Source organism: Schistocerca gregaria, chromosome 1, assembly GCF_023897955.1.
Source record: "Schistocerca gregaria isolate iqSchGreg1 chromosome 1, iqSchGreg1.2, whole genome shotgun sequence".
In the NCBI taxonomy this organism is placed as follows: Eukaryota; Metazoa; Arthropoda; class Insecta; order Orthoptera; family Acrididae; genus Schistocerca; species Schistocerca gregaria.
Window position 1 is genome coordinate 99577133 of NC_064920.1, and position 72089 is coordinate 99649221.

The following is a 72089-nucleotide window of genomic DNA, read 5'->3' on the forward strand; positions in this document are numbered from 1 at the left end:
TCCTTTATTGTGTGATTATATGATAGCGGAACACACACTGGTAGCAGTTAATTCTGTAAAATATCTGGGAGTATGCGTACGGAACGATTTGAAGTGGAATGACCATATACAATTAATTGTTGGTAAGGCGGATACCAGGCTGAGGTTCATTGGGAGAATCCTTAGAAACTGCAGTCCATCAACAAAGTAGGTGGCTTACAAAACACTCGTTCGACATATACTTGAGTATTGCTCATCAGTGTGGGATCCGTACCAGATCGGGTTGACGGAGGAGATAGAGAAGATCCAAAGAAGAGCGGCGCGTTTCGTGACTGGGTTATTTGGTAACCGTGATAGCGTTACGGGGATGTCTAGCAAACTCAAGTGGCAGACTCTGCAAGAGAGGCTCTCTGCATCGCGGTGTTGCTTGCTCGCCAGGTTTCGAGAGGGTGCGTTTCTGGATGAGGTACCCAATATGTTGCTTTCCCCTACTTGTACCTCCCGAGGAGATCAATAATGTAAAATTAGAGAAATTAGAGCGCGCACGAAGGCATTCAGACAGTCGTTCTTCCCGCGAACCATACGCGACTGGAACAGGAAAGGGATGTAATGGCAGTGGCACGTAAAGTGCCCTCCGCTACATACCGTTGGGTGGCTTGCGGAGTATAAATGTAGATGTAGAATTAAACTGACATGCACAAAAGTAATAAGGGTGAAATGAATGATAGGAAAAACCTTTTCGGTCTAAGGCGCTGCAGTCATGGACTGTGCAGTGTGTGTGTGTGTGTGTGTGTGTGTGTGTGTGTGTGTGTGTGTGTTTTGTCCTTAGGATAATTTAGGTTAAGTAGTGCGTAAGCTTAGGCACTGATGACCTTATCAGTTAAGTCCCATAAGATTTCACACTTATTTGAAAATTATTTTTGAAAAAAAAAACCTTTAATCTTCACCTGTATTACTGCGTAGTTGCTTTGAAGAAGTCAGTTGTACCTGTGGAAACCTCTCGTTGTGAGCCAAACTTCATGAATGTCACATTTGCGAAAACCACATATTGAGAGAAGTCTATCTGCACGACGTATGACAAACTGCAGACAGCAAAGCAGTAGCCGTGTACCTACCATGGCTGTACCTGGGACCTAGTAGTGTGCAAAAAAAAGAGTTGCTTATTATCAGTGTCCTGTGAAATCGGAATTCGATTTTCGATACGGGCTGAATGTTTGTGGACCATGAAACGCGGACGTACTTTTCAACGAAATGGTCATGCATGCTCTAGTGTCTTAGTTCAAAGAATGGTAAGATAACTTTTGAAACGAATGTGAAAGAAACCTTACAAAGTAATGACGTACAAATACAAGATTCAAATTCACTACAAGGAATCGTGATGCCGTCTTCTCATCTCATGAGTTTTTGAACACAAGAAAATTATTTCGGACGTTTTGGGAATGGTAACATATTTGAATTTACTGCACTACGAAGTGAAGATATCACTTATGACGCTATAATCAGCTTTCATTCAAGATTGAGCAACATGTCAGATTGCATTTAACTACATGCAATCCACGTCATCTTTCCTACTCGCAGACTGATTACAACCAGGCGATGTCAAGATAAACTCTAGCTAAGCTTCACTAAGGCAAGTTAACTGAAATCGAACCATTGAAGTCTTTATTCACTGTAGGATCTTATCAACAGGGATTTTCACCCAGCAAAAGGCAATGTACTATCCAAATACAGCTCCACCAAAAATCATCCAAACGAACCGTTAACAGGACATAGACTCCGATGTGATACTGAATACTCTTTCGAATTAAAGTTTCTCATGGTTTGCAATCGCGTTGGTGAAAAACTGACTGACTCCACATCAACGTATAATTGTCTCAGTCATCATTCAAAGGGGTTGCAACAGGGCTTACATCGATTAATCGAAACTGATTAGGGCACCTTTGCATAACATATTTCAAGTATAAATATCTCGTTCTACTACAAACAAATACAATGGGAAGAAATGAAAATGTCGAATGAATAGGTTAGCTACTATATCGAGGAGCGGATGTTTGCTTGGCAATAGGCTCCAACAAGCATTCCCTCCGTCGAATCTTGAAGGACACCATGGAATTTAATTTCACTGCCAGTTTGAAGCTGTAGGGCTACGGATAGGCAGTGGTGTGCTTTCTCCGAAGGTCAGTGGCGATTTCAGTCTGACAGACAGCCGCCGGATATTGCCCACCAACTGTTATCTCCTCTGCCTTGTGAATTCACTCTTGAGTTGCCCCCTTCGTCCCACAAACATCTTCAGAGAATGAGATTTTTTCTACATTTCACACAAAACCGTTTTTGATATATGATGTAAACTTACATTTTGCTTATTGCGCCTTTCAGTACTGTAAAAGATAACGTGCTTCTAGAAAAGGATAACGCAGAATAGATATGTGTAAATTCCCGTAAGTGCTTACTGGTAAGCCGTCACGCAGAGATCTGACGTCAAATCAGTTATATATGCTCGTCAGCACTCACTCTTGTTCATTATTATGAAAAATCAAGTTTCTTCGCATAATGGACAGGAGAATAAACAAGCTGCAAGGTATTATCACCGTTTTCTGCAAACTCAGAACAGAGTCGTTACCTCAGAAGAACGCAGATGCAACGTTAGGCTGTGACCTTTGATTGCATTCAAATCATAATTCATAGACCACAGTGTCATTAATCGATATTTTTTCTTCTTTCCTCGATGTGTACAGCACTTATAGTATTACTCCTAAGGAATTATTTAGTTCCAAAACAATTACAACGTGCTCGTATATGCTAAAGTGCTTTGTAATACACACAAATAATTACAGAAAACTGTTTCCAGAAAGGAGGAAGAGAACACATGAAATGCAGAGGAATCGCAAGTGCAATTACCTATCGAGCGTTGAGGCGCAGAGGGACTCAATAATGTAACTGAAGGAACAGGTGTATTGACAGAGTTTTCTAAAACGCAAGGAGCAAGTACTTAGAGTATTGTGAGCTGTATTACGACCATCTCGCTTTTGTGGCAACTCAAAGGGAGAGTAACATATCAGGACTGCATACTGCCCCACACTAGAAAGGATCACATCCAGAGCCATGTTATGGACGCGGAAGCCCATGGTTCGACCCCAGCTGATTATCTTGTACTCTCCGCTGAGGAAATCGTTTCCACTAGGCCTAATGGAATGACATATGATGATGACTGTTTAGAAAGAAAACTAAATCTATTATCAGCTGAAGAGATTTCGATGCAAAAATTTCAAAAGCCCATTAAGAAAATAAATTGCCGATAATTCTGCTCATGAAAACACACAGATTTCACTGATGCAGGTTGCTGTGTAGCTGTAAATGTTGTATGAACTACACGTCCCTGTCGGTAAGCCAGTACCATCATCCGTATTAGACTTTGCTTACGCTGGCTTGTATGGCGTTCACTTCAATGGCAGCAGGCTACAATGATAGTTGTGAATAGATAGTCGGCACTATATGGCCGGAAACGGAATCAGATGTTAATTCTAACGCTGATGATCAGTTGCATTTCTGACAATATTTTGTTTAAAGTGCGATACCTCTCGTCGGTGTGTAAAGCAATGGAAATGTGTAACAACGAGAGGCTGTTTAGTTTCCGGTTTTATACTCTCGCGACGCTACCACTTACTGCTGTATGAACTGAGATGCTGAAAACACGTACTTCTTACAATGGCGTACGAAAGATCTTGAAAACAAGAGTACAGTGTTGTAACGCTTTTTAGTGTTGTCCGAGAAACTCTTCTAATATATTCAAGAAATATGCTAACACTGAAACAAAGAACGGCCGCAGGTTATTGTTATAGTATATATACAGGCAAGAGAGAATCTCATACTAGGATCTGTCATTCTATAAACAGGTTAGATTGTTTACCTGTCTGCACAAAAGCTGTACCATTGAACGTGGGTACATACATATATTTCAAATAGTTTTCCTAAGCGATTTCTGTCAGTCAGAGTATAGGTGTATACTGTCGCGAAAGATACTACACACTAGAGGACTGGATCTAGCGGCACTATGTTATAATATGTGCAGACTGACGGTTTGTAGTATCAGTGATTCAGTTGTCACGGCCGTCAGCCATCAGACAGCGCCTTCCGTTTTGAGTGTGCAGCGAGTAACTGTTTTTCTGTTGCAAGGGAACAGTGGCTGCGATATTTACTCTAGGATGCAGTCATACCCAGCCGACCAATGCATACTCCAGTTGAACAACAACCATTTGAACCGGGTCGCATTCTATAACGCATCGACGGATTGCTGCACAAGTTTGGCACAATGTAGCGGTGGAGTATCTCTGTTTTCACCAGTGATAAGTGCAACATTTACACGAAAGTATACCATTTTCTGGGCCTTTCCACAAAAGGGATTCACATCAGGACGAGGAACTGTGCGAAAAGCAGTTGCCCACCGAACAACCAAGAACCAAATCCGGTCACATGTTGCAGCTCTTTTGTGATCATGGACCATTGGAACAGTTTGCCTGCAGCAGCATTAAGATGCTCCCTCAGATCAGGCTACAATTGATAGCATGCTGGTATCGTGAAAGAGGTGACTAAACACAGGTACGGCTCTCTTTTCTCTTCAGTGATGATTGTACACGTAAATGAAGTAGACCTTGTGAGAGGCCTACTCTGAAGTGCACATGGATCCCATCCCAGGCTTCATGTTGGAGAGTGATCATCAGCGACAACTAGTGGTCACATTTAGTGTTTCTGTAGGGTAAAATAACCTTGCTACATTGCCCAGATGCTACTGTCATTTCTTTGACAACGACGGGATGTGCATTTTCGCCTGAAAATGCTCGTCCTTGTACAGTTACTGTGTCCCAACATGCTCCTCATAGTGTATAACAACTGCCCCAGCCAACAAGATTAACAGATCTCTCACAAACTGAAGACGTATCCGACATGGTGAAGCGGGAACGTACTCGTTCTAGAGAGCTTGGATGAGATCCTGTGGAATTGCGACAAAAAGTGCGAAATGCTTAAGACAGCATGTCGTAGTATGCTATTCTGTACGATTATCAGTTTGCATGCCTACGTTGCCGCCTTCGGATGGTACACTGTGTGTTGAAGCAACTGTTTGGCCGTGTTTACTGTGACATTCCAGGGGAACTTGCTATCGTATACTCCTACAGCGATGAAGTAGCTGTCACATCAGTTGTCTTTGAGGATATAATTCACAAAGTATGTACCGGTAGCTCGCGGTATGGGAACCAATATGACAATAAATGTTTTGTATGTAACTGAAGCGGGATCACCGCTATCAGAAGTAGCGTGACATTTCGCGGAGACAGCGTCGACGACCTAAAATATGCACCCGACACGGTTTCGAACCCGGGTTCTCCTGCTGACGACGCAGCTGCCGTAACGACTACCGCACCGGGGACACAGCGTTACCGCACCTGCACGGCCTATCTCCACACGCCTCACGGCCTATACACACTTCCATCCAGCGCCACCTGTCAACAGTCCCTGTCCATCACACTCCTGTTCGAGGTGCGATAACGCAGTGTCCCGGTGGGCACAGTGGTTACCACAGCTGGGTTGTGAGCAAGAGCCCCCTGGTTCGAATCTCAGTCCGGTAAACATTTCCGTTCGTCACCGCTGATTCTGATTTATGTCCCGCTGCATCTGATAGCACTGATCCTCCTTCAGTTTACACACAGTGATACACAGTTGCTGGATCTGCGTAGCGTCTGTTTCTGGTTGAAACAATTAGTTACATTTTCCGGCCACTTCTTTACATAGTCATCGCTCCGACTTAGGCTTTTGCCTTGTGTAACAGGGGTATTGGAAGGTTGGTACAACGCTACAGCAAATATCTATGTGTTCCGCCAATTCTCTACGATTATAGCTCCTTATCTGTGCCATAGTCAGCAGTTCATGTGAACAGAGATGAAACTCAAAGCCAATTAATATATGTATCGTGGGTGATTAGAAACTCACCACCGAAAACGCGGGTAGAAAATCGTCACTGTCTCTGCGGATTGCGGCCGAGAATTGTTATGATACAGGAACCGTACACGTCAGTTCGGATATCTCCCTCACCAGGCACTTGCCCCTGCGGGTCTGGGGGTTAGAATAGGCCCGAGGTATTCCTGCCTGTCGTAAGAGGCGACTAAAAGGAATCACTCCCCCTCAATGGGGTGGTTAGCGCCTTCGTCCGGAGACGGACGGTTTCACGACCTATATTTGCGTTCATTTTGGTTTTTCACTTCTTCTGGTTTCTTCCTTCCTTTGGTTGGTTCCTTTCTTTGTTCTGATCCATCTCACTGTCTTACTCTTCCCCTTGCCTTCTTCCCCTTGCCTTCTCCCCCTTGCCTTCTTCACCTTGCCTTCTTCCCCTTGCCTTCTTCTCCTTTTCTGGTCTCCGCTTCAGCGTTTGAGACGGTCTGTCCTTTCTTTCCCTCTCTCCTTTCTTTTTCCTCTTGTTCTTTCCTCCCTGTGCGTGCCTGAAGGACGACCCACGCGTTCGCACGCGTAGCCGGTGAGGGGGTAACGCGTAATTCCCCGCCCTGGGTAGACAAGTAAGGCACGCACGTACCCCCTGATAAAGGCCAGACCCAGGGAGGGGTGATTGCCTGAGCTGACACCATCCAACCATGCTGATTGGTCCCTCAGTCCGTTTCTCGGGAGGTGTGACCTGAGGTGTGAACAATCACCTAAGGTGGGAGTGCCCTCTGAGAGGGTCCCCACAAGGAAGTAGCGCGCCATCGGAGACGCTGGGGGATTCCTCCGCATTGGATTTCTCTTCTTCTTCTTCTTCTTCTTCTTCTTCTTCTTCCTCTCTCTCGACGTCTGCCCACAAACGGAAACTTGTCCAGCCACCAGTGACAAAAGTACTACCACCTGCCCCACAGTTCCTAGTAGCTTCTCGATCTGTGGACGGAAACGATTTTTCCTCTTTCAACCCTTTCGTTATCCAGAAGGGCGTAGATGCCATAGCCGGATCTGTCATCTTGTACCAGGTTGCGTAATGGTACCTTGTTACTAGAAACTGAGGGCGCCTTTCAGGCACAGAAACTGCTTCGGTCCACACTCCTGTACACGTTCCCTGCCCGGGTGAAGGCTCACCGCACTTTGAATTCGTCTCGTGGTGTGGTATATACTAGATCACTCGACGGATTGACTGACGAGGAGATTCAGTCTTTCCTCGCTGAGCAGGGCGTGACGGCTGTCCATACGATCATGAAAAATGTCAACAATGACCTTGTACCGACCCGGACACTTTTCTTGACCTTTGATAGTGTTCAACTGCCGTCGCGCATCGAAGCGGGCTACGAGGTTATTTCTGTTCGCCCCTATGTCCCGACACCTACGCGCTGCTACCAGTGTCAGCGTTTTAATCACACTCGCCAGTCTTGTTCCAATGCGGCTACATGTGTGACTTGTGGCAGGGATGCCCATGCCCCGTCTCCTCGTTGTGTCAACTGTCACAGTGACCATGCAGCGTCCTCCCACGACTGTCCCATCTACAAGGAAGAACGCTGTATCCAAGAAATTTGGGTCAAAGAGAGTGTCTCCACCTCGGCTGCTCGCAAGTTATTTGCTAGTAGGAAGCCCACGTTGCTCCCAGCGGGGAAGTACAGTACTGCCCTCTCCTCTCCTCGGACTACCAGGGAGGTGGCAACGCAGACATGCGATCTGACCTTCAGCACTACGGTCGTCCATTCGGTCAGTGCTAAGATCGCCCGGTCGACGTCACCCTCTTTCTCCCGTCGTCCCTCCGTCAAAAGCACCTTTATCAGCTTCTTCCAGGACGAAGACCGAGAAGTCAGATGCACGGGCCTTCAAAAGGAACCGTCTCGTGCAGACCACCTACGTACCTCGAACCCTCAGCCATCGACCAATCCTTCCACAAAACGACCTTCCTAGAAGGCTCATAGGAAGCACAGTTCTCCTTCCCCGCCACAGCACATTTCTCCTCCTGCGCCACCCAGGGGTTGCCGCCCCAGACCGTCTTCCGTTTCGCCTGGCCGCACCGCTGGTAGCCGAACATCTGGCCGTTCACCAGCGGAGGAAGCTCCCCCTCCCGGCCATCTTCACAAGATGGCCGATGAACCTATAGAACAAATGGACGATGACTGTCCGTCTCCTGCTAGCGGCGGCAGTGCTCGCTCGAAGCCGGGCCCTCAGCGGCCTTCGAGATGACCCCTTCTTGCATTTTCTTCTTCCCACGATGGCACTTATTCACTGGAATATTCGCAGCATTCGCTCCAACCGAGAGGACTTGAAATTGCTGCTCCACTTGCACCGTCCGCTCGTCGTAGCCCTCCAGGAAACGAAGCTACGCCCATGCGATCACATTGCCTTGGCACACTACACCTCTGTGCGTTTTGACTTACCCCCTGTGGCAGGTATTCCGGCTCCTGGAGGGGTTATGTTGCTGGTCCGGGATGATATCTACTATGATCCCATCACATTGCACACTGGCCTGTAGGCAGTTGCCGTCCTCATTACTCTCCCCACTTTTCCATTTTCCATTTGTACCGTTTACACTCCATCGCCGTCTGCCGTTACCGGGGCAGACATGCTGCAAATTATTGCTCAGCTGCCTACAGCATTTTTGTTAACTGGAGACTTCAATGCTCACCATCCTCTTTGGGGCTCTCCAGCATCATGTCCGAGGGGCTCCCTGTTAGCAGACGTTTTCAACCAGCTCAATCCTGTCTGCCTCAAAACTGGCGCCCCTACTTTCCTTTCAGACACCTCTCACACCTATTCCCAATTAAGCCCTCTCTGTATGTACTACCCAACATACACGCCGGTTTGAGTGATATGCGCTTTCTGATACATATTCGAGCAATCACTTCCCGTGTGTTATCCATCACCTGCATCATACCCCCTCTCCGTGCTCAAGTTGGAACATCTCCAAAGAAGACTGGAGGCTCTTCTCTTCCAGGGCAACCTTTCAGGATCAAACCTTCACAAGCTGCGATAGTCAGGCCGCACACCTCACGGAAGCCATTCTCACTGCTGCTGAATATTTGAATATTCCATCCCTAACACTACTTCTTCTCCACGCCGCGTACCGGTCCCCTGGTGGACCGCTGCATGTAAAGTCGCCTTACGTGCTCGTCGAAGTGCTTCACGCACCTTTAAACGCCACCCTACAGTGGCGAATTGTATCAATTATAAACGATAACGTGCGCAGTGTCGTCGTATTTTTAAAGAAAGCAAGGAAGCCAGCTGGGCTGCTTTCACAAGCACCTTCAACAGTTTTACTACTCCTTCTTTTGTTGTCTGGGGTAGCCTGTGCCGGCTATCGTGCACTAAGGTCCACTCACCAATTTCTGGCTTAACGGTCGCGAATGACGTCCTTGTGGCCCCTGAGGATGTCTCCAATGCCTTCGGGCGCTTTTTCGCAGAGGTTTCGAGCTCCACTCATTACCCCCCTGCCTTCCTCCCCCGAAAACAGGCAGAGGAGGTTCGGCCACCTAACCTCCAATCGTCGAATTGAGAAAGTTACAATGCCCCATTCACCATGCGAGTACTCGAAAAAGCACTTACCCGGTCACGGTCCTCCGCTCCAGGGCCTGATTCTATTCATATTCAGATGCTCAAAAACCTTTCTCCTGCGGGTAAAGGTTACCTTCTTCGTACTTACAATCGTATCTGGATTGAGGGACATGTTCTCGCATGCTGGCGCGGGTCTGTTGTTGTACCGATTCCTAATCCGGGGGAGGACAAGCACTTGCCTTCCAATTACCGACCCATCTCGCTTACCAGCTCTGTCTGTAAGGTGATGGATCGAATGGCTAACTCTCGTTTGGTTTGGCTGCTCGAATCTCGACGCCTACACTCCAATGTACAATGTGGATTTCGTAGGCGCCGCTCTGCTGTTGACCATCTGGTTACCTTGTCGACCTTCATTATGAATAACTTTTTGCGGAAGCGCCCGACCGTGGCTGTCTTCTTTGATTTAGAGAAGGCTTACTACACCTGTTGGAGGGCGGGCATTCTCCGCACCATGGGTCTTTCGCGGTCGCCTCCCTCTTTTTATTCGTTCCTTCTTAATGTATCGTCAGTTTAGGGTACGTGCGGGTTCTGTCCTGTCAGACACCTTTCGCCAGGAGAATGGGGTGCCACAGGGCTCCGTTTTGAGCGTCGCTCTCTTCGCCATAGCGATCAATCCAATAATGGATTGCCTCTCAGATGATGTTTCAGGGTCCCTTTTCGTGGACGATTTTACCATCTATTGCAGTGCGCTGCGTACATGTTCCCTGGAGCGCTGTCTTCAGCATTCTCTTGACCGTCTTTACTCCTGGAGTGTCGCCAATGGCTTCCGTTTTTCTGAGGAGAAAACGGTCTGTATAAACTTCTGGCACTACATAGAGTTTCTCCCACCGTCCCTACGACTCGGCCCCGTTGCTCTCCCATTCGTGGACACCACAAAATTATTAGGTCTCACATTTGACAGGAAACTTAGTTGGTCTCCATATGTGTCATATTTGGCTGCCCGTTGTATCCGTTCTCTAAATGTCCTCCGTGTTCTCAGTGGCACGTCGTGGGGAGCGGATAGAACCGTCCTACTTCGCCTATATCGGTCGATCGTCTGCGCCACCTTGGCTCCAGGCTCAGGTTCGCGTTCACCTTGACCTCCGCTCGCTCCCAAAGGAGGTTACCCCCGGTTCGGTATACCACTCCCGTTTGGTCGAACTTCGAAGTTCATTAATATGAACTTCATATATACAGTTGGCTCTAAGACCAATGACGGGGTCGGGTGTTCTTTTATTGCCGGTGCACAAAGTTTCAAATACCGGCTACATGGCCATTGTTCGATCTTCACAGCTGAGCTCTTTGCCCTCTACCAGGCTGTTCTTTACGTCTGCCGCCACCGACGTTCTGCTTATGGCATCTGCTCCGATTCTCTGAGCACCATCCAGAGCCTCAGTGATCCGTATCCGGTTCTCCCTTTCGTGCACCGGATCCAACGCTCTCTTCAGCAGCTGGTGGACGACGGGTCTCCAGTTAGCTTTATGTGGGTTCCTCGCCATGTCGGTATCCCTGGGAACGAAGCTGCAGATGCCGCGGCCAAGGCTGCGGTCCTCCAGCCTCGGACGGCTTCTTGTTGTGTGCCTTCATCAGATTGTAGCACGATCATTTGTCGGCGCATTTTATCGCTGTGGCATGCCGATTGGGCTGCACTTAGGGACAACAAGCTTCGGGCCTTGAAACCCGTTCCCGTAGCTTGGACGTCCTCCTCACGTCCTTCTCGGCGGGAGGAGGTCGTTTTGGCCCGGCTACGAATTGGACACTGCCAGTTCAGCCATCATCATCTGCTGACGGCAGCGCCGGCGCCGTTCTGTCCATGTGGGCAACTGCTGACGGTCCGCCACATTTTAACGTCCTGTCCGTATTTTACTACGCTGCGTCTTGATCTTGGTCTGCCATGTACTCTGGATGCCATTTTAGCGGATGACCCAGGAGCTGCTGCTTGCGTTCTTCGTTTTATCAACTTGACACACCTGCCTAAGGACGTTTGATTATGCTGTAGTTTTTTAATCCTATGCCTGTTAATACGTCTTTTATAGTGTTGTCCCTTTTAGTTGCTGTTTTAACCTTGTGTCTCGCGGTAGATTCCTAACTTAGTCAAGGTGCTAATGACCATTGCAGTTGTGCGCCCTAAAACCATAAAAAAAACCAGGCCCTTATACTTCGCGGGAGACAGTGTTTCCTAGACATCGTCACGTGACCGCCGTGCGCTCAGACGCAATTGACAAGATTACTAGACACTGGCCAACACGTGTGCTAAGCTTCATCGGATTTTTCACAGTGGTTTCCATTTCGTGACCGATCAGAACTTACTTTCCGAATGTCCCTATTTACTAAAATGATGGATACCCTTTTACCTCTATCTTCCACAGTAAGCTAGGAGGAACTGCGGATTATATCAATAGCAACGGTCCATCTGCTATATTTTTAAACGACGGAGTTAGGCGCAGGAGTCCAACTAGATCATGTTAAAGCTGCAGTAACCTACTCGGGACGCCTTGAATTTCATTTTTAGCTCATTTCCTTGATAATTCAGCTGAAAGTTACAACTGCAACAAATATTCCAGCAGTAATAGACACCGAATCATCGTGAAGATCCCAGCAGAGGAGTGGAAACATCGATTGTTTTAGAGGGAAATATGACGCGGCCTAATAACCCGGAAGATTTTAGAATGATCACAAAAGCCTGCAGACTTAAACAACATTAACAAGTGTTTTACGTCACATACCTCGCCGTTGCAAGAGGTACCGAATGACGGATACGTGTGCATAATTCTATTTACGAAAACACATAATTGATTCACTAATGCTACAACATTTCAGTGTGTTCACTGTCCAACAGAATTAGGTGCCCTCATGAGTACTATTTTCCAAAAGCCACGTTTCAGAGAACTATCCACGAAATACCAAGGGATTTCTTAAAGTACCTTACACATTATTATAGCAGACCAAGTTACGTGACTGGGTGCTACACTACACATCAATGTACACCGATACATGACATTGTATTTGGTTAAATGTTCGAACAGAGTGAAAATAACGCTCCCTATTAATTGCACCACAACGTGATGAGCAAAGCTTCGAGCGCCAAAATTTGGCAACAAATTACGGACACTGGCCGCTGCCGGCTGTTGCCCCTGATATTACCGCCCCCTCAGCAGCAGCAAGGCTTCTGTGACTACGCTCTGGGTGTCAGTTCCCTGGGACCAGCCTCCGAGAAGCCACTCCGGCTCGACCAACGTCCTCATCTTCGATGCGCGCTGGCGATTGCGCCAGACCCCGTCCATAGCCCTGTTCCAGATGGTTCGCGCTGGCCCACAAACGTTACCCTTTCGCATGTTCGGCGTTGACAACCAGCATTTAAACGCAGGGTACGTAAAGTTCGACGCTATAGGGCCGTGCACACTGCCTGCCACGTGCAGCTATCGCCATGAGTGCGAGACGCACGATAACGACTGACCGTCGTGCTTACGTCACACAGCAGGTGTTACAGGTGGAATTCCTATATCCCGTTTGACGCATACGGCAGCGGTTGTGCGTCTGACATAGCGTTGCTGACGCATAGCTGGCCATTCCTGTAGAGCGGCGGCTGCTAAGTGTTTAGTTGGTTTGCTGCGTCTGTGCCGTAAGGATGAGTGAGCGAGATTTGTTGTTTATCTAATGTTAAAAGACGTTGAAGATGATAAAATTAGGCTTCAGCTATGTGAGGGAAATGCTCAAACACATCCTATTTACCTCACAAGAACTGAGGAAGGCCGTTGTGAACAACTCATTAATCGGCACTTGTTAAAAAGTGATTAGAAATTTAGATAGTATTTCAGGTTGGACATAGCGCAGTTTAACTATGTTCTCGGCATCGTCAAAAACATATCCGGAAGGATTAGTCTCCTAGATATCCATACCTTGTAACTCCAGATGAAAAACTAGCTTTAACGAATTGTGTTGTAAATACCTCAATGTTAATGCGTTATTGCTGTATTAATAATGAAGAGTGTAAAAAATGAAAATAGCACAATACAATTGGTGAGTATGAGAAAGTACTCGGATGTGAAAGATGCACAGAAGAGTAGTATTCAAATGAACTGCGATTCTCCAAATCAATAATCATCTGCAAGGATCTCAATTTGACTTCATTAATTAAATTAACATTCAATTATTTTACGCTTTGGGCGATATTTTTAAAAAATAAATCGATATCAACAAGCTATCATTCAGCCAGTCTTGATATTAAGGTTTCTCTCTCGGTCCGCCGAGAATTCATCAGCTCCATGGCTTTTTGTTTTTCGTTTTGTCGTGGTGGTCTGAACGACGGGATGTCTTCCACGCCTTCGGAAAAACGTCTTTGTCTGCCAAATTTGAAGATATCTGGCACACCTCTCTGTTACTCGGTTCATCATCATATTGTTGGCCTTGCACTTCATCTGCCTCAAGGTTGGATGTACTTCTGTGAAGTATATTACAAAAATACAGGTAATTCAGTGTCAATAACAAAGTGAAACAGAATAAAAAATAAGAAACTGGAAAATTGTTTGGCAACTTACACCCGCTTGTGATCCATTTTGTTCAAAAATGTTAACATAACAGCCAGCGGTCATTTATTTACTGTACTTAAGTAGAACTTCGAGTACTTTTTCCTTTTGTCTGCAAAACAAGATTGAGGGATATAAAAGACACACATCAAACAATGCAGTCTTCAACTATAAAACACAATACAGTCCAATAACTATGTATGTTAATATTTGTTAGATGTAAAAATAATAGTAATATTTAAGGTTTCACTTGTCTTATTTTTATTTTGTTTTCAGGTTTATAGCAACAGGGGAAACATCCTGAATGCAAATGCCAGTGATCTGAATCACCACCTTACCTTGCTAAAATCATAGAAGTTTTACTGTCTGTTCTACGTTAGAAGTTAGGGTGCCAATCCTTTTGCCAGCGATGTCATCTGGCGAGTTTAAATCAAAATGTAAGGAATTTGAAGCAAAATGGCAATTTCGTAACTGTGTTGGTGCCATCGACGAAAAGCATGTGCGATTTTTTCCCCTGCACTATCAATCTCATTGCATTAAAATTACATTTTTTTTCTCTACCGACCTTTTTGCTGTGTTTGACGCGAACTACAAATTCATTTTCATTCATGTCGGGTCATATGGGAAAGAAGGTGACATTGGAATTTTTGGTAAAAGTAATATCGGGAAACTATTTTCCAGTGGTAAAATGTTTCCTCCGCCAACCAAGCTGCCGGATTCGGACATAGTAGTGCCACATGTTTTTGTAGGCGACGAGGCATTTCGATTACATCCAAACATGATGAAACCTTTCCCTCGTCGAGTTGCTAGAGCTGACCAAAAGAAAAAAGGTATTTTTAACTACCGTCTTCCACGAGTTTCTGAAAACGTCTTCGCTTTGTTAAGTATTCCGCATACATTATTCCCGATCAGTCTGAAGCCAGAAACGACTGATAATTTTATTACTGGTGCTTGCTGTTTACACAGTTTACTTACAGATGCATTCTTAGAGAAGAATAACTAGCCACATTTTGAATTAAACAAACGTGATCCACAACCTACTGGAAATCTCGGAGTGGCGGTTCTGCACGTGCTGATGGGTTTTCTGTGCGAGATTCATTTACAGAATACTTACAGCCGTGCAGGTGCAGGGATAACACCGTGGCAAAGTGATCACGTTAACAGAACTCACTAGGATTTGAACTCCCTAGCGTTACTGAATAATTTTAAAAAAATTGTATGCACATTATTAAAAATTGAAGTTTTATAACTTAAATCAAGTCATGGTATTCACTTTGTGTACACAGCATTATAGTAACTGAATGTTATGTGAGACGATGCTACTTACTCTTGCCTATTACAATATGAATTATTTGCGTAACAACTAAGTAATAAATATAATGAATAAACAGAAAGTGAATAGTATTTCTTACTTCTTCTTTCCACGAATTCCGCTACCTCTCTCCGAGCATTATTCTTCAGTTTGGTCCTTGTATACTGGTAACGATACATGGTAGACACAATGAAATTTAGAAATCATTTCTACCGGTTTCCCAACTTCCACCTCCGTGAACAGTACTTTTCCCTCGGACATGCTGCCGTGTTCTCCATTGCGGCTGCGTCAAGACTGCTCTCAGACCGGCTGGGCCGCATCCGCACGAGGCCGTAGCATGCAGCTGACGCAACGTGGGACACAATACTGTTTAAGACATTCTGTAGCAGTACTGTGCTGCAGACGCACAACGGCGGCCCCTTGAGTCAGACGCTGCATAGGAATCCTATCTCAACAGTGCCAGCGGCCGTCTTCGGCTATTTCATTCGAGCTTCGTAACTCATGACAGCATCTTTAAAGGCGCACATGCTCTCGATAGCACACGGCTAAGCTGATACCTTTAGCGGGTACGTTTTCTATTACACATGACCCCAATACGATTTGCACGGAGTCGAGCGTTCACCATGGGTGGCGCACTATCCGATTAGTGTGACGTCACAAGTTCGTTGAGAGGGCCATTTATCTCTCGTGCCACAGCCGCAGAGCTGGACGCTTCACACTAAAATGGGTCGCCGCCTGTTCCCGGCTCGTGGGCGTCTGCCTGACTCAACGCCTTCACGAGACTGCCACCCATCGCTGCCACCCTGTCTTACTCTCTGGTCCGCAGTTCAGGGTTAGATTGTGGGCAGCGCCCCGACTTACCGCAATGGCTGCCGCCACCGCCACCTCGTCACAGGCAGCCACGCGGTACACGTCGCCGTTGAATCACTGCACCCGCCTGGCATGAAACGGAATAAGAAGTCATGCGCCCCTGTATCTCTGGGCGAGCTAACTTGTCACTACACCACCAGGATATTATGCGAAGACAGAAATTCACTCGAATGACTGAGTTCGATGGATTAACTACAAATTTTTTTGTGTTCTTAATCATGCCTGATACTTCTGAACAGTTAAGTGGTGGAATACATAGTGTAAAAATTAGTGAAGTAATAAGGAAGTTTAGTTTACGGATGTCCAGGTTACTGCATGGACGAGGAACTTCAGCTGATCATATTCGTGAGAGAAAGTACCATCAAAGCTGTATTTTGAGAATGTCTTCGGCCGGCAGGGGAGGCCGAGCGGTTCTAGGCGCTACAGTCTGGAACCACGCTGCCGCTACGGTCGGAGGTTCGAATCCTGCATGGATATGTGATGTCCTTAGAACTACTTAAACCTAAATAACCTAAGTTCTACGGGACTGATGACCTCAGATGTTAAGTCCCATAGTGCTCAGAGCCATTTGAACCATTTTTGAGAATGTCTTCACTCTATCGCGCTACTAGTTTTGGCGGCACATCACCGCCATCCTCAGGCCACACTACCACCAAAAGAGTACTTGATGTCCCTGACTCGGTTCCTGTGGGGTCTTTGTTAGCAGTACACGTGAGGCCAGTAGTCTGCACTCGACGCCGTGTTCTCTTCAATGCAAAGAAGTTATTGTATCACTAACAGCGTGGTATTCTTCTCCTGGTGCACACATACATTCCATCTTAGGCAGAGAAACACAACGTCCATTACACAAATCCTCTGGCAAAACAAAAAGTTTTCGTAACCACACGAAAGTTGGGAAACGGACGCATGGGATACACAGCTAACCGCCGTGCCATCTAGTTTCGGTAAAAAGGCTTTATACGATTAGATGCAATCAGGTGGATTACGAGAAACTTACGATTTGAGAGAGAATTTTTGTCCTAAATTTGATAACCAAACGATAAGTGCGAAATGGACAAGCGTACGAGCTACTCTCACAAAGTAAGAGATCATATAACGCCACAATTGAATATAACAATGTGTACTAGATATGAGATTGTTACTTACATTCCAATTCAGCAAAAATTGAAGGAGCAGGCAGAGATTACAAGAAATAGAGCAATCAGTGATAAGTCTGATTGAAGAGATCAGCACAAGAGAGGAAATTGTGAAATGCAGCATCAGTCCATTTCTAAGCCTCATAACAGAACAGGTCCATTTCAAAGGAATGATATGCTCAAAACCTTCTTGATGAAATTAGAGGGGAGGAAGGTTTCTGAAGGAACAAATTTAAACATGTTTCCCTCACTCTTACATTTATAACAATACGTACTCAACACCATTCTTAGTATTTTAACAGGACAGTCACCTTCCCTGAAACAGCTACAATACAGCATTTAGCACACCATACGTCAGTGCAGCTTTTGTTGGGCCTTCATTCACTGGTTGCCGTGTTAAACATGAAACCTTAATAGGGGACTCAACACAAAACACACCAAAAAAAAAAGTTGAAATGGTTCTAAGCAATATGGGACTTGCCATCTGAGGTCATCGGTCCCCTAGATATGGTTAGGTTTAAGTAGTTCTAACCTAAGGACATCACACATCCATGCCCGAGGGAGGATTCGAACCTGCGACCGCAGCAGCCACGTGGTTCCGGACTGAAGTGTCTAGAAACGTTTTTTTACAGCAGCCAGCAAAAAAAGGGGATAAAAACGGAAGGATATGATTTGACCATAAACATACATTACTAGACCGGCAAATCATGCATCTTTTACTGAAGCCTGACCTTTGGTGAGGTAGACGGCGGCATCATCCAGATTCTATATTATACCACTATTATTTTCTGAAAGCAAATGAGGCTATAACCTTTACGTGGTGACTAATCAGGTTGTGCAGTTTGGCAAATATTACCGCGGTAGATGAGTTTAACACATATATTGTACAATCGTTTTACGAGATCATCATGAGGTTACGTATAGGCCTACACACTTTTGAAGCAGACCACAGTTTCGTAACAAGAGTCAAATAAATGAAGACACTTATGAACGACAAGTAGCAGTTTCTACTTACAGAATCACTTCCATAATGAGCGTGCTACTCGAGGAAAAGCCAAAGTTGTTGAAAACTGGTTACAAACATATCATTAAGCTACGTATGTTAATTCTAGATTTATAAAACTTCTAAAATAAACTATTTAATCACAACTACTGTTTCAGATAAGACACACTGTAATGTAATTATTTAGAATTAAATACACCACGAAATCAAAAATACTTAAGATGATTCTAATTATTTACATGGAATTCTCACCAAATCCTTTACAGACCCAAATCAGGGCCTCACGACAGGAATCGGGTAATGTGGCAGAGACCGGTTCCCACAGTAAAAGCCAGATTCGGTGTTGCAAACGTGTCAAACACACCACAACCCCTGCGTCCTGCCCCGGCCTGCTCAACCACGCTCGCCTCCGATTCTCCCGCGCCGCGTGGCTCTCCGGCTGTCCTCTAGTGCCACACGCCCGTCGCGGTCAAAATCCACGTCAAACGCCCGAGCCCAAAGATCACACCATGCCGACCCGGTCGGTAAATCCATATGAGCAGACACGGCTCACTGCGGATGTATGAGTGCAGAATGTAGGTACATGGCTGAAGCCATGTCGAAGATTTTGCGGTAGGTGTGATGATTGCACGGCTAGCGTAATCAGTCTGCGGTTGTCAGGTGTGCGCAGGGTAGCGAGCGCGCGTAGTTTGTTTACTTCCTCGCTACAGGTAGTACATCCATACGTTGATATTGAGTCGCTATGTCAGAAAAGTTACCATCAAGATCACCTTCCATCGCGGTCACTGAAGACCACAAGCCTTTCAAATGGATCGCTTCATCCTTCCCGAAGCTCAAATAGCACCACAGCAGATGATTCGTATCCACCATCGCATCACAGGTAGCGCCGCCTACGTCGAGATGCTCGATGAGGCGATACGTAACGGTGCTGTGATCATATGTACAAACACTCACAAGTTAGAACATTCCGATGGTCACATCGGAACCGTTACGGTTGACCATACAGGACAAGGGTTAGCACACTACCTGTCTGCGAACTCCCGTTCGAAGTGCCACCAGACGTCATCACCAAGAATGTCTGACCGTACGGGACGGTAATTAGCCAAGTCGCCGAAAAAATGGGAAAACTTCGAGACGAATTCGGTCGTAAACTGCGTGCGACCAGTTAAAATTGAATTAACAAAACACCTGCAGTCCTACCTAGCCATAGATGCATGTAGAGCAATAGCATGGGCAGTCTCGTACTTGTTCTGATTGCTGCAAAGAGGGTTATGTACATTCGGGGTGTATTCATCGTCGACTTACACTAATCCCGACAGGTGAAACGGCGCCACCTCCCTACGATAATGGCCCCCTCTCATTCACGCAGGGGTGACACGGTCGACCGTCGTGGCAGATGGAGAACCACTTGGAAGACAAGGAATGTCAGAATGTCCTACGGGTGCCATTACGCAGCCGACAGAGATAGACGATCGACCATTGACTTCACAGGCTGATTCGAATGGGAAAACGGTACCGACCTCTGTTTATCTCCCTGTGAGGTATGCGGCGTAAGAACCACACTCTTTCGGAAACGGAAACCTATACCCGAAAACACAGGTCACCGAGGAAACATCTGCAGTACGCAACCGTCTGAGGGCTTACGATGTTACGTTTTATGTCTTCTCCGGTTGACAACAGGACTGCTGATGACATGGAAAACAGACGACATAGATCCGCTCTCACCTGTTGCTTTTTCTTGACTTCGAGACAGCAGTTTCAGCTCTCTTGGACAAACTGACCACGATAATATTGCGGGAAACCGGTACAGAGCAGGAAACAGCTGCGGGTATAGCCTTGTTCACCTAGGCCACAAGTGTTCTACCGCAGCCAGGATTAGCTTACGGACCTTGGGAGGACGACACTGAAGACGATTGTATGCCACTGAGATGTCTCCTTACTCACCTTGCAGCAGGAGACGGCGTGGGCACTGCCTGCAGATGATAGGCCGCAATATTTACGGTGACGCTGAAGGCGGCCCCCGTTGCAGGAGACGATCTACAAACCTGTCGCTAAGCGACCATCAACGTTAACACCATTAGGACACGTACGAGTTGTCGCTGCTCCAAGATGTGCTCAGTGCAGCAGATATCGACATTTTATTCCTCCAATAGGTCACCGTAGATGATTTCTCGTGTATGTATCGTGTCCGATGCCTCGTTAACATTCGTGTAACAGTTCTCCTCAGGGAGGGCCTGGAGATGGTCGAAATACGATATCTGCCCGACGCTAGAGGAATGGCCGTAGCGGTGCTGGACGTCCCATTTATCAATATGTGCTCCACTTTCGGAACGAATCGTCGCAACCACTGATCCCTCTTTCTCCCGGAAAGCGGGCACGACTACTTGGTGATAATGGAGGACGGAATTACCGACGCCATAAGTAAAGGGGCACCGAAAATGTCGCTTGGACAAGTGGGCTCTCCGTGAATTTTCACAGAACTATTCTATATTTAGAGTCTCTAAAGTTGGATATCTGTCGGGATGTTAGGTTCACTGCAGTCCTGCTGCCCGTAGCCTTTGTCGAAGGATTGGTTACATGATTACACTGGTTGTCAAACCTATAGGTGGCGCTCGAGCATATGGCCACCGCCGGCTAACTCTCCTCAACTACAGCATGAAGATATTCACCAGACTGTTAGCGAATCGTGTATGACCGACACTGCCTCACGTCATCCCAGCAAATCATGCTTTAATAGGGGTATCAATAACATCTACACTGCACTGTCTACAGCATGATTAATTGCCCTAGCGAGGGCACGCCGTATCCCGGAAGCACTAGTATCGCTATATTTTAGCCAAGCATTCGATCAGGCGGATCACGTAAACCTGACCTCCGTTCCCCAACACGTATGCACCGTCATGCTGCTCCTCCAAGGGCGATCTCAAAGGTGCTCGTCAATGGTCGTCTCCCGCAGTCGGTCCCGACTTCCAGATCAGTGGGTCAAGGCTGCCCCTGTCGACCTTACTCAACGCTCTGGCACTAGAACCGCTCCTCTGAGGCTTCCGTCAACGCATCATTAGACCATTGTTAGTGGCATCACATTTCACTGTACAGTATACGCAGACGACTTCGTCCTCGTTCTTCGCAGCCGTGACGATGTAATCAACGCACTAGAATGGACTAAAACATATTATGTGGCTTCCGGCAACTGTCTCTGTCCCCAAATCGATCGTCATGAACACAGCAGACTGGATGACACCAGCCCAGCTTAGTAGTACTACCAAATGCTTCTGAGCAGCGTTTCTTGACGATTTACGTCGCACTGCGGTCCTTGTTTACCGCTGCTTGTTACAACAAATTCCTGTCCAGATCGCCAACCTTTGTCTGCAGATCCCCGACATTCTTTAGAGGACTCACTTCATAAGTATTCACGTATTCCAAACGTATTCCAAACGTAGCGCGTGCGCTTCCAATACCGTTACGGGTGGCTCGACGAATCTTAGCTATATTCGGAGCCCACGTCAGTATAGGTAAGCTCTTCGAAGTCAGTTATCAATCGCTGATCATTCAGGTAGATAGGGAATGTTTTGGTCTAGTTCACACCCACGACAGACGATGGCCCTGTTTGTCTGTTCGCACGTCAAGATGTGGCGCCACGACCTGGGTTTTCAACAGGTTTGCTACTGGAGTCTTCAGCTCTACCCTCACTTACGCTGCCACTGACGACGCAAGACATTCCCCCACCACTCTACTACTTCGGTCACTTTTACATTGAACACATGTCCATACCGCAGTACCACCGACGACAGAGGCAACGGCGACACAGATATATCGCCAAACCCTCACGTTAATTGTATAGTGGCGTGGCGGACGGTATAAGCACTTACACTTAATATAGGTGTCCGATCAACATCGCACATCACCGTCAACAGCAAACAGATCACCCAGTCGTACATCCACAAGATATCCATGTGTCGGTGTCGCCCAAATGGTTCAAATAGCTCTGAGCACTAAACTGTTGGATTCACCAGTCCCCTAGAACTTAGGACTACATAAATCTAACTAACCTAAGGACATCATACACATCCATGCCCTATGCAGGACTCGAACCTGCGACCGTAGTGGTCGCGCGATTCCAGACTGAACCACATAGAACCGCTCGGCCACATCGGCTGGCCGGTATCGCCTCTACGTCCGGAATGCGGGGTAAAAGACACTTACGATCACCGTTTGAGATGTTGCTTGGCAAACAGATTTGGTCCTTCCTACGGGTAGCCATGGAACATATCGCACCTCGGCATCTACTTTCTCCGGATGAACCGTATTTCCCGTGCCCAAACCCAACGCAGTGACATGGATCCTTGGGCAAACGGTTAAATATTTATTTCACATTTTACCTTAAGATGTACTGGGCTTATGGAACTAGGCTACAAGAACGTATATTGCAAAATTTTTCGGAACCGCAGATACGGGCATTATTTTCCTACTTACATACGGAGTGCTCTACACGATCCTCCACGCAGGCGAATCATTAACAGATAGAAGATACTCATTGACTGAGATATCACGACCGATTATCAGTAGAATAGGACACGAGTGAAGACGTACCTGAATAATTCAGGAGAGCAGCACATATATTGCCTCGGCGTAAGTAAGTCCCGAGATTGTTTTGTTAGCTTAGTGCACGATGCGGCGTTAGTTACAGCGATTTATGGTGTGGTGTAAAGAGAACATAAATAAAGTATATAAAAACAAAAAATATTTTATAATTCTTCCCACTATTGATTTCCCATTACCATTCCTACTACCTCGATTACGACCCATGCCGGCTCTGCACTCTCCACCCCGCCCTCTGTGCCAACCTTCTATATATATATATATATATATATATATATATATATATATATATATATATATATATATATATATATATATATATATACCAGCAACTTCAATATATTGCATGTAACTGTCGTGATTTTGCAATTGACTCGGAATTCAGTTCACAGAACGTTAGTATTTAGTCACTATGAAGTAATTAACGTAGAACTTCAGTTTCGAAGTTGCTGGCAGAAGCTTCTCCCACATGATGTTCTTAATTTTAATTACATAAGTTTCTTACTGGAATACGTAGCACAAAGTCAGTCTATTCATACTGGCTGCCTTCGTTAATGCGTGCATGCAGAGGCACTTTCCTACAAGTAACTGCTACATCACTATTCTCGTTCACTGGTGTGACCATATACATGAAGTGCAAGTTATAACGAACCTGTCGTTGTTGAACTATTGACTCGTAAATGCTTGGTTCGCACTGCCTGTTGTGTGAAAGCCAACAGACGACATTAATTTAGGCGTTTAAACGTGGTGAGCCGCATCAATTACTGAAATTACACAGTGGTTTCCAGCATAGACGCGATACATCATCATAAGCGTATTTCGATCACAATGGCATTGACAGCTGGCTGCCAGACACGAGGCCCTGTTAATTCCACGATCAGATACTCATACGTATGCCGAGAACTTTCTTTCAATGTGTCATACCTGAGCACGAAGTTATAGGTCAGGTGGAATTCAACGTGTTAAACCAAAATTTTGCAATGCTTTGGAACAGAAAGATAAAGCTAAGACTTTCTTCGGCTTGAGATTCGAAGTGAGGGTAAATAAAAAATAAACTCTCCTCATATAGAGAGAGAGGTCCTGGCTGCCCTGACCAAACCTCTAGAGACTGAAATTTTGAGAGGGTTTTAGATTTTAAGCATCGCTTAAGAAGGGATTTTTCAAAATTCCATCTCTAAAAGATGAAGTAGGGGATAAAAGGCTTTTTCGAAAATATGCTGCTTTTAAGGCAATTATGAAGCTAGAAGGAGATTTTCACTCTGCAGCGGAGTGTGCGCTGATATGAAACTTCCTGGCAGATTAAAACTGTGTGCCCGACCGAGACTCGAACTCGGGACCTTTGCCTTTCGAGGGCAAGTGCTCTACCATTTGAGCTATCGAATCACGACTCACGGCCGGTACTCTCATTCTGGAAACATCCCCCAGGCTGTAGCTAAGCCATGTCTCCGCTATATCCTTTCTTTCAGGAGTGCTAGTTCTGCAAGTTTCGCAGGAGAGCTTCTGTAAAATTTGTAAGGGAGGAGACGAGATATTGGCAGAACTAAAGCTGTGAATACCGGCCGTGAGTCGTGCTTCGGTAGCTCAGATGGTAGAGCACTTGCCCGCGAAAGGCAAAGGTCCCGAGTTCGAGTCTCGGTCGGGCACACAGTTTTAATCTACCAGGAAGTTTCAATTTTGAAGCTGCAGCTAAGAATACTGGATTTTATTTCTGGGTCAGAAATAAAAAAAAATACATGCTTCAACATTTTTGTAAATTTGACACTATAAGGGTAAAACAGTTGGTGAAAGATTGTTGAAAAAATCATTGTGACATTACTACTAGAGCGTTTGTTAAGGCACATATACGAAAACTGGTATCTGATTTCTGAAATAAAAAAATATGTGTTTCAGTGTTTTCTGGAAAATCAAACGCTAATGGCGGTGAGAGAGGGGGGGGGGGATAAAGGATGAAAATATCAAAATTTGTTCTTTTACAGGGTGTTACAAAAAGGTACGGCCAACTCTCAGGAAACATTCCTCACACACAAATAAAGAAAAGATGTTATGTGGACATGTGTCCGGAAATTTCCGTTTTAGAGCTCATTTTAGTTTCCAACGTAATGAAATTGTAAATTTTCACAATCAACATGTGTGGGCTGACGGGAGTCCGCACGCAATTGTGCAATCACGTCAACAACACAAGATTTTCTGTGAACGTTTGGGCAGGCATTGTTGGTGATGTCTTGATTGGGCCCCTTGTTCTTCCACCTACGCTCAATGGAGCACGTTATCATGATTTCATACGGGATACTCTACCTGTGCTGCTAGAACATGTACCTCTACAAGTACGACATAGCATATGGTCCATGCACGATGGAGCTCCTGCACATTTCAGTCGAACTGTTCGTACGCTTCTCAACAACAGATTCAGTGACCGATGGATAGGTAGAGGCGGACCAATTCCATGGTTTCCACGCTCTCCTGACCTCAACCCTCTTGACTTTCATTTATGGGGGCATTTGAATGGTATTGTCTACGCAACCCCGGTACCAAATGTACATACTCTTCGTGCTAGATTTCCGGCGGGGTCAGGGATTTTCTCTGACTCGTGATGGCTGGGTGTTGTGTGATGTCCTTTGGTTAGTTAGGTTTAAGTACTTCTAAGTTCTAGGGGACTGATGACCATAGATGTTAAGTCCCATAGTGCTCAGAGCCATTTTTGAACCTTCGTGCTCGTATTGTGAACGGCTGTGATACAATACGCCATTCTCCAGGGCTGCATCTGGGATTCCGTGCGACGGAGGGTGGATGCACGCATCCTCGGTAACGGAAGACATTTTGAACATTTCATGTAACAAAGTGTTTGAAGTGACGCTGGTACGTTCTGTTGCTGTGTGTTTCCATTCTATGATTAATGTGATTTGAAGAGAAGTAAAAAAAAAAAAAAAAAGGAGCTCTAACATGGAAAGTAAGCAATTCCGGACACATGTCCACATAACATATTTTCTTTCTTTGTGTGAGGATAGTTTCCTGAAAGTTTGGCCGTACCTTTTTGTAACACCCTGTATTTAAATATTTTTAAAGTTAAATCCATTAAAGTAGCTTCCCGCTTCTAAAGAAATGCACTACGTACTAGGGGATGAGAATACGTATGTAAATATCACTACGAGAACTGAAAATGCAGTGTTAAAAAAGATTTCCGACTCTAGCCACCAGAACAGCTTTTTGGCGAGAAGTGCAGTCGGAAAAGACCGTGCTTTTATGATCATAGTTAAAATGAAATGTATAGAATATATTGCAATTTGTGAACAACATAAATATTCGATCAAAACAAAACAAAAATAAAGCTTTGCAGAACATACAGTTGACGTGTGTGAAACGGCGGGCACTAAGGTAGAATACAAGGCATTTCTGTAAGGGCGTGCAGAACTTTAACAGGACATAGAGGATGCTCCTCGGAACAATTTAAGGTAGGGAACCTGGGGCCAGAGAAGGCAGCCTACGGAGATAATAGGATTAAGATCACATTGGTGTGAATTTTTTTATTTGCTTTCGTTACAGTAAATTGGAAATACTGCCATTGACGCAATGAACGCATCATGTGTACGGTGTCCTACAAAATGTGCTGAAACGGACGGCCACCAACCTCAATTCAAGCATGAGATCGGCGAAGAGAATTTTGACGCACCCTGACAAATGTCCCTGGTGTGTCTCGAATCACATCACAGGCAGCTACAATTCTAACAACTAATTCAATCTCATTATCCACAGAGATTTCAAACACACATGAATTAATGTATTCCCAAGGGAAATGGTCAAGTGGATTCAGGTAAGGTGACCTCTCAGGTAATGGAATAAGATATCCACTTCCAATCCAGCGACCAGGAAATACAGCATTAGGATGATTGCGGATATTCACACTGAAGTGAGGCGGTGTACCGTCATGCTCTATCCACATCCTCCCACGAACAGCTAAGGTTACGTTCTCCAGCTACTCGGGTAGAACTCTTTGCACGAAACTAAAGTACAGGTAGCCATTCAGACTGCCAGGTAGACTGCCAAGAAATAACGATCCTGTTCGTTTCCTTGCAATAATTAAAGAATATACATGTAAAGAAACAGCACAGTACGTGTCAACTTGTATTAGTGTTAGTTGTAAACAAGTTGGAAAACAGTAATACTAGACAAATCTGTACGCAAGTTTACTTCCACATCTAGTGTGTCTGGAACTCCAGGTTTCCTACCTTATATTGTTTACTGGTGTATTCGCTATATGCTGTTACATTTTGCACGCTCTTACGGAAAAACCATATATACTTACGAATACAGGATGATTCTGCTAAGCTGTTCATCTTAGGTATCTTCCCAACCATGACCGTGGTGAGGACTTTCTGTAATTCATCTCGGCGGAAACAAATGACTCCTAGTTACTTTCGAAAAATTGTTCAAACGACTCTCGCATCTCCGTGTCCGACCCCTCCACAGTGATGCCCTTGGCATCAGCCTCAATCTGTGTGACCGAAGGGTCGCCAACACTTCGAGCATCTGTACACAACAGTCACAGTTCCTATCCAATACTGCAGTCAGTCCTGTTTGAAGCTCTCAAAAATGTATAGAAAACGAATGGTGTAATCGTCTTATTAGCAGCAGGAACACGAGGTTCTCTGTCTCTGCCGGTCTATCCGACAGTGAGATATTTTATTAAAAAAAAAGGTTGTAGGATTCGCGGGTCGATATGAAGGTCGGTAACAACGGCAGTACTGTGCTCTACACTCTTATTATAATAAAAGGTTGTGCCTAGTAAGCACTCGAACAAGCAAGAAATTACCGAATAATCTATTAACTACACAGGTGTGTGTAAAGAAGTCACTCCTGTTGGAAGCTCGTAATAATTTGTCTTCCACCGTACTAGTATTGGATGCAATTGCCTGTCATCTGCGGCATGAGCATTACAGCAATCAAAATAAGGTTCAATAAATGCCCGGTGAGCAAGATGTATGAGACAGGTGAAATACCCTCAGACTTCAGGAAGAATGTAATAATTCCAATCCCAAAGAAAGCAGGTGTTGACAGATGTGAAAGTTACCGAACTATTAGTTTAAAAAGTCACAGCTGTAAAATACTAATGCGAGTTATTTACAGACGAATGGAAAAACTGGTAGAAGCCGACCTCGGGGAAGATCAGTTTGGATTCCGTAGAAATGTTGGAACACGTGAGGCAATACTGACCCTACGGCTTATCTTGGAAGCTAGATTAAGAAAAGGCAAACCTACGTTTCTAGCATTTGTAGACTTAGAGAAAGCTTTTGACAATGTTGACTGGAATACTCTCTTTCAAATTCTGAAGGTGGCAGGGGTAAAATACAGGGAGCGAAAGGCTATTTACAATTTGTACAGAAACCAGATGGCAGTAATAAGAGTCGAGGGACATGAAAGGGAAGCAGTGGTGGGGAAGGGAGTAAGACAGGGTTGTAGCCTATCCCCGATGTTATTCAATCTGTATATTGAGCAAGCAGTAAAGGAAACAAAAGAAAAATTCGGAGTAGGTATTACAATCCATGGAGAAGAAATAAAAACTTTGAGGTTCGCCGATGACATGGTAATTCTGTCAGAGACAGCCAAGGACTTGGAAGAGCAGTTGAACGGAATGGATAGTGTCTTGAAAGGAGGATATAAGGTGACCATCAATAAAAGCAAAACGAGGATAATGGAATGTAGTCCAATTAAATCGGGTGATGCTGAGGGAATTAGATTAGGAAGTGGGACACTTAAAGTAGTAAAGGAGTTTTGCTATTTGGGGAGCAAAATAACTGATGATGGTCGAAGTATAGAGGATATAAAATGTAGACTGGCAATGGCAAGAAAAGCGTTTCTGAAGAAGAAAAGTTTGTTAACATCGAGTATAGATTTAAGTGTCAGGAAGTCATTTCTGAAAGTATTTGTATGGAGTGTAGCCATGTATAGAAGTGAATCATGGACGATAAATAGTTTGGACAAGAAGAGAATAGAAGCTTTCGAAATGTGGTGCTACAGAAGAATGCTGAAATTTAGATGGGTAGATCACATAAGTATTGAGGAAGTATTGAATCGGATTGGGGAGAAGAGAAGTTTGTGGCACAACTTGACCAGAAGAAGGGATCGGTTGGTAGGACATGTTCTGAGGCATCAAGGGATCACCAATTTAGTACTGGAGGGCAGCGTGGAGGGTAAAAATCGTAGACCGAGACCAAGAGATGACTACGCTAAGCAGATTGAGAAGGACGTAGGTTGCAGTAGGTACTGGGAGATGAAGAAGCTTGCACAGGATAGAGTAGCATGGAGAGCTGCATCAAACCAGTTTCAGGACTGAAGACCACAACAACAACAACAACATGCCTAATTAGTAGTGTTTCATATGAGTTTACATGACTGTTTTTTTGCATATGTCCTAATTTGACGTGCCTCATCTGTACTGGTTTCTTAGTACAAATTGTAAATAAATATGTCTAGTGCATGATGTAAACAAGCCATGCTCTCTGAATACACGGTACACGAACATTTGTAATCACAGAATATCGAAAATTTAATGCTGATTACCACTGTCTCGTCATGACATTCCGCTATTACAATTAGCACATATCAATCAGTCACGAAGTTTGAAGGGTTGAAGTAAACACCGAACAGAGCGCTCTCGCGGCTTGTGACTTTATTAAATTATAAAAATGTTCTTCATATAATTCACTTTTCATTGAACCCATGGAAAATTTTAGACAAATTCCATCCATTTTACAGTTCGTAGGGACGTGAGGGGGAAGATTACATCGCCAGGCCTAATTTTAAGCGGACCACCGTTTCCAGTTAAGGGCTAGTCACCAAGGAGGTGGCTAAGGTTTCAATGCAGTTCAAGAAGTCTGCCGAAATCGTTTCGTTCTGGGCCTCTCCAATATCCACACTTACGGATTGGACTAAGGGTTTGCGAAGGCTAATTCCGCTGATCAGAATTTACTTTGTATGGCTACAGACAGTTCCATCTACTGTGTGAAAGGCTGCGATACATGTGAAGCAATTCAGTAACATCCTAAAGTATTCAACACGTGGCGACAAATCTTATGGAATAATACTAAAGTATTAAAAGGTTATCAGACTGATGAAAGACGTGACGAGTGGTTCGCAGTTAGTGGAGTTTTTAGCACTGAGATTGACAGTGTATGATTACCTGATAGCTGCAGATGTAATCCAAAAGCGACCTAAGGGTGCGTATCACGTGGCATCAAAGGCTTTCACAATAGACTGGAAGAGGATTGCAGGAGATGCTTCATCGAATGCATTGACACCGTTCCAGATATGGTGCACAATGCAGTACGTCTTCTGGGAAACAGTGAGCTACACTCCACTGCACAAAAATTTGGCCACCCTTGAATTCCAATGTGTAGGCCGCACCTGACTAAATGCAAGCAACATAGCACTGCTGTGTCGCAGGTCCTCTAAACCTTTTGCAGCACAGTCGCTTGACTATACTCATTGGGTACCGAAAGAGACTGCAAGAGAACATAACACTCTCCGACAGTCCAGTTGCAAACCAATATTGTCATAACAAAAATATTTTTAAATAAAGTTATTGAAGATGATAGTCTTTAACGTATGTAAATTGAAGTTTATTACAATAAGTGTAACTCGTCATTTAATGAGTGTGGTAATACTTCTATTGTTCGCGATTCGAATATGAGCCCACTGTTAACCAAGGAAATCTTAACGTGCCCGATCAATATTTTACGTCTCATTATGCCTAGTCCAGTCTCGAAGTGTTCGCCAGTATCAGTTTACAGGGCCGAGTGTCCGACCCTGGAAATAAATAGCGGTACGTTTAGCGCTGCACAGGCAGCCCCATGAAGCTTATATTGCCTCTGAGAAGCAACTTCGAAAGGTATTCAATAAAGTACAACGCCCAAGTACGAAACGCCATGAGGTAAAGTTATGGTGATGGACGGAGAATAGAGCTCAGTTCCTATATGAATTATTGATTAAGCACAATCAGATGTAAGGTATTAAATATGTTCAACCATTGAACGATATTGGAACCTGAAACGACTATACATACTTCACCGGTATCTAGATTTGCACATGTTCGGCTACAGGTAAGGCAACGAATAGTTCCGTGCTGCTTGCGGTCACAACACCACGCACATTTTCGTTGTTGATCCCACATGAAAAGGTATCAACTGTCAAATTTCCTTTAACTTGTAGGTACGATTGTGCCGTTTCCAGAGACCTGTAGGAGTTTATCATCGTGAGGAAACAACGGAACGGTATCATGTCGAAAGCCTCAAATCCAGAGAAAAATTGGAATTCAGCCCAGTGCCAATATTTTAAAATCTCAAGGTTTCTTAAAATAAGAAATGAAGGTCCCATGACCTTCCATGGCGATTTTTCCGTGAGCTCAGATAACATTACTAGGCTGAGTAAGCTTACCGGCCGTTATAAACTAGCTTCAGTCCAACCAATCACCGAATCTAACATGCATTAGCATAATGTTTTTGGTCATAACGGGATACGCACCACACGGTACGAGAGGTGTTCATGTCCACTTCAGCTGTTGTTGTGAGCAACCCATTCGGGGGTCGAGTACTTAATCTCATGCAGTGCAAAACCCTGAGTTGTGATATATATTCCCATCCTTTTCCTTCATTTTGAAGCTGTATTCCACCTGTATGCTAAAGCATAAGTCTGACAGAAGGTCAGAGAGATTTTCGTTCATATTATAAGCAGCCAATAAGAGAAAAATCTTGTAGCAGCTAGTTTGTGAAAGGGCTCAAGGGTGTCCTTGGGAATAGTGTCTCTTTCTAGCGTGAAAACAGTTTCGATGTGTTAGCTACATCTTGCACACTACAATTTATGATCTTCAATGAACCAAACGTAAACTGGCCAGCGATTATGTTATCTACTATGAGCATTTAGATATATGCATGGTAGACTACTTAATTTAGATGCATTACAGTAACTAAAAGCAACAACGAGAAGAGGTCCTGTTCCATGCAGTGCCGTCAAAATTTTAGGTATGGAAGATCCAAATTTCTTCTTGTTTCCTTAAAATTGACTGAGAAACGATGTACAGAGAATAACACCAATCCTAAAACAATGATTTTTAGTTTTGCGAAGTGCTGAGTAAAGGTATCATTGAGAAAATAGCTACTGAGGCATATTTACACTACTGGAAATTAAAATTGCTACGCCAAGAAAAAATGCAGTTGATAAACGGGTATTCATTTGACAAATAAATTATACTAGAACAGACATGTGATTACATCTTCACGAAATTTGGGTGCATAGATCCTCAGAAATCAGTACTTAGAACAACCACCTCTAGCCGTAATAATGGCCTTGATACGCCTGGGCATTCAGTCAAACAGAGCTTTGAAGGCATGTACAGGTACAGCTGGCCCATACAGCTTCAACACGATACCACAGTTGATCAAGAGTAGTTACTGGCGTATTATGACGAGCGAATTGCTCGGCCACCATTGACCAGACGTTTCCAATTGGTGAGAGATCTGGAGAATCTGCTGGCCAGAGCAGCAGTCGAACGTTTTCTGTATACAGAAACACCCTTACAGGCTCTGCAACATGCGGTATTGCATTATCCTGCTGAAATGTAGGGTTTCGCAGGGATCGAATGAAGGGTAGAGCCACGGGTCGTAACACTTCTGAAATGTAACGTCCATTGTTCAAAGTGCCGTCAGCGCGAACAAGAGGTGACAGAGACGTGTAACCAATGCAACCCCATACCATCACGCCGGGTGATACACCAGTATAGCAATGACGAATACACGCTTCCAAAGTGTGTTCACTGAGATGTGGCCAAACATGGATCCGCCATCATGATGCTGTAAACAGAACCTGGATTCATCCGAAAATATGACGTTCTGCCATTCGTGTACCCAGGTTCATCGTTGAGTACACCATCGCAGGCGCTCCTGTCTGTGATGTAGCGTCAAGGGTAACCGCAGCCATGGTCTCCGAGCTTATAGTCTACGCCGCTGCAAACGTCGTCGAACTGTTCGTGCAGATAGTTGTTGTCCTGTAAATGTCCCCATCTGTTGACTCAGGGATCGAGACGTGGCTGCACGATCCGTTACAGCCATGTGGATAAGACATAGGTCATTTTGAGTGCTAGTGATACGACGCGTTGGGATCCAGCACGGCGTTCCGTATTACCCTACGGAACCCACCGATTCCATATTCTGCTAACAGTTACTGGATCGCGACCAACGCGAGCAGCAATGTCGCGATACGATAAAACGCAATCGCGATAGGCTACGATCCGACCTTTATCAAAGTCGGAAACGTGATGGTACGCATTTCTCCTCCTTACACGAGACATCACAACGTTTCACCAGGCAACTCCGGTCAACTGCTATTTGTGTATGAGAAATCGGTTGGAAACTTTCCTCATGTCAGCACGTTGTAGGTTTCGCCACTGGCGCCAACCTTTTGTCAATGCTCTGAAAAGCCAGCCATTAGCATATCTCAGCATCTTCTTCCTGTCGGTTAAATTTCGTGTCTGTAGCACGTCATCTTCGTGGTATAGCAATTTTAATGGCCAGTAGTGTATCTTTGTTTCATTTACACAAAAATTAAGTTGACTAAAACAAGAACACCAACATCCAAAGAGCGCATAGTGTCACATTCCTTTTATTGCTGTCAAACCACAGATATTCTGTGCCACTACCATGTATGTATCACGCCCCGCATCATGGCCCTTGTTACGTCACACTGGTGGTAACCGTGCTTAACAGTTACCTACGTGATAAATTCATGTCTGAAGACACGACACAGAGGCGAAACTACCGTGTCTCCTACTTGGAAACGACCCTGTGACAGCAAATGGAACTTAAGGAAAATCACCAAGGGAAAAACTGCAAATTTGTACGCAATGTAAAAATATTGTCAGACGTCAGAATGGCTTTACTAATGGATGAACTGTCTGGGATATTGTAGTAGCTAAGTGTAGATAAATATTACGTTACCGACCCGGATGTACCGCAAGATTTGCGTAAGCTTTTTTTCTGTTAATTCCTAACATCAAACCACGTCTTCTCTGTGCAAGAAGTCTACCAAGAGTAGAGCATTGTGATTCTCAACGAGCTCCAATTGCAGAATAAAGATATAAGACGAGTGCCCAGGTGGCAGAGTTCCAGGGAACAAAGCTGAGGAAAGGACATACTAATTATGTCATTTAACTTTGGCCTGGTGGTACAGCGACCTTCTATTGCTACGATTTAAAAACAGTCGTAGATCAATATACTTCATTATCTTAAGAAAATTCTTTCGAGGGAATAGAACATCATCAGGTTATGTCAAAACATCAAAAGCTTTTCTGCCAAGAACAATTCGTCAAGGAGGCAATATACGAAATAAAATGTACGACAGAAATAGCAGTGCAGAACAGGACCTCGCAAATATCGGGATGGTTCCTCAGAAAGGAAACAGCCAATTTGCTGCCCCACCCTTCCGTAATCCGAGTTAGTACTCCGTATCCAATGCCTAGCGTTTAAACTCCGATTGACAACTAAATCTCGTCCTCCTCCACCACAACGGCCTCGAGACCCATGCGTATAGACACAGTGCAAACATGTGAATAAGTTTGCCCTCGGGGTCCAGTTGTGTTCTACTACACCTATAGTCGCCTCTATGAGGTTGCCTTCTGGTACGATTTATTTGGTGTCTTGTCTTCTTGACGTATGCTTTTTGGCACAAAAATTTTACTTCTTAACATAACCTGATAATGGCGTATCCGGGCGAAACGCATTGTTCTTAAGATAATGAATAACACTGTGCCGGTTACGACTGTTTAAATGAAAACAAAATACGTTAGTAAAGTAACTGCGGCGGATGTTTAATGTGACAACCATTCGTTCATGGCACTTTTGTGCCATGTCAGCGAGTTGCTGAAGGAGATAGACTGTTGGAATTGCTACAGTCTCATCAGAACTGCTCTGCTGTAGTTCCTAAAAACTGCGTGGGTTGTTGCGATACACTTCAGACTTGGGGACTCCTCACACAAAGTAATCGCATAATCACAGACCAGGTGATCTGAGTGCCCAGCTAAGGCTGCGACCAGACGAATATCTCCTAACATATGTCATGCGTGAAGATTGTGCAAATGTGCTCGAAACGTTCTGCAGGCTGTATTGGCAGTTGTGCCATCCCATGAAAGAAACTACGGGTCTCTTCCTCCTCCGTTAATACGTATAACGCATATACGGATTCGCGTCCAATTACATATACTAGTCCGGGTGGCTTTTATTTACCCCACCCTGTATAACAAATTTAAACGTCAAATCATAAGCGCAGCAGTGAACAAGGATACGCGCCCGGGTTTCCAGGTTCGATTCCCGGTGGGGTCAGGGATTTTCTCTGCCTCGTGATGACTGGGTGTTGTGTGATGTCCTTAGGTTAGTCAGGTTTAAATAGTTCTAAGTTCTAGGGGACTGATGATCATAGATGTTAAGTCTCATAGTGGTCAGAGCCATTTGAACCATTTGAACAAGGATAACGGTAAACAACTTATCGATTTTGTATTACTTATAAGCTACACCAAACCTACTAAACAGATAGCCTACATTACGCTCGTGGATTGGCTTCTGTGCGATATGAGATCCATACGAGATAGTATTGAGGGGAGATATCGTGAAAGTCCAGTGAAGGGCAAATTGTTTTGATCATCGACACTTAAAATAGCGTATTATATCATTGACACACTATTCCCTATTTCGCGCTAGAACAAAACTAAAGCATTTTTCGTTGCGAAGAGACCTTTTCACGAAATTTCAATCGTCTGTTCTCTCGTCAGGAAGCGAAAAAATTCTGTTGGTGGCCTCCTACTCAGGAAGAGATGATAATAGAAATAAAGTAAGAGAAACCAGAGTTAGCACGGAAAGATCTCAGTGTTCATTTCTCCTTCATGATTTTCGAAAGTGCGACGGTAGACAACTTGTGCAAAAGTGGTTCTATGAACCCTGCACCCGATACATAAGTGTGAATTGTAGAGAAGCCATGTAGATATAGATGACGAATCCTCCCCATTTAACTACTGAACTTGTGCTCGTCCCGTTGTTTATAATAAATTTTATCTCATTACTTCGTATCTGAGCATCAAGATTGAAATTCGAATAGCCGAGAGGTTAGACGCTATGCCGCCAGTTACTTGCAGTATTTCTTGGCAGTGTATGCAACATTTACCGAACACCGCGTTTAAATTGGAGATCGGTAATTGCGTCTTCCGCATCCAATTTCGCGTCGTTGTTTACGTGGCGGGTATCTGGGTTATCGGCGCACCGCACGGAAATTGCTGGTACTGCTGTGCTGGGCGGCGGAGTCTGCACCGGCCGGCCCCCAAGGCAATTACAAGCGCCCACAAACAGCCTCCGCTGCAACTGTCGTTTAAATGAAATTTCCCAAGGCTGCCAAATTGGATCTGCTGCTCTCCGGAACAAAATCAAATGAAACGCCCACAAAAAAGAGAAAGAAATCAAATCGCGCCATCTTCCTGACTTCCTTACTCGTCGCGTCGCCGTAAATGTTTTCAAACATACTACAGAATTCCCAGTGCTTTCTGACATCCGAGAATGCTGTACGCGTTTACCTTACTACCATCGTACAATTTACTTTTTACTGCTAGTGTGAGCAGTGAATTAAATACATGCAGTGACAAGTGATGAGCTGCGATATAATAAAATAACATTACCATTACCATTCTCTCTAAGTAGTTCGTAGATGTAATTTTAAAATTTCAGACGTCTCTTAGCTGCTGCTTTATAACATTTACTTTCCAGAGGTGTTTATCTTCTTATATAGTTTTACGTAGATGTTTCTCGGGAATAACACTGTCCTATTTCTACGTGGGACGTAACGAAAGTAATTTACGTCATTGTTTGTATCACCTGTTGTACCATCTATTCACTCAAAAACAAACGTCATATGAGTCTACACACATTGCTGGTTTAACGACGTAAAAGGCATCAGCAGAGGTAGATTGACGCAAGCGCAGAGCGGTTTTGAAGAGAGTAGCAGCAGACCGGGCTGCCAGAGGTTATTCCAGTAGACATCACGATGGCAGACAGACGTGCACCGACAACGCAGTGGCCAATGTAACTGCGTGTTATACGCCGTCAATGGGCATGTGGGGCTAGGGTGTCCATCATACATCAATGCCTACGGATCGCGAGTGGTATAGGGATGATTGGTCGCTGGGGATCTCGGTCCCAAACTTTCCGCACAGGACTTTCACTTGTTCGCTCTCTGGACGCCACTGCTAAACAAATGCTGATGTAGAACAGACTGTGCGACTGTTCCTTGTATGGCAGGGGCACCAAGTTTTAACAGAATGATTTCTTCAAAATGATTGCACGTGTCGACAAATGTCTCAGTGCCGGCCACGACTTTTTAGAAAAACTGTGCAACACGTGTAGTTCTACATCTACATCATTACTCTGCAATTCACATTTAAGTGCTTGGCAGAGGGTTCATCGAACCACAATCATACTATCTCTGTATCACACCACTCCCGAAAAGCGCGCGGGAAAAACGAACACCTAAACCTTTCTGTTCGAGTTCTGATTTCTCTTATTTTGATGATCATTCCTACCTATGTAGGTTGGGCTCAACAAAATATTTTCACAGTCGGAAGAGAAAGTTGGTGATTGAAATTTCGTAAATGGATCTCGCAGTGAAGAAAAACGTCATTGCTTTAATTACTTCCATCCCAACCCACGTATCATATCTGCTACACTCTCTCCCCTATTACGTGATAATACAAAACGAGCTGCCCTTTCTTGCACCCTTTTGATGTCCTCCGTCAATCACACCTGTTAAGGATCCCCCACCGCGCAGGAATATTCTAACAGAGAACGAACGAGTGTAGTGCAAGCTGTCTCTTTAGTGGACTTGTTGCACCTTCTAAGTGTCCTGCCAATGAAACGCAACCTTTGGCTCGCCTTCCTCAAAATATTATGTATGTGGTCTTGAAAACTGAAGATGTTCATAATTTTAACACCCAGATACTTAATTGAATTGACAGCCTTGACAATTGTACTATTTATCAAGTAATCGAATTCCAACGGATTTCTTTTGGAACTCATGTGGATCACCTCACACTTTTCGTTATTTAGCGTCAACTGCCACCTTCCACACCATACAGCAATCTTTTCTACATCACTTTGCAACTGATACTGGTCTTCGGATGACCTTACTAGGCAGTACATTACAGCATCATCTGCGAACAACCTAAGAGAACTGCTCAGATTGTCACCCAGCTCATTTATATAGATAAGGAACAGCACAGGTCCCAGGACACTTCCCTGGGGAACACCTGATATCACTTCTGATTTACTCGATGATTTGGTGTCTATTACTACGAACTGCGACCTTCCTGACAGGAAATCACGAATCCATTCGCACAACTGAGACGATACCTCATAGGCCCGCATATTGATTAGAAGTCGCTTGTGAGGAACGGTGTGAAAAGCTTTCCGGAAATCCAGAAATAAGGAATCAACATGAGATCCCCTGTCGATAGCGGCCATTACTTCGTGCGAATAAAGAGCTAGCTCCGTTGCACAAGAACGATGTTTTCTGAAACCATGCTCATCACATATCAATAGATCGTTCCCTTCTAGGTGATTCATAATGTTTGAATACAGTATATGCCCCAAAACCTTACTGCAAACCGACGTCAATTACAAAGGTCTCTTGTTCGATGGATTACTCCTACTACCCTTCTTAAACACTGGTTCGACCTGCGCAATTTTCCAATTTGTAGGTACAGATATATCGGTGAGCGAGCGGTTCGTGATGCCGTGATGTATCTGTTTTTGGTAACTGTTTCCGTGGGAAAAACAGTGGCGAGTCTTTCATAGTGACCCAACGTCCGATACTTGCAGACTCGAAGCAGTTTACGGAATATTTTATGATGACTAATATGTTACCTGTCCTGACATTATACATTTTAAAATCCAAATTTCGGCAACGAACTTGCTGACAGGCTGGCCAAACAGGAGACGCGGAAACCGCTTTTGGAGATAGTCATCTCCGAAGCTGACCTGTGTTCTGTCTCACACCGCAGGGTTTTCCGGCTTTGGGAGATAACAAAGTGCGTGTCGTTAAGCAGACTAGGAATGTGAGGAAGTCTTCTATGATGGGCCTCTCGCAGGGAATCAATTGTCCTCTGCCAGTTCCGCGTTGGCCATATGCGGCTAGTGCATGGATACCTATTTCGTCGCCAGGACCCACCTCAGCGTCGCTGTCGCTCCCAACTGACTCTCGTGCACCTGTTGCTGGACTGACGGCTTTCAGCCGCTCTGCGGCAGACTTTTAACTTTCCCAGCACCCTTCCTTCGGTGTTGGGTGACAATGCCTCCACAGCAGCTTTAGTTTTATGCTTCATTCGTGAGAGTGGCTTTTATACTTCCATGTAAGTTATAGCGCATTTCCTTTGCCCCTATGTGTCTTCCACCTTAGTGCTTTTGGGATGGATGTTGCAATATGTTGCAGAGTGGCTGGCTTTCCCCTTTTATTCTCGTGGTTGACCAGTCACTGTAATCATTCATGTTTTACTCTGTTCTGTTTCCAGCGTCTCTGTTTTCTTGTCCTCTTTTGCTACTTACCGTGTTCGTTGCCTTTCCTTCATTCTTGTGGCTTTTCCTTTCTTTCCGTTTTGTGTTGTATGTTTGGTTCGTTTTGTTCTCAAACTTGTGACACTGTTTTATTAGGAGCAAGGAACCGATGATCTCGTAGTTTAGTCACTTGTCCCATCTTTAACCCAACCAACCAAACCTAAATTAAAATTTTAAAACAATCTTGATCGCCAATACTTCAGCATTTCGCGGCCCTGTCAGCAACAGTATAAATATTAAATTCAAAATTAACAGCCTCTGTTGCGGAGTTACCAAGATGTACCTAGGTTTCAATTGGGATAACCCAACCTTCTTCAGAATTACACTTACTAATGTTTGTCGATAATGGACATTGTCAAACTAAAAATACAAATACACCGAGTGTCGTCATATTTTAAAAACTTAACTGAAGCTGCCTCAGTCCCACTTCCCGACCGCGATGTAACATCATGAGGCCCGTCTAAGCGGACGCATTACTTCGCGCTTGCGCATAAACTGCGTGATGTGTACTTTTTGGGGCAAGACGCAACCTAACTCTAAAATTAGAATTTACCAAAAAATGAAATAAAATAAAGGTGCAAGTGAGGAAAAGGGCGTATATATTAACCTGAGCAGAACGTACTTAGATCTACCGTCTTAACATTTATTAATTATTGTTTGATCTTGATATGAAAAGGACATCATGTGTTTACAATGTGTGACCTGTCTAGGACAATATTGTGCTTAAGCACGAAGTTTAATCACCTAATAGGAACATGGGTGTGGGAAGGACATTAGAATGCCAACATCGTCATTATTACGCCTAGGTGCATAATTTTTAAGACTCCGTAAAAGTTTGGACCCATCTATGAAGGTGTCTATTAGTTATAAGGAAAAATTCAGTTACCTAATTAATTTTCATTATTATGTAAGGAGCAGCGCAAATGGTTAATTTGGCGTAGCGAGCACGTTGAACTTGCACACAGATGGTCAACCGATATTCGGTATGCACGTTCTAGATTTAAGAACGGTGTCAACACTTGAATTAAGTAGTGGATAATAACTTAATAGACCAACAGCTTAGACGGGCCTCATGATGTTACTGTCAGTTCCAGTACAACACTCGTGGCTGCCGCATCGCGGTCGGGAAGTGGGGCTGAGGCAGCATCAGTTAAGTTTTTAAAATATGACGACACTTGGTGTATTTTTATTTTTAGTTTGACAATATCCATTATGGACAAACATTAGTAAGTGTAATTCTGAAGAAGGTTGGGTTATCCCAATTGAAATCTAGGTAAATCTAGGTAACTCCGCAACTGAGGCGGTTAATTTTGAATTTTATCCTGATCGCAATCTTGTTAAAATACATTTCATTGGAATGACCCGTTTCGACTCTTTTATAGAGCCATCCTTGACTCCAGAGCTGTGGATGGAAGCTGCTAGATGAATTTCGTCGATCCTAAATGCTCTTGTAAGTGTTTATTGTACGCGTTAACTTATTACGAACCTACAACTCATCTAGCAGTGTTCATCCACTCTTTCATAGTGTCGAAACCGGTCACTCACTCCAATAAAAAATATTTTAACAAGATTGCTATCACGACTGTTTTAAATTTTAACTACTTTAAAGATTGCACTCAACATTTTCAAAAATCTAATGTATTTGTTTCCTGTCAGCTACTCATTCATCTGGATAAGCATTTCAGTTTCATCTACGAAAATCCAGTATACATACCTCTGGAGATCTTACGGTTTTTATCGCCTTCACCATCTGTTTTCTGTTACCTAAATGCAATGAAAGATTTCACTCTTTATCTGACAAGTTTTTCAGTTTTACAGTACAAGAACTGTGATCATTACTTTCCTCAAGCAACATACATTACGTAGAACGATAAATTTCTTGTGTAGGCTGTTGATTTCTTTGGAAATAACATATTTAGTTTATTATTTAGTGGTTAACTAGTTTCGAGCCCTTGGAAATCATCAAGCTACAACACAGTAAAAAAAATTGTAACGTATAGAGCATAACAGATTACGCACACACATTTGTGAGTAGAAAGCAATAGGTGTCTCTAATGTGGGAATGTTGATTACTCCACGTAGATGTGTGGAATATGTCGTATTACATACTTTACAGTTTTTTGTGAGATAACGTTACATGCCCCTGGTTACGAAGTTAGCTTATTAATAAATTACAAAATGAACTTGTTATTTGAAAATAAATTTAAAGCCTGTGATGGAAAAATGATTTTACACCAGATATTTTCAGCAACTCCGGCACCGCACTTACAAAATAACTGTCTGGTGTCTGTTGTCTTTTTCTTATATTTAAGCGTTCGGAACCTGTGGTCTGTTGTTTGTCTCTCTACTTGTCTCTAGGACTGATGTGTATCTGGCCGCTGTGGTCGAGTGGTTCTAGGTGCTTTAGTCAGGAACCGCGCTGCTGCTATGGTCGTATGTTCGAATCCTGCCTCACGCATGGATGTGTGTGACATCCTTAGGTTAGTTAGGTTTAAGTAGTTCTCAGTCTAGGGGACTACTGACCTCAGATGTTAACTCCCATAGTGCTTAGACCCATTTGAACCATGTTTGACTGATTTGTGGTGTGACAATACGGTCATCATGGTATGTTAACATCGTATATTGGGGCAATCGAACTGCATAATGTTGGGCCTGGATGTCCGGATGGTGAGCAAAATAAAACTGGTCAGCAAAATATTTAAAATTCTAATACGAATCAAACATTTGTTCATGAATAGGAAAACTGCCCATCACAGAAAGTGCAGAAAACCGTGATTTCAGTGTAGGAATAAATTGCTCTCACATATCTGCGTATGTACATTTCCTGCGTGTTCTGTTCAGAGTACTTTTCCCTGTCATTTCGTTTGAGTGAGTGAGAGGAGCAGACATGTTCTGCCAGCAGATGAATGCAACAGAAAATGATGCTACGAAAACCCAGCATGTATTCAATGTAGATTATTAAGCGAAGTACAATTCATACAAAACGTGTCCAGAAATGTTTCTGCAAGAGTTTCACTCGAATTTGTTTGGCCAAGCCTTCACCTAAGTCAGCTTAGTAAGCTAGACTTTGCAAACAGCAAATAAAGGAAGATCAGACCACACTGAAACACAGTAAAAAATCTAGCCTGCACGTTTAGCCTGGATTCCTGACACTGCACTTTAACTTTTGTGGACAGTGAAAGCTGTCGCATGCACCACACTGTGATGAGATTTGTAGGAATCTTTTCACTTAAGAGAGGAAGGGAATATTCTACTATTCATGTCGCCCCTTCCACAACGGTTAATAGGTCTTCCGTATGAATATCTAAAATAATCATTACTCCCACAATGTATTTGTATAAATATTGGAATGTTATGTCTCAGAGAAACTTTGGTGTTAATAGAAACCTAATAAAATAGGATTTCTGATAAAATCGCATCTATAATGACGAGAAATAACCGCATGACTTACAAATATGGTTGGTATGCAGTTTCATTACTTGACAAAATACTAATTAACGGTATACTTCATACTAGTTTTACTTCTTTACACTTCATATTTACCACTTATAATGGAACGTTTTGATAGCTTCCTACAGTTGACTGGGTATTTAGATTTCCTATGACATAAATAGCAGTTTTATAGTGTGCAAGCTTTACGTGGTGGGTTATAAAGCGCCTCAGCAAACGTACTTTGTGTAGGGACAGATTGCGAAACATTTGCGAATGCCTTGGGCAATACGTGACATCGCGTCTTTCCGCAGTAGCATCGACCGTGAGACGATTCAAATAGCTCTAAGCTCTACGGGACTTACCAGCTAAGGTCACCAGTTCCCTAGACTTAGAACAACTAAAACTTAACTAACCTAAAGACATCACACACATCCATGCCCGAGACAGGATTAGAACCACTCGGCCACAGCAGCCGGCTGATCATAAGTTGTCAGAACCCAAAACGTGGGGAATGTTTCGTAAATGTTGCATTATGAATATCTAGACTCAATTCTTGCCCCATTCCTTTTACGCTAAGCTGTGAAGTTACTCGAAACATTAAAAATATTAGTGAGGCTGAAAACCGTTTTGTACGATAAATAAGTAAAGAGTTACGAGCGTCGTTCAGTAAGTAACACAAAAACCTTTCCCTCGGCCAGTTTCGGTTGGAAAAATGTCGAATTTGTTGAGGGGCATCGTGAAATATTCCCACTCCAGCCCCTTTAGTTCGCTGAAGTTCCGATAGGCGCCGGCACTGTACATTCCAAGCGGAGAGTTGTCACTGAGTTTCCGTTCATGGAAATCCAGAGCATCTGAGGTATTCGTAGGAGTTGCCGAATGTCTACGGAGATCTGCCAGTGAGCAAAACCAGGGTGAGTCGTTGGGCGAGGCGTCCGTTACCATGACAACGCCGTGCAGACCTGCCCGATCTTCAGCGCACCAGTTACCCACACAAAGCTGCGACTTCTGCGATGTTGTGACGTGCAGATACTCTGTGTGAGCAATGGATCACAATCAGAGAAACACATTGCTGTTTTAGTGGGCGTCTCTGTTGGTAGTGCTGATAACTCCTCCACCAATGGGAGAACTGCAAGGTGTTTGCGCACTAGGTTCATTGTCATCTGACAGAAGATCATAAAGAGCAACGAAAGACCATCTCTGCCGAATTGCTTGTGAATTACGAGGCTGACCGTGATACCATTTTCTGCTGAAGATTGTCACAAGTAGTGAAACATGGATTCATCGCTTCGATCCGGAAACAAACCGGCACCCCGTGGACTGACGTCGCACCATCTCTCATCCAAATAGAAAGTTTAAATGCACACCCTCCAATCGGTAAAGTCATACCGACGGCCTTCAGGAACACTGAAGGGATTATTCTGTTTGATGTCTTGCCACATGGTGCAAGGATAAACACTGAAGTGTATTGTGCTATCCGCAGAGAGCTCCAGCATTTCCGTCCCCAAAATGCAAACGAGTCTCTCGTTCTCCATCACAAAGCAACTACTAACACATCCGTGCACATGGTATGAGCTCACATAACTTTAATTGACTGTTTCTCCTCATCCATCCTAGAGCCCGTATATCGCACCTTACGACTTTCATCTGTTTGGCACAATGAGACATTCACTCCGCGGGAAGAAGTATGGGAATAATCCGGAAAGTTGTTGGTGCGGGAAGACTATGGGTCTGACGTCAACCAGTAGGGTGGTACCATGTGGGCGTAACCCGTTTCCAGTGAACGGAGAGTATTTTCAGAAACATAGATATGTAGTCAAAAGAGTGAGGAAAATTGTGGTTCTTGGTAAAACCTGTTATCAGAAAAGTGTTGTTGCGTTTAATTACTCTCGTACACGAATTCCCCAGTATTAAGAACAATATTTTTTTCATTATATTTTAATACTTCATCGCAGGCAGTAGCCAAGCTGCATGTTCTTAAACTCGTATTTAAATATTCACTGGAACACTAGTTCAATAATTACAAGCGCATTGCACATAACCCGCCAAATAAAACTACATCATCTTACCATTTCTGTTAAAACATGTCGAACCACAAATCGATTCTACATTTACATCTACATGTACAGCCATACTCCGCAAGCCACCTGACAGTATGTGGCGGAGGGTACCCTGAGTACCTCTATCCGTTCTCCCTTCTATTCCAGTCTCGTATTGTACGTGGAAAGAAGGATTGTCGGTATGCTTCTGTGTGGGCTCTAATCTCTCTGATTTTATCCTCATGGTCTCTTCGCGAGATATACGTAGGAGGGAGCAATATACTGCTTGACTCTTCGGTGATGGTATGTTCTCGGAACTTTGACAAAAGCCCGTACCGAGCTACTGAGCGTCTCTCCTGCAGAGTCTTCCACTGGAGTTTATCATCTCCGTAACGCTTTCGCGATTACTAAATGATCCTGTAACGAAGCGCGCTGCTCTCCGTTGGATCTTCTCTATCTCTTCTATCAACCCTATCTGGTGCTGATCCCACACTGCTGAGCAGTATTCAAGCAGTGGGCGAACACGCGTACTGTAACCTACTTCCTTTGTTGTCGGATTGCATTTCCTTAGGATTCTTCCAATGAATCTCAGTCTGGCATCTGTTTTACCGACGATCAACTTTATATCATCATTCCATTTTAAATCACTCCTAATGCGTACTCCCAGATAATTTATGGAATTAACTGTTTCCAGTTGCTGACCTGCTATTTTGTAGCTAAATGATAAGGGACCTATCTTTGTATGTATTCGCATCACATTACACTTGTCTACATTGAGATTCAATTGCCATTCCGTGCACCATGCGTCAATTCGCTGCAGATCCTCCTGCATTTCAGTACAATTTTCCATTGTTGCAACCTCTTGATACACCACAGCATCATCTGCAAAAAGCCTCAATGAACTTACGATGTCATCCACCAGGTCATTTATGTATATTGTGAATAGCAACGGTCCTATGGCACTCCCCTGCGGCACACCTGAAATCACTCTTACTTCGGAAGACTTCTCTCCATTGAGAATGACATGCTGCGTTCTGTTATCTAGGAACTCCTCAATCATATCATGCAATTGATCTGATAGTCCGTATGCTCGTACTTTGTTCATTAAACGACTGTGGGGAACTGTGTCAAACGCCTTGCGGAAGTCAAAAAACACGGCATCTACCTGCGAACCCGTGTCTAAGGTCCTCTGAGTCTCGTGGACGAATAGCGCGAGCTGAATTTCACACGACCGTCTTTTTAGAAACCCATGCTGATTCCTATAGAGTAGATTCCTAGTCTCTAGAAAAGTCATTATACTCGAACATAATATGTGTTCCAAAATTCTACAACTGATCAACGTTAGAGATATAGGTCTATAGTTGTGCACATCTGTTCGACGACCCTTCTTGAAAACGGGGATGACCTGTGCCCTTTTCCAATCCTTTGGAACGCTTCGCTCTTCTAGAGACCTACGGTACACCGCTGCAAGAAGGGGGTCAAGTTCCTTCGCGTACTGTGTTTAAAATCGTACTGGCATCCCACCAAGACATGTATGCTGTGTAAAACAGGGACGTGTCACACAGTTTATCATTAATGAAGCGAATCTTTCAGCACCATTAGTCTAATTATGGTGTGTGGGTGGCTAAGCGGAGTACTAATGGCAAGGTCAATAGAAACGGCTCAAGAGCCGTGGGAGTGCTGTAGCTTTATTAATATTGTGTATAAGAGCAAACACTGCTCCCAGTGCAATTGTTTGCAAAGTATCAGTAATTACCATTTTCCGTAGAGATACAGTTAAATTTATAAAATGTCGTCTCTGAATTAGTGTAAAATTTGATTAATCAGTGGAACCCACTATCCAAAGCCACACTAACCAACTTCGGCTTACCGTGCTTCCAGCACGGTGACATGGAGTCTCCGGCATCATGCAGTGCACCATGCCACAGACAACGCACAAAGGCCTAGTTACCAGCATACGGCTCTCTTAGGTATGAGTCCGCCAGGATCGTGCAACAACAGAGTAATACCAGCCTTCGGATGCATGCGCTTTTATTTCTTTCATAGGGATAGCTCTACGGAAGGAGCACGTATTTGCTATCCATGTTGCTTTCTTTTCTGAGTCACCGACTAAGAGCTCACGTTTCTATTCTGATTAGTCTACTAGCTAACACGAAATATTAGTAGTGCTTAAAGGCACTTTAAATTCATAGGTAATACAGCATTGTTTTCACAAATTGAGCACCGTGTACGTTCAGCAAGAAGCAAGCAGTAAAAGACGAAATGTGGAAAGGGAATTAACCCATTAGGAATAAAAACTACAGGATGACACTGTAAGGGTCTCAGAGACAGGAAAGAACAGGGAACACAGCGTACCGAATGAAATGTATCCAAGTGTCGGTGTAGAATGCACTCCAACAAAAGGAAAACAAGACTAATGATTTGGATTCGAATTTCATCAGACGATGCTGAGAGAACTGAGGTAGGAAATGGGACACGGAAAGCAGCAGGCTAATTTTTCTGTGTGGAAAGAAAATTAGCTAAGCATTGCTTATGTAATAGTCCTTTTCAGGATAATTTTGCTTATTAAGGCAATTCTGCATTATATGTGTCTAACTTGTTAGTATTTTGTATAGATGTAAATCAAAGTCTTATTTAACGTATTTGTCTCGACTGTAGCCTTCTTGGGAAGTGAAACGTGATCGATAAAGGGTACCGACAAAAACTGAATATGTGCCTTTGTAACTGTCAGCGTAACAGCCGAATATCGTTTTGTAAAGTAATAAATATTGTAGAGTATTACTCCAATGTCATATGCGTTTTCGTTTGAAATTTTCTACCATGAATCAGCGGGAGAGCCAGTCAATGCAGAACACGAAAGCTTCTCAAATGTGGTGCTACGGAAGGAACCGAGCAACTAAATGAATACTTCTCAGTCGAACAGGAAGAAAAGAAATTTATGGCGCCACGTCACTAAAAGCAAGGATCGGTTGGAGCAAAATCCTGTGATGTGTAAAGGAATTTTAATTATGTGACGGGAAAAAGTGTGTGTGGCGGGGAAGGGGGATAAAAATGAAATTGACGTAGGTTGCAGTAATTCTGTACAGATGAGAAGATTTGAACAGAATAAGTTAGAGACGAGGGCAGCATCATACCGATAAGACCTGCAGACTGCTTCACAAATATTTCTGTTACATTTTCTTGTTGGAGCAAACAGAATTTGTCAATATGTAATAGTTGTACCGGGGTACATAGTTTATAAACAGGATTAATTAGATGCTAAGTTTTATTTCATGCCAAGCATTGAATTACTTATTCAGGCATTACACGCGTCTGCGATCGCCCTACGTGAAATTCTCACGGGCATACCGAAATCCAGCACTTAGTGGGTAGCGACGAGATAGTAGACGTATACTTCATGAGGTGATATTACGAATTTTAAGTGTCGATAATGTTCTAAGTTTGCTTTTCATAGCTCGCCAGACGCTGGCGGAGGCTGCTAGCCTAGTAGTACTTAGGTCTACCATAAAAGCAGACAGAAAAATGTAGAAAAATGTAATTAAATGAGGATGAGTAGGAAAAGCAAACCCATAATATTCGGGTACAGCATGAGTAGTGTCCTCCGTGACACTATCATCGTTTAAATATATAGGTGTAAAGTTGCGAAGCGATATCAAATGGAACGAGCATATGAGGATTAAGGTTGGGGTAGGCGAATGGTCGACTTCGATTTATTAAGAGAATTTAAGGAAAGTGTGGTTCATCCGTAAAAGACCGCATATAGAACGCTTGTAGTACGACCTGTTCTTGGGTACTGCTCTAGTGTTTGGGATCCGCACGAGGTGAAGGAAGACATCAAAGCAATTCAGAGTCCCGGCGAGCTGCTTCATTTGTTGGCGGTAGGTTCGATCAGCATGCAAGAGTTACGGATATACCTTCCGAGCTCAAACGGGAATCCCTGGAGAGATGAAGACATACCTTCCGAAAAACACGTCTGGAAAAGTGTAGAGAACCGGCATTTCAAGCTGAATGCAGAACGATCCTTCTGCCGCCAACATCCATTTCCTGTAGGGACCACGAAGATAAGACACGAGAAATTAGGGCTATTTCGGAGGCATACAGACAGCCTGATTTCCCTCTCTCTGTCTGCGAGTGGAACAGTAAAGAAAACGACTACTTCAGATACAGGGCTCTAGCTTTCGGAGCATGTATGCAGATACAAATGTAGATACAGAGCAAAAGGGACGAAATGCAGCATAATTTACTGTTACGAATAAACACTAACGTATTTGTCTCTAATAAATAGCTGTATATTTATTAAAATCACGCTAATCATTTTAATAAGTTCTAAGCATGAAACCCGATGCTTGATTTCAGTGGGTCGTTAGCTCTCAATTACCGGTGTAAAGGTTACTGAAAAGAGTGTTCATGGCACTGTGGTTCTAATTGTGTGCTTTTACGCTGGAGAAAGTAAACATAATATACTTGGGGTTGTACAATTTTGAGACTGTTCAAACTGTTTCGTCGGAAGGACTGTTACGAGGATACCATACCAAGGACAGGTAGAAGATTTCACCGACAGCTGCTTATTGTCCTTCCTGGCCAGCCTGCCTTCCCCCCGGTGTATGATGGTTATTTGTCTCAACCGCGGAGTGGCAGCATGTTGGCTCTGGAACATTGTGCCACGTTCTGAACTCGGAAGATGGCCACTTGGTCTGCTTACACATTTGCCTTTATTTTCAAATGTCCTGCTACCAATCGGAATGAAACTTGTTTCTCTTTCTGCTGGAAAAGTAGCAATTTGTATCATTTCTGCTACTTCGTACATTTGCTGCTGTGCTTGTACGTTACAACTGGAATTGGACACAATGAAAGATTTTTTACATCAAAGATAGCACGTCTGCTGCAGTTAAATTTCGGTTACACTGCTGGATAGAGGCTAAAGTCTGAAGAGTGTTTCAATTACAACAGTCTACCCCGTAAAAATTTAGCTAGGACTAAAGTCTCTAAATGTGTGGGATACTCTGACTAAAGTCAACATTCCTCACGTTTTTCCGGGCCGATGTCGGTGTGGAAGCAACTCAGTAAGAGAATTATTTCTCACTCAATTTTCAAATGACAGCTTTCACTGCCTGCGTGCTAAACCATTTCTTTTTCCTTCTTTGTTTTTGAAATTACGAAAACTATTCTAAAAAAGGTTTACCCAAATGTGAAAAAAACTCAGATGCAAAACACGAACAGTATCTAGGAACATATGTTCTATGAAATTCAAACGGTTCCGCTCACAAAAAATCTTCACAATAATTTATGTAGTACTCCATCTATTACACTATTACTGTACTACCCACCAATAATTAGTAAATGAAAAGAAATATATTGAAAAACCATTTACAAAATAAACAAAATTAGAAATAAAAGCTCCTGCCAACTAACATGAATTTCTATTTTGGAGACACGTAAATTGGAATGAACAATCAATGAGTACAGAATATGGATTGAGAGTAAGTAGAAAAAAGACGAATGTAACGAAAAGTTGCGGAAATCAGAACAGGGAGAGACTCAACATAAAAATGGTTTAAGTAGCTCTAAGCACTACGGGACTTGAAATCTATCAGTCCCCTTAACCTAGAACTGCTTCAAGGTAACGAACATGAGGACATAACACAAATCCGTTCCTGAGGCAGGATTCGAACCTGCGACAGTAGCAGCAGCTTGGTTATGGACGAAAGCCCCTAGAACCTCTCAACCACAGCGGCCCGCACTTAACATAAGCAATTGTGATCAAGAATTAGAAGAAAGTAAGGAATTCTCCTACTTCTACATATACATGACTACTCTGCAATACACATTTAAGTGCTTGGCAGAGGGTTCATCGAACCACAATCATACTATCACTCTACCATTCCACTCACGAACAGCGCTTGGGAAAAACGAACACACAAACCTTTCTATTCGAACTCCTATTTCTCTTAATTTAGTCTGATGATCGTTCCTACGTAAGTAGTTTGGGCTCAACAAAATATTTTCGTATTCGGAAGAGAAAGTTGGTGATTGAAATTTCGTAAATGGATCTCGCAGTGAAGAAAAACGTCATTGCTTTGATTATTTCCATCCCAACCCGCGTATCATATCTGCCACACTCTCTCCCCTATTCCTGACAGGAAATCACGAATCCAGTCGCACAACTGAGACGATACCCCATAGGCCCGCAGCTTGATTAGAAGTCGCTTGTGAGGAACGGTGTGAAAAGCTTTCCGGAAATCCAGAAATACGGAAGCAACCTGAGATCCCCTGTCGATTGCGGCCATTACTTCGTGCGAATAAAGAGGTAGCTGCGTTGCACAGTAACGATGTCTTCTGAAACCATGCTGATTACGTATCAATAGATCGCTCCCTTCCAGGTGATACATAATGTTTGAATACAGGATATGATCCAAAACCCCACTGCAAACCGACGTCAGTCATATAGGTCTGTAGTTCGATGGATTACTCCTACTACCCTTCTTAAACACTGGTGCGACCTGCGCAATTTTCCAACCTGGAGGTACAGATCTATAGGTGAGCGAGCGGTTTTATATGTTTGCTAAGTAGGGAGCTATTGTATCAGCGTAATCTGAAAGCAACCTAATCGGTACACAAGCTGGACCTGAAGAATTGCCCGTATCAAACGATTCTCTTCGCCTTCCCTGGTGAAGGAATTCCGGAAATCTGCGTTCAATAACTCCGCTTTAGCGGCACAGTCGTCGGTAACAGTACCATCGGCACTGCGCAGCGAAGGTACTGACTGCGTCTTGCCGCTTGTGTACTTTACATACGACCAGAATTTCTTCTTATTTGCACCAAATTTCGAGACAATGTTTCGTTGTGGAACCTATTAAAGGCATCTCGCATCGAAGTCCGTGCCAAATTTCACGCGACTGTAAATTTTAGCCAATCTTCGGGATTTCGCGTTCTTTTGAACTTCGCATTCTTTCTCCGTTGCCTCTGCAACAGTGTTCGGGGGATCAATTCCATCTCTTACCATTTTATGAGGTATGAATCTCTCAATTGTTGTTGCTACTATATCTTTGAATTTGACCCAAATCTCGTCTACATTTGCATAGTTAGTTCGGAAGGAATGAGGACTGCCTCTTAGGAAGGCATCTAGTGACACTTTATCCGCTTTTTAAAATAAAATTATTTTGGGTTTGTTTCTGGTGGATTTGAAAGAAACGGTATTGAGCCCAGCTACAACGACCTGGTGATCACTAATCCTTGTATCAGTCATGATGCTGTCTATTTGTTCTGGATTGTTTGTGGCTAAGAGGTCAAGCGTGATTTCGCAACCATTTACAATTCGCGTGGGTTCGTGGACTAACTGTTCGACATAATTTTCGGAGAAAGCATTTAGGACTATCTCGGAAGATGTTTTCTGCCTACCACCGGTTTTAAAGTAGTATTTTAGCCAACATATTGAGGGAAGGTTGAAGTCCCCACCAACTATAACCGTATGAGTGGGGTATTTGTTTGCTAACTGGGGAGCAAGATAACTCACGTAGAACGGAGGAAGGAGCACATAAAAAGCAGATTGTGAATGGTCGAAAGAGCATTCCTGGCCAAAACGAGTCTATTAATATGAAACATAGGGGTTAGTTTTATGAGGAAATCTCAGAGAATGTACGTTTTGGGCAGAGCATTGTATGGTAGTGAGATTTGGGCTGTGGAAAAACTGGAACAGAAAAGAATCGATGGATTTGAGATGACGTGCTACGGAAGAATGTTGAAAGCTTGGCTGATTCATACGGAAAGGAACGAGGAGGTTATTCGTAGACTCGCTGACATAAGAGAAATATGGAAAACACTTCCAAGGAGAAGCGACAGAATGAGAGGTCACCTTTAAAGATATAGTACTAAAGGGGGCTACAAAGGGTAAAGAATACAGACGGAGATAGAGACTGGAATACATCCAGCAAGTACCTGGGGACGTAAGTTGCAAATGCCATTCTGAGATAAAGAGCTTAGTGAAGGAGGGGAATTCGTAGCAGGCTGCAACAATCCATTAGGATGATTGATGACAAAAGAAGTTGTTAAGAGATGAAAGAAACTGTTTGCTAATATCTCACGTTAACGGTAGATCATCTTCCGTTTCAATGTGCAAGACGCTGCACAGCAGACGAAGTATAATTTAACCGACCATGCGTTATGAAACTGATGTTGATATTACATGGAATTTTACGTAGACTTCGGTGAACGCAGAATTAACAGTATCTTCCAGATTGCTTTTAAGCTTAGAACTCTACTGCTTACAAACGACCTCACATCTACGAAAGCAAATAGTGTAGAAGTGTCGGATACTGCTAATAGTAACCTCTGGTGCGTATTCATTCATGTGATTCTAAAAGTTTTACACCAGCCACGTGACGTGTGTGGGCTAAGCTAACAAAAAGCATTTCTGGGCCGTTTACAGGTAAATTAGATACTGAGAGGTGCTTAGGCTGTGTTCTCCTCTCGCCGCGAGGAGAGGCCGCACTGTTTAAGGCGCCATGTCACGAAAACACCGATGACGTAAGCAGTTTTGTCCCTTAAAAATGTTCAGATATGTGTGAATTTCTGTCTTCTATTGTCAGCGCATCTGAAGCTGTATTGGAGGGGACGTAGCATATCGCCGAACTTACATACGTATCAAGACGAAGAGAAGAAATGCTTAGCTCGATATGGATGTAGCATTGGAGCTGTGCACCTGCGCGGCCAATACATGCGGCAAAGCTCTTCCGAAACATTATGTTGAACTCAGCTGCGGGCACTCGTAGGGAATTAACAAGATACCGTCTAGTATGAGTCGTCTTCAAGCCAGAATGAGTTGCGTTTGCCAGGCAGCAGCAAAAGTGAAAAAAAGCAGCAGAATTATGTACAAGGGAGTTTGCGCAAGTTACGATCACTGTTGCATCAAAATTAGGGTAAGCATGTGAGAGTTTTAAATGTACACTGATTGGATAGATCACTATTACCACCAACTATCGATATAAACCCCTGTAGGCGACAGCGGCGTCACCTGGCGAGGAATGACTTACACTCTCTCTCTCTCTCTCTCTCTCTCTCTCTCTCTCTCTCTCTCTGCATGTAATATGGCTAGCGTGCTCTGTCCATGTGTAATATAATGGAGAAGGCGCCCGGTCTATCTGAGTTCGGCCGAGGGCGGAAACTGCACGACCTGTAGAGTGTTCCGGGGATGCTGCGGTGAGTGTCTTCAACACCTGGTGATATCAAGGTGAAACCACGTTCAGACGTCATGGTGTTGGGCGGTGAACCGTCATTACAGATGGTGGATATCGTACGCTGGGCAGACCGCTTAAAAGAGGACAAGCGGTGAACTGTGGAGGAACTTACACCAGACTTTAATGCTGGGCAGAGTAAAAGTGTGTCTGAACACAGAGTGCAGCGTACACTCGTAACGATGGGCCTCCGCAGCATATGATCCACGCATTTGGCAATGTTAACACCACGACATTGCAACTCTGACAGAAATCGACACGTGGCCATAGGCACTGGACATTGGCGCAGTCTCAGAGCATTGCATGGTCTGATGAATCCCGATACCTTCTTTATCATGCCGACGGGAGGGCGCGAATACGCCGCCTTCCTGCGGCAGGGAAAAAAGATGGCGTCGGATCCGCTACACTCTGGGAAACATTCAAGTGGGCATCCATGGCTCCAGTGGGTCTCATGGAAGGCACTATGACGGCCAACGAGTACCGTACACTGATCGCAGACCACATACACCACTTTATGACGACCTTATTTCCCGACGGCAATGGCATTTTTCAAGAAGTTAATACCCCATGTCACATGGAAGGATTCTGTTAGAGTAGTTCGAGAAACAGTGGCGAGTTCCAGCTGATGTGCTGGCCTCACAGTTCATCAGATGTGAACTCGATGGAACACATCAAGGATGTGATTGAACTTGGCTTCAGAGCTCATCGCTCCCCTCCCCGAAGTTTACGCTAATTATGTGACTTGTGTGTGTAGAAGTGATGCCAGTTCCCTCCAGTAACCTACCAGGATCTCATTGCTTCCGTGTCACGACCCGTCGCCGCTGTTACCCGTGCTAAAGTTGGACATAGCATAGTTGTTCGTATGTTTGTAACCTAATCAGCCAGAAAATCACGACCAACATTTGCTACCGATAGTTATGCTGCGCTGGGTAGTTGGTAACTCTTGGCAAAATATTACGGGGATGAACATGACCACTGCTAAAAAGTGCCGGAAACGAAGATTTCTTTTCGCAGTAGGAGCACTTCATGAACGCATGCATAAAGCAGTCTTCCTTCTCGTACGGCATTTGAACATCAAAAACACGTTCGATGTTTGGAACCTCTGGTCTGGAGTCACCCTATCCACCTATAGTCCAGAAGTATCTAACAAAGCCTGTGAAGACGGGAGAACAGAACTGGTTGTGTGCAATACATGTCAGAAACGGAACTGAATCGGCGCTGGTGTGAACTGACATCCCTTAATCCACTTCAGCACCGGCTTTAACTGTCGGAAGAATAGCACATCTAGTGGCTGAATGTGAGGCGTGCACCTAGGAGGAATTATCTTGACTGCCTACACCATATGTTGCGTTCGGATAGTATCAACATGAATGCTGTCACGGTAGGTCCTCAGCGAATCAATCAGAAGAAGAGACTCCTTAGCTTGGTATGAGAAGCAGACTTCTTGAAAGAATTGCGTCATTATTTGTTTCAAGATCAAACCGGACTTCGTGGCAACTTGAGTCAGATTTTGCTGTTTCAGCATGTGCTGTACAACTCGCTCTCCAAACTGACCTCTGGATTCCACGTAAATTACCGGCAACTTTGGAAGCATGTATCCACTTGCCGATGTAAATGATGGGACGGTATAAGAATGAGTTGTTGCATAGTCGTTCTTCATCAAATTTCTTATCGACTTCTTTCCCTTGAAGCTCAGAGTTCGCGATTAGTGAAGTTCTTTCCATATACCACTTTAATTGGTGTTAGCAATTGAATTCCACGCTTTAGTGGTTACACATTTTGTTATTGCCCATGAGTCAATGTGACATCATCGTTTAAACCTTGCAAACGATCCATGGATAGATCCAGTAAATTGAGTCAGTCCTATTTCTAGGGTCCTTTCCAAACTCCAATGACAGATACCCTGTCATGAACATCAGCTCCTAGAACAATTACCGCCCACGTGAATATTTCAGCTACATAATCGTCAAGCACGTGAAGTTTTGAGCGCTGTTCTTCTTCCCTTCCCAGAAGGCTGGAATGCAATTATCTCCTATGCCTTTCCAAAATATGTCACCCCGCCCCACCTCTCCTCATGAGTGGATTTGGCTGATAAGCAGACAACTGACTTCCATTACTTAACAACAATTCTTCACTCTCAGGTTCTGGATCGTCCATAAGTGTTTCAAAAATCGGACAAGTCTTCTTCTGCGTATTCATATTCTTCAGTATAGTCTATTGTACTCCTAGTTTCGTGATGTGTATTGTTAATATAGGTTGCTTCAAATGATGGCTCAACGAATATACTACAACCCGCTGCCTATCTCTCCAGTAGGGATACTGTGGATAACACTATTTAAATGCTGCTGTAAGTTCTGTAATCAATCATTTTTCTCGCGCTCCATATGTAAAAGGAACGGAAAGAAACTCTAATAACAGTTCCATGGGACACTTACCCCCTGTCATGCACTTAGCAGTGGTTCGCAGAGCACAAATACAGAGGTAGATATTGAGCTATTCACCTAGCGACGTGCACCACACCTCTTCAAGAATTTTGTACTGTAATGTGAAATGATGAATTGGGAAGTTTTTTCCGTTATTTCGTTGCAACTGCACAAAATGTCGGTTTGTTTTTCGCCGGAAGCGATTCGCTGTATTGAAGTAAAGCATTGCCAGTGGTCTATAGTTAAGTTACTTATATTTTTATTTGCTTTATGTTCGATAAACAGTTCTTTAACAACATATTGGTTATTACTTTTGGTGATCTCTGCTTTATTTTCTCACCTGCGTCGGGAAATGATGTCTGTTAGCACATCGTAGATGTTTTCTTCTTCAGACGCTGATCAGGATGTATTAACAGACGGCAGTACCCGATGTAGGCGAGAAAATAAAGCGTATGTCACAATAAGTAAAAACAATTATATTGTTAACGAACTGTTTTTCGGTAGTAAAGCATATGAAAATGAAAGTAACTTAATTACAGACCACTGATAATCTTCGACCTCAATAAAGGGAAACGCGTGTGGCGGAAAAAAAGAAACCCGGCGTTTCTTGTAGAAAAGCAATTGGAATCACTCAACAGAGGAAAGTCCACTGGACTTGACGGGATGCCAATTCGATTCTACACAGAGTACGTCGAAGAACTTGCCCTCCTTCTAACAGCCGTGTATCGCAAGTCTCTAGAGGAACGCAAGGTTCCAATTGATTGGAAAAAAGCACAGGTAGTCCCAGTCTTCAAGAAGGGTCGTCGAGCAGATGCACAAAACTATAGACCTATATCTCTGACGTCCATCTGTTGTGGAATTTTAGAACATGTTTTTTGCTCGAGTATCATGTCGTTATGGAAACCCAGAATCTACTCTGTGGGAATCACCACGGATTCCGGAAACAGTGATCGTATGAGACCCAACTCTCTTTATTTGTTCGTGAGACCCAGAAAATATTAGATACAGGCTCACAGGTAGATGCTATTTTCCTTGACTTCCGGAACGCGTTCGATACAGTTCCGCACTGTCGCCTGATAAAGTAAGAACCTACGGAATATCAGACCAGCTGTGTGGTTGAATTGAAGAGTTTTTAGCAAACAAGAACACAGCATGTTGTTATCAATGGAGAGACGTCTACAGACGTTAAAGTAACCTCTGCCGTGCCACAGAGGAGTGTTAAGGGACCATTGCTTTTCACAATACATTTAAATGACCTAGTAGATAGTGTCAGAAGTTCTATGCGGCTTTTCGCGGATGATGCTGTAGTATACAGAGAAGTTGCTGCATTAGAAAATTGTAGAGAAATTCAGGAAGATCTGCAGCGGATAGGCACTTGGTGCAGGGAATGGCAACTGACCTTTAACATAGACAAATGTAATGTATTTCGAATACATAGAAAGAAGGATCCTTTATTGTATGATTATATGATAGCGGAACAAACACTGGTAGCAGTTACTTCTGTAAAATATCTGGGACTATGCGTGCGGAACGATTTGAAGTGGAATGATCATATACAATTAATTGTTGGTAAGGCGGGTTCCAGGTTGAGATTCATTGGGAGAGTCCTTAGAAAATGTAGTCATCAACGAAGGAGGTGGCTTACAAAACACTCGTTCGACCTATACTTGAGTATTGCTCATCAGTGTGGGATCCGTAACAGATCGTGTTGACGGAGGAGATAGAGAAGATCCAAAGAAGAGCGGCGCGTTTCGTCACAGGGTTATTTGGTAACAGTAATAGCGTTACGGATATGTTTAGCAAACTCATGTGGCAGACTCTGCAGGAGAGGCACTCTGCATCGCGGTGTAGCTTGCTCGTCAAGTTTCGAGAGGGTGCGTTTCTGGATGAGGTATCGAATATGTTGCTTCCCCCTACTTATACCTCCCGACGAGATCAATAATGTAAAATTAGAGGGATTAGAGCGCGCACGGAGGCATTCAGACAGTCGTTCTTCCCGCGAACCGTACGCGACTGGAACAGTAAAGGGAGGTAATGACAGTGGAACGTAAAGTGCCCTCCGCCACACACCGTTGGGTGTCTGGCGGAGTATAAATGTAGATGTAGATGTAGTTGCAGCAACAGAACAAAAATGCTCTCGACAATTGAGAAACAACTACGGACAGTATGGCCACAGAAATGAAGAAATCAAATACGGAGGTAAATTTTAGTGTTGCATAAACATCTTTGGACGTGCGACATAGATATTCAATCCACGTTGATCGGAAGAGATAGAATATACCCGCCTATAACAGAGGAACGGAGGGCATCTACCGTAAGTAGCAAAGACATAGAGCATCGGAAGTTGTGCGACAGCGGAAAAGGGATTATCGGGGAAGGAGAGCGAGTTTGATCCGCCGCGTAATAGGATTTCACGGGGGAACGAACTCATCATTTCTGCGTTTCATACGCTATCGCCGTAAAGGGATTTCGGAATTTTGCTGCGCTGTGGAGTAATTTCTCAAATGGGAGGTCACACGTATAGATCCTCCTTCACGGCGCTCGGTGCACGCATGAACATAAATCTATTCAGCTGTATAAACCCTACGAATCTTGCAGCTCATTCACAAGTGCTGAAGGGGGAAGAGATCAGACTTCTGTCAATATTTACTCCTTCGGCCTCATTTCATAAATACACAATATTTTTACGTAGTGCTGTATATGAAAATTTTCTCAGTTCCCAGCACTTTCTTCCATCATATTTTCTCCAACATGGCCGTCCATTTACATAGAGCTTAGCTGTCAAGAAACATCTGTCGCCTGTGCGTACAGCGCCAATACAGCAACATATATTAATGATTTCCTAATAATCGTAGTACTTTTATATAATATCTGTAATTTAGTAGCTGCATCATACGTAAATCTCATATTTCACCTCTGACATTCAGTAAAACACCAGTGGAATGATACAACGTATGCAGGTATAGTACACATAGATAATTTATAGGTTTGGCCTGAAGAGAAAAGTTACTAAATAGTGCAGCTTTCTTCTCAGAATAAGATAGCAAAATTCATTTATCCCAAAATTAAACAATATGGAATGATTTGTCACTCAAATTGTGTTCACCTCTTGCTAAAGGTTACATGTTTCTCAATCACTAGAAATATTCTAACCCTATGAGTTATGCTCTAATTCTTTACTTGTTAATAGCAATTCTGATAATCGCTGTGTAATTTTTTTCCTGTAACATTGATAAGTTGATGGACACGGCGTTACGGAGAACCACTGGAATGCCACACGTAAACCTCACAGTGGATCTGAAATAAATATTAAATTTTGACAAGTAATTTTAAGGGTAATACACTCAAACCAATTAAGACTTGTCCACTAACCACACCAAGTGACTTTCAATGATTACCACGATACAAAATATCAGTGCTGTAACACTTCATAATAAAGCTTTAACATCAATTGGTGTGCAACACGTATGATTTAGCGTACTGCAACGTAAAGTTCATGTTTAATTAACTCCAAAATAATGTGGCGTTTCACAACTTATTTGTCTTCTCTCGCATATCATTTGACACAACTGTGAAGCTGAAATAATTAAGTACCATGATTAGCTGTGCCAGTATTGCCTACCGCTTCGAAACACTTGTAAGAAGTGGATACTGTGATACATTTCGCATTGTCGTCACTATAATGCAACTTATATAAATTTTCCTGCTAAAATATTACAGTTGATTCATTTGCAATATCTTTCTTCTCGTGAGCTTTTCCATAACATCCGATAAATTATTTGTAAATGCATTGCCTGACAAAAATAGTGAAGCACCAAGAAGCAGAGCAGGAAACGATATGGTGATTTACGGGTATTTGATGCTGTCAGTGGTTACATAATCGAATCAAAATTACAGTGTACTGAGCACTATGAAACTCTTTATTAGTATGAAGATGCAGTTCCTCTGGCCTGGATGTAACAGCCGATTCGAATGGGAAGGTTGTTATCAGGCCATTGTACCCTCTCTTGAGGCAAGCTCGCCCGCGACTGTTTGAAGTGGTTCTTGATGTCCCAGATACTGGAGCGGGGATGGAGTTGACGCTCGAGATGGTTCCACAGACTTGAAACTGATCTGGGGATCTTGCTGGTCAGTAATTACGCAGACACGTATCCGCTATGGATCAGCACTGTTTTCCAGAATAGTGACACTGCAATGATGAGGGTGCTGGATGACCTGTGACGTCTCACTTCAGTGTCATTGTTCCGTCAGTCACCAGCGGCTGTGTCCTGAAGTCATACCAGATCACTGCCCACACAATGACGATACGAGTAACACAGCAGTGCCTTCTCAAAACATTGGAAGAATAGATCCTCTCCCCAGGTTGTCGCCATTCTCGAAGACGATAGTCGTCCTAGGGGGTGGGGTAGTGCAGAACCGCGATTCATCACTTACAAGTAGACGCTATTTATCACGTCCATATTTTCCAGTAGCTGCCACCCCTCCCACCACAGGCATTTTTGCTATAGTGTTAGCGGTAGCACACGCATGGGGCGATGATTCCCCAATGCAGCTGTGGCTGGTTTCAAACCAATGCTGCGGAAAGACACAAATTGTTGCACAGAGTCCATTGTTTGTTCTCCAATGGCAGGCACAAATGTGAAGCGTTTACGACGTGCCGGTGCATAATTCTTGGTGGTCAGACGTGGTCAACGAGAAAGTAGACGACAAATGTCATGCCCTCACTTTCCCCACACACTCCACCATTTGGCTACTGTCACACCTGAATGCCTTACAAATTTTTATTTTTTATTCTTCATGTTTGTATCGGCCGTCCGAAAGAAGACCCACAATGTGGCCTCTTTCGAAGTGTCATTGTGCTGATAGAGCTGTCTTACGTGAGTGTCATTTACATATGCTTCAGAGTGAACACTCAATATCTAACGGTGTTCATAGTCCTTGTATAGCTTACTTTACACTGCTGCCGATAGTATGTACTACTGCAAAACGGCGTTGACGTCCAACCCTGTCTTCCGGTTACTGTGCTTACTTTGGTGGGCCATGTACATTAGATATCCTGCGGTGTGAAACAATAAACTTAAAAAAGCCTTTAAAAATACTAATTTTCAGGCAATATTTATGAACGGTATTTGCAAGTCTTCACAGCTGAAAAAGGCATGAGGTAAGATGATTATCATCATTCCTTTCTGCTCTGCTTTAAAATCAAGTATTCATTGAAGAAATAAATACCCGAAACGAAAATGGGAACAAATTTAAGATAATTATTAAATGCCTCACCACTGACATGAACATGATCCAGAGATGCTTCATCAGACCGTTGTCGAAACAGGCTTCCTGTTTTCTTATGAGAATACAGAATACACGGGCTTGAAGCATACCGACGGTGGTTAACTTCAGACGGAATGAGGCAACTATACACGCCAGACACACATGCAGCGGTAACTCTTGGAGTGATAGTGACCAACTAAACACGTGCGGTAAAATTCGGTAACCGTTGCACAGTCATCTGCAATAGCAGCAAGGAATCCCCTGTCATGGAGCTGGAATTTGCCAATACCACTGAACCGTTATTCTAGAAACAGGAACATCGTGTGGCGGGAACAGAGAAATGCACTGGGAAGGCTGTCAGGAGCTTTCAACAACACGTCAGTAGAATCACTCTGATTGGTGCCTGGAAACTTCCCTATGCAGACAGCCATTCGGTTTAGGGCTGCCATGTATTGCCTGTGGACGGGGAGGCAGGATAAGGTAATCGAGATTACCGGGTAGGACATCTACGACAAGCGTCAGCTCGTTAAATGGCGGGAGGATACCTGGCAAACGGAATCAATCAAGCGATAAGGGTCGTAGGGTATTTGATTTCTTCCCGGACGTCAGAGATTGTCTGAGTCTGAGTCACAGCAATCCCAGCCGGGCTATAGTTCACTTTCTGATGGGTCACGGCCCTTACCCTGCGCACTTAAACCGTTTAGGCCACAGCCAGATCACTACTTCTACATGTGGGGAACATGGATCCCCAGAAGACACACTTTTCAACTGTCACCGATACAGAGCAGCACACCACATCGGCAATAAGAGACAAAGACGAGTGCAATTAATAAATAAAATCGCTGATGATGTCTCAAAGACGTTACGTGAGGAATACAGACAGACACCACCGTATAACAAAACACTGCAAGACACACAAACACACAAGACAGCAGTTCCAATTCGTACACGAAACTCACTCAAACAGCGAACTGTTCAACCAGCACGTACCACAGACAACCTGACATACCTAGAACAGTTACACTGAATTAGAATAAAGAGTCTAATGCAGTCAACACTTACAGCTGTTCTAGTTTAAGTATAAAGAGTAGGCATATCCATACCACTGTCATTATACCGCTTTTGGGATGTCACATTTGCAACTGGACACTTCGTATATAAACAAGATAACAGGTAAAATACTAGTCCCATAATATAGCAACTGAAGCTTAATTAATAACCCCAAAGAATAACATACATTACACTCGCACACCACTGCGCTTACCACAATGTACATAATACTTAAAGTATTTTTGGAAACAGTGGTTAGGAATATCAATCCGTAAATTAAACTGTAGCGAACAGGGACTAAAAGGCAGAAGTAGTTCAGAGGCTTTCTGATTAGTCTTGCTCAGATAGGACAACATTTCTCTCTCTGTCTCTCTGTCTCTCTCTCTCTCTCTCTCTCTCTCTCTCTCTCTCTCTCTCTCTACCCTAGTCTTACCTAACATCTATTGTTATACCATCTTAAAATCTTTATATTTTGTGCTTCTTTTTTATTCAGTTTCTAATGCAGTTTCAATTTAGTATTACCTCCATTGTCATTAATGAAAACAATAATTACTTCTTAGAATGTGGAATATGTTTTGTAGTCTACATGGAAAGCTCTAAAATAGGCGACCCGTTGTAAAATGTAAGGCAAGAGGTCTGTAAATAAGCAATAAATGAAATTCAAAAAAACATTTTAGAAACATTCTAAGCATCTGAGATAATATCACTAACCATCGATGTCATTTCCATCGACAAATTCCAACGAGATACTTTCAGAAAAGTATTCAGGGCAAAGATCTGAGACAGCATAACAATGCTGGACACAACAGGACGGTATTTTCTTTTGAAATTTTATATTTAATTTTGTGGACGACTCTTGATATTGGTTATTTCGATTTGGTGTTTTCTAGCTGAAGTCAGCCCGTAAGAGTACTGCTCGTCACGTGTTTCATGTGACGCAAAGTGTCGACAAAAAGCGTCCGTTACCCGTTACCTGCAAAATGATTTGTGAATCGGAATTTTAGGTGCCCATGCAATAAAGTGGTCTCAGGTCAGTCTACTGCGATATATTTGTTTTTTCGATACGTGTAAACGGGGCAGGAAAACGTTAAGAATAACCGGTACTCCAGCAGTAACAGCACTGCCCTGTCCCGCAATGACTGCGACCGCCGATCTTTCAGCCCTACTGACTCGCTGCTAGATTGCTATTCATTCACCGTGTTTCACTTCACTGTTATTACATATCGATAAAGCGAATATCGGACTAGGCTAATTAGAGGCGCTCTATCGAACAAATTCGTCACATTCCTATTTATAAAAGCTATGTTTGCTGTAGAAAACAGATCGAAGCTTCCTGTTATCACTGAGAGCCACATGAAAGACGTGTCGAACGGTGACTGTACGAGCTCAATTCAGCTACAACATGTGAAAGTGAAATAGCAAATATCTGCCGAAACACCAGATAAAATTTGGCTAACGACTCGTAGGAGAGACGCCCGCCACAGCAGTACGTAAGTCGTGAATCAGATCAATAAAACTAATATAAGTTTACAGGGCACGTAATAGCTGGTATCAGTTCAGAACGACACATTGTAGCAACAAGCAGCAAATATGATTTTTGTGGGTAACTGGGAAAAAGAATTAGAACGAAACAAGCACACTGATTTACGCCGAAACGACATGGCGACTTTATCTTATGGTTATTCCATTAGATCTGAAAGGAAAAATTAAACAGTATCTAATTTATAGCACCATCACATAACATCCCCCCCCCCCCCCCCCCCCACGCAACCGAGGTTCTCTAAGACAGTTCACAGTTCCTTTTAGCAATAGAAAGTCGATTAACTATCCGTGTCACAACATCTTACAATGTCTATAACGTTTCTGTAACGTTGTGACGCAAAGAGAAATCATTCACACAGGAGAATAGTACAAACATACCGTCATTCGACCATCGGATAGACTCCCGCAAAGACGACATAGTAATAAGAATCTTTGGTGTAGGGAGACACTTAAAGATTTGAAAGGAAATAAATTAACAGGTCCAGATGGAATCCCAATTCGCTTTTACAAAGAGTGCTCTGCGACATTAGCCCCTCACCTAGCCTGCATTTGTCGGGACTCTCTCACCTAGCACAGAGTCCGAAGCGATTAGAAGAAGCCGCAAGTGACTTCAGTATATAAGAAGGGTATCAGAATGAACACGTAGAATCGGAGACCAGTATCCAATATACAATAAACTTCGTTGAGAATGAGAAGCTTATGTGCACGAATCAACATGGTTCTAGAATTCATGGCTCATGAGAAACTGAGATGATATTCTGCCAACTATGGATGAAAGGCAACAGGCAGGTACCATATTTCCAGATTTCCGAAAGGCGTTGTACGCTGTGCCCCACTGCAGGCTTCCAACGAGGGCACGAGGGTATGAAATAAGTTCACAGATATGTGAGTGACTCTTCTGAAGTAATGGGAACCAGTATGTTCGCCTCGACGGTGAGTATTAAGCAGAGACAAGGGTATAGTCACGAGTGCCCCTGGGAGGTATGTTAGGAGCGCGTTTGTTCTCTAAGTTCATAAATGATTTGACGGACAGGGTGGTCAGCGATTCGCGGTTGTTTGTTGTTGATGCTGTCGTCTACGGTAAGGCATCGAAAGATGAGTGACTATGGGAAGATACAAAACGACTTACAGAAATTTTATGGTTGGCGTTGTAAATCCCAGTTAGCCGTAAATGTGGGAAAATGTAAGTCAATGCGGATGAGGAGGAAGAACAAACCTGCAATGTTAGCATACAGTATTATTAGTGTCCTGCTTGACACATTTTTTGTTTGGTCAACAGTCTAGTGACTGGTTTGATGCGGCCCGCCACGAATTCCTTTCCTGTGCTAATCTCTTTATCTCAGAGTAGCACTTGCAACCTACGTCCTCAATTATTTGCTTGACGTATTCCAATCTCTGTCTTCCTCTACAGTTTTTGCCCTCTACAGCTCCCTCTAGTACTATGGAAGTCATTCCCTCATGTCTTAGCAGATGTCCTATCATCCTGTCCCTTCTCCTTATCAGTGTTTTCCACATATTCCTTTCCTCTCCGATTCTGCGTAGAACGTCCTCATCCTTACCTTATCAGTCCACCTAATTTTCAACATTCATCTATAGCACCACATCTCAAATGCTTCGATTCTCTTCTGTTCCGGTTTTCCCACAGTCCGTGTTTCACAACCATACAATGCTGTACTCCAGACGTACATCCTCAGAAACATCTTCCTCAAATTAAGGCCGGTATTTGATATCAGTAGACTTACTTCTCTTGGCCAGAAATGCCTTTCTTGCCATAGCGAGTTTGCTTTTGATGTCCTCCTTGCTCCGTCCGTCATTGGTTATTTTACTGCCTAGGTAGCAGAATTCCTTAACTTCATTGACTTCGTGACCATCAATCCTGATAAGTTTCTGGCTGTTCTCATTTCTACTACTTCTCATTACCTTCGTCTTTCTCCGATTTACTCTCAAACCATACTGTGTACTCATTACACTGTTCATTCCGTTCAGTAGATCATGTAATTCTTCTTCACTTTCACTCAGGATAGCAATGTCATCAGGGAATCGTATCATTGATATCCTTTCACCTTGTATTTTAATTCAATGTCCTGAACCTTTCTTTTATTTCCATCATTGCTTCCTCGATGTACAGATTGAAGAGTAGAGGCGAAAGGCTGCAGCCTTGTCTTACTCCCTTCTTAATACGGGCACTTCGTTCTTGATCGTCCACTCTTATTATTCCCTCTTGGTTGTTGTACATATTGTATATGACCCATCTCTCCCTATAGCTTACCCCAACTTTTTTCAGAATCTTAAACAGCTTGCACCATTTTATATTGTCGAACGCTTTTTCCAGGTCGGCAAATCCTATGAATGTGTCTTGATTTTTCTTTAGCCTTCATTTCATTCTTAGCCGTAACGTCAGAATTGCCTCTCCCGTACCTTTACTTTTCCTTCTATTCTATGGAGGGATAACGCTTGTGACGCTGGAGCGCCCGCAGGCGAACTTTAATCGCTTCAGTGATCTCAGGCGACCACCAAGGCACAGTCCAACGCCGAGGGGACCCGGAAGAACTGGGAATGGCTGATTCTGCGGCAGTAGCGATGCTGGTGGTTATGGAGTGCACCAGCGCATCAATGTCGTCATTAGAGAGATGCTCAATGGCGGCAATGGAGAAGAAAATGTCCCAGCCAGCCTTATTCATAGCCCATCTGCTAGGGCGCCTAGAAGAGTGACGCCCTGGCAGTGATAGAAAGATCGGAAAGTGGTCACTACCACACAGGTCGTCATGCACTCTCCATTGGACAGACGGTAAGAGGCTAGGGATGCAGATCGAAAGGTCAATGGCGGAGTATGTGCCATGCGCCACAGTGAAGTGTCTGAAGGCGCCATCATTTAAAATGGAAAGACCGAGCTGTGCCAATTAGTGCTCAACGCAGGCGCCTCGATCTGTTTCCACTAACCCACCCCACAGAGGGTTATGGGCATTGAAGTCGCCGAGTAACAAGAAAGGTGGCGGCAATTCGGCTATCAGCGCAGCCAGGGCATACTGCGCGACATCACCATCTGGTGGAAGGTAAAGACTGCAGAAGGTAATACAGCCTGTGGCGGCCACACCCAAACAGCGACAGCCTCTAAAGCTGTTTGTAGAGGGACAGACTCGCTGTGAAGAGAGTTAAGGAAACATACAGACGCCACCAGACACCCTTTCATAAGCTGCCCGGTTCTTATAATAACCCCAATAGCCACGGAGGGTGGGGGTTCGCATTGCTGGAAACCAAGTTTCCTGAAGAGCAATGCAGAAGAAAGGGTGAAGGATGATAAGTTGTCGGAGCTCAGCTAGGTTGTGGAAGAAACCGCTGCAGTTCCACTGGAGGATGATATGGTCCATGGCTGAGAAAGGCGTGAAGGGACTAGGAAGGCAGATTACGCCACTGGGTCATCTGCTGCCTCAAATTAAGCACCTGTGCAAGTACCATCCATGGTGTCTGATGGACCAGCGAGATCTTGGTCCTCAGCGGACTCCAGAATCTCAACCTCGCCCTCAGAGCTTGTAGCAAGTGGTGGGACGGGTGCCACTACAATGTCAGGATTCTTGGGTACTTTCTTCTTTTTCTGCTTCTCTCGTGGTGCCTTTGGTGGTTCAGGCTTGGAGAGCTTCACAGTGTCCGTCTTAGGGACGGAGGACGACTGTGAGAACCTGCGACCAGGGGCTGGTGGTTGTTTCAGCCACTTGCTGGTGTCCACTTTTCCGCTGGTCGGGCCTTGCGAAGGTAGGTCCGCAAGGGACCCCTTCCTGGCGAGAGTAGCCGAAGAAGTCTTACTCTTTTCCGGCTGGGAAGGAGGAACTGATGTCCCCAATGGTTGGGGGGGGGCGGGGGGTGTGTTGCTCCTGAAGTAGATGGAGCAGGAGCAACAGGGTGTGAAGTGTCCCCCACAATCAAGGGGGCTGGTGGATTCTGACCAATCATAGATCCAACCGGACGGCCCGACACAGGAGATGGGAGAACCGCCGTAGCAGCAGCAGTGGAGGTCGACGTCATTGGCACAGGATGGAGCCTCTCATATTTCTGTCTCGCCTCTCAGTAGGTGAGGCGCTCCAGGGTCTTATATTTCATTATCTTCCGTTCTTTATGGAATATCCTACAGTCCGGAGAGCAGGGGAAATGGTGTTCTCCGTAGTTAACACAGATTTGAGGCGGAGCACATGGAGTATTGGGATGCGAAGGACGTCCACAATCTCGACATGTAATGCGGGTAGTACAGCTTGATGACATGTGCCCAAACTTCCAGCATTTGAAACACTGCATCGGAGGAGAGATATATGGTTTCACATCACAGCGATAAAGCATCACCTTGACCTTTTCAGGTAAGACGTCACCCTCGAAGGCCAAGATGAAGGCACCAGTGGCCACCTAATTATCCCTCAGACCCTGATGGACGCGCCGGAAGAAGTGAACTCCTCGTCGTTCTAGGTTGGTGCGTAGTTCATCATCCGACTGCAGAAGAAGATCCCTGCGTAATATAATACCCTGGACCATGTTGAGACTCTTATGTGGCGTGATGCTGACAGAAACGTCCCCTAACTTATTGCAAGCAAGCAACATCCGTGACTGGGCAGAGGATGATGTCTAAAATGCACTCTGGTTCAGTTCTAATCTAGACAAGTCCTCCACCTCCCCGAACTTGTTCTCTATATGCTCCACAAAAAAGTGGGGCTTGGTTGACATAAATGATTCACCATCGACTCGGGTACAGTCTAGATACTGGGCTGAATAATCTGCACCGCCTTCTTCAGCCATACGTCCCTCCCATGGAGTGGCCAGGGAGGGAAATGATCTCAGATCAAATTTCTTCTCGGTGAGGTTAGAACTCGATCGCTTAGAGACTGCTGGTGGAGGCCCACCAGTGAGAGATGATGTACCACGCTTTATTGCGGGTCATCCGCCCTGATGCCACCCACTCCGACCAGGGGCTCTCCCCACGGGCGCCACCCATCCACAGCAAAGACCACCTGGCAGGATGGCCTTTGCCGGGAGTCCCGATGTCCTAGAGGGGTAGGCATCTACTCCTCGGCATACATGGGAAGGTAGCAGCTTGGACATCAGCAGTGCGACCCCTGTGTAGTCAGCGGGCTACCACCAAGAGGGTACATGACAACCTCACCACAACGGACTGGCGACCGTGCTGGTTGTCGGGTGTCGAATATCCATTAATAAAGGGAGCAAAGATGGAAGTTAACAATAGAGGGAATGTAGGTTACCCGGAACACACTGCACCCAATGTGGCCAGAAGCTCGCAAGTCCAACTCCATGACAAAAACAAATATGCCATATCTTAGGGCAAGATGAATATAAAATGCACCATGTAAGGCGTCCTTCCCCAAATGGTACGCACTAACGAAAAAATTTGGAAATAGAGTGGTCAAACCCCTTAGAGGACCATCACATTAAAGGCCGAAACAGTTGAGAATACCGCGGGCCTATTCTTGCCCCCGGACCCGCAGGGGGGCTGAGACGAGTGTTCCTGGAGCCACTCTAGGAGCAATTCTGGACGTATGGGGTGTCGCATTGTACTCCTGGAACGGCGCAACTCCGTACGTGTTACCTGAGAGTCGTACCGAGACGTCTCAGTGGTCCCACATCACTCCAACCGCACACATGAAGAGGTTGCCTTCATAAACGAACACGTCCATCCGCTCGATACAGCTTGAAAGGAGACTCATTCGACCAGGCAACTTGTTTCCAGTCATCCACAGTCCAATGTTTGGTATTGACAGGCCCCGCGATGCGTAAAGTTTTCTGTCGTGCAGTCATCAAGGGCACAAGAGTGGGCTTTTGCCTCCGAAAGTCCATATCGAAGTTGCTTCGTTGAATGTTTCACACGCTGACACTTTTTGATGACCCAGAATTGAAATCTACAGCTATTTGACAAAGGGTTACAGTTCTGTCACGTTGAAAGATTCTCTTCAGTTGTTGTTTGTTCCGTTTGCACAGGATCTTTTTCCAGCCGTAACGATGTTAGAGATTTGATGATTTACCAGATTCCTCATATTCACGGTACACCCGTGAAATAGTATAGGAAATCCCCACTTCCATCGATGCCTTGGAGATGATGTGTCCCATCGCACTTGTGCCGACTGTAACACCACGTTCAAACTCGCTTAAATTTTGATAACCTGCCATTGTAGTTGCAGTAACCGATCAAACAACAGCGTCAGACACTTGTTGTCTTATATAGTCTTTGCCGACGACAAGGCCGTAATCTGCATTTTTTTTCATATCTCTGTATTTGAATGCACGTGCGTATACCAGTGTAATTTTAAGTTCGTTGTTCTTGTAAAAAAAAATCGAATAATGATATGTCAAGAACAGTAGCTTCCTCTTCACACTAAAAATATTTAGTTTAAATATGAGGCTTCTGCAGTAGTGATTGCTTCTCGGTGACTTTGTCTCACCAGTATTTAATAGGACGAAAATATTTCGTAAACAGAGTAAAGCAATTACAACGCTGAAGCATTTAGTAGGATACACGAACAACGGTATATAACTCGACGAGAAGACCTGCAAATCGAACTGGCCAAACGTTTGATTATAAGTAAGGCAGATGTCATTGGAAGAACAGGACTCAAATATACCTCAATAAATGGTTGCTAATATCCCAATGAGTACATAACGTAAATGTTGACGTGATATATGAGCAAAAGTAATAGCGAAAACCAAACCACAGTTTACTTACTTATAGCAAATCTCAAAGAGTTTACGAAATGGTATGTGGGTTTTTAACCGGTATTAAGTGATATTGCATGTTCTTCATTCAATTACAGCGAATAGTAGTTACTGGGTTCCAGGCAGATTTTCTAGCTGCAACCTATGGTTCCCTCGTTATAGAAATGTTGGCTGGCGAATCGTTCGGGACTCTGGACACACCGCACCTGGACATCTATCCAAATATGTCTGCATCACGAATGTTTCAGAAACAGCAGCTTCTGTTTTCCTGTCGCCCTAACTGATGTTCATCTTTGACAGTACAGACCTGTTTGTCGTGTCAGCATACATCAGTCGCCTTAACAGTCTCTGACCTCTTTCTGAGATTATACTGCAGCAATACGATCACTAATAATGGACCTGTATAGTGAAAATTAGTGTGAAACTTCCCGCACAGTATGCCCCAACATGTAATAAGAAATGTGTGACAGCTGAAGCAGAGGTCACTTGTTCGAAGGGGCATGTTATAGGGTAGTGGCGGTGGCGTGTGTGTCGAATGTACTTCCGTATGAAGTTATTGTATTACAAGAGGATCACAAGGCAATTGGATTTTTGTAGCTCTTCTATATTTATGGTACATTACGTGAAGTTCAGAACAGAACTATGGCCATTCTATAGCGGTTGGAGCAACTCTAAAAATTGAAATTGATTTTCTCGACAACAATCTATAGCTATGTTCAATATGTTAAAACGAAGTACATACATTCTGATGAACGGTGTGGAATTGTGGTAGAGTTCTCGTTCAGTGTGTGGGAGGGGCCAGGTTACCTATCCAGG

At 44.0% G+C, this 72089-nt stretch overlaps 1 non-coding gene across 1 annotated transcript; it reads right to left on the reverse strand.

Moving 5' to 3' along the window:
- Nucleotides 1-24267: 24267 nt before the first annotated feature.
- Trnas-cga (transfer RNA serine (anticodon CGA)) lies at nt 24268-24342 on the reverse strand. The gene has a single exon. It is a non-coding gene; the product is annotated as a tRNA-Ser (tRNA).
- Nucleotides 24343-72089: the final 47747 nt, after the last annotated feature.